The sequence below is a fragment of the Corvus moneduloides genome, chromosome 3 (genome assembly GCF_009650955.1).
Source record: "Corvus moneduloides isolate bCorMon1 chromosome 3, bCorMon1.pri, whole genome shotgun sequence".
NCBI classification, from domain to species: Eukaryota; Metazoa; Chordata; class Aves; order Passeriformes; family Corvidae; genus Corvus; species Corvus moneduloides.
Window position 1 is genome coordinate 59255605 of NC_045478.1, and position 59834 is coordinate 59315438.

General features: G+C 41.9%; 2 protein-coding genes and 1 long non-coding RNA gene across 6 annotated transcripts in view; 2 read left to right on the plus strand and 1 right to left on the minus strand.

Moving 5' to 3' along the window:
- Window positions 1-8010, minus strand: part of LOC116440710 — an 8439-nt gene extending 429 nt beyond the window's left edge. The window contains exons 1-2 of the long non-coding RNA XR_004238740.1: window positions 7890-8010; window positions 2521-2578 (exon numbers count right to left, since the gene is read on the minus strand). This is a non-coding gene — a long non-coding RNA (uncharacterized LOC116440710). The remainder of the gene's footprint in view (window positions 1-2520; window positions 2579-7889) is intronic.
- A 19788-nt stretch (window positions 8011-27798) lies between these two features.
- TCF21 (transcription factor 21) lies at window positions 27799-30609 on the plus strand. The gene is made up of 2 exons (XM_032101781.1): window positions 27799-28457; window positions 30058-30609. The coding sequence occupies exons 1-2, from the start codon at window positions 28008-28010 to the stop codon at window positions 30145-30147; spliced, it is 540 nt and encodes a 179-aa protein (XP_031957672.1). The 5' UTR covers window positions 27799-28007; the 3' UTR covers window positions 30148-30609.
- Window positions 30610-40913: 10304 nt separating this feature from the next.
- Window positions 40914-55245, plus strand: TBPL1 (TATA-box binding protein like 1). Of its 4 annotated transcripts, none has more exons than XM_032101779.1 (7): window positions 40914-41106; window positions 46837-47023; window positions 47645-47727; window positions 48631-48694; window positions 50399-50502; window positions 50603-50697; window positions 53540-55245. In XM_032101779.1, the coding sequence occupies exons 2-7, from the start codon at window positions 46889-46891 to the stop codon at window positions 53608-53610; spliced, it is 552 nt and encodes a 183-aa protein (XP_031957670.1). In that variant the 5' UTR covers window positions 40914-41106; window positions 46837-46888; the 3' UTR covers window positions 53611-55245. The 4 variants fall into 4 exon arrangements, with proteins under 4 accessions (XP_031957670.1, XP_031957671.1, XP_031957668.1 ...); XM_032101780.1 differs by lacking the exon at window positions 40914-41106 and adding an exon at window positions 41240-41262; XM_032101777.1 differs by lacking the exon at window positions 40914-41106 and adding an exon at window positions 41493-41729.
- The last annotated feature ends 4589 nt before the right edge of the window (window positions 55246-59834 follow it).

Below are 59834 nucleotides of genomic sequence, written 5' to 3' on the forward strand. Positions count from 1 at the left end.
GGGCAATCTTGCAGGATGAGAAAACTGAATATTTTTAGGGTCATGGGATAAATTCACGTTGGAAAAGTCCTCCAGAGGTCAAATGGTTTAACTTTTCCAGTCTAGTGATGCATCACAGTCAAATACTTGCTGATCACTTTACTCCTTTTCCTGGCCTTGTGTTTTCTTAGTTACCTCTACTGTCTATTGCTTTGTACTTACTGACTCAGTAGCATTTGCATTACAGGAGTACATTTTATTTATTAGTGAATTGGGAAGAGCTAGTTAGAAACAAACACTCTGTAGGCTGGAGATCTGCTGAAATCAGCAATAAAGGTAGTTTTTTTAATATGTTTGTGAAGAGGACCCTGACACACGTGGAAGCCTCTCTCTTCCCTTGAGTAGTGTGGAGTTTTTCAAATTCTTCAGTTTTCACGAAGGGGAAGAGGGTGATAGGACTTGGACATTAAGAAACCCAGGGGAAGGAGAGAAACAACAGCTTTTCACAGCTCCATTTCAAAGGGGAAGGAAGGCTGGGAATCCCCAAGGTCTCTTTAGGCAGGAAGAGTTAGTTTAAGAAGAAAAAGATAACTGTTGAGAAATAAGCAATTTCCAAATATTTTTTATCATTGCATCATTCATTGTCCAGCAAGAAATCTCTCCACTTAATGCCCTGAAGAGGAGAGATACTTTCTACTATGGAAATGTTGGTAGAATTATCCATACTTTTTCATGCTTTGGAAAAAAAAAGAAATGCTATGTCAAGATGCAAAAAAAGGCCAGCCTTATTTGCTACTGCCTGGTTTTCACCAAGTATGGACGTCTTTTGTTTTCCAAGGTCTATTTTACTGGTATCATTTCTCCTGCTGTAATCCCTCTAGTGAATTTTCAGAGGTGAATACCAAAGTTGTCTCTGTTTTTATGAGAGTGGCAAGGATTGGTTACAACCACAGTGTAAAGGAAGTTACTGAACTTACTACGGACCAGTGCTAGGAAGAAAGCCCCTGGCAAGTCTGTGCTCAAGCAGCCTATGAGCAGATGAAAGGTAATAGAAGTGTTCAACAACATACACTGACCCTCAGCTGGTTAGTGAAATGAGGCTGTCAAACAAAACTGGGCAAATTGCACCCCCAAGGTTTTATTTTGTATTGTGTATGCCAGCCTTGGTGTTTCTGTTTATGTGGCTGGTAGCCAAAAAGTATTTAAAAGGCCGTTTCAGACTGTAGCAAGGAAAAATATTCCCTTCCCTATTTTGAACCTGAGGGTCTAACAGACTCACCCTTTCTGTCTAGATGGTAGAAATTTGGGGTTAGGATTGCTTCTTTCCTTAGTGTTTGCACAGTTTACATCACAAATACATACTGATTAATACATACGGCTTTCCACACAGAATGAGCCCAAATTTAATAATGATTGTAGCAGGATTTTAATAGTCATTAACCATGAATATTTACTTCTGTAAGTTTTCTTTCCCATGCAAAACATGCATACATGTGGATGCATTTTTAAGGAGTTGGGAACTATTCAAAACAAAAGTTATTTTGAGGGTTAGGAAATAGCTTGTCTTACAGCTGCCAAGTGATTTTGGAATAACTCTTTGCATGATGGAGTGGAGAAAAAAATGGAGATAAAAACATCAGTTCTTCAGTTCAAGGAGACTAGATGTTTAAAAAAGGGAAGAGGAATAAAGAAAGGAGGAAAGGAAAAGAAGTTTTTTCACCTTCTTCTGCTTCTCCATCTAGATCTGCTTTGATTTTCTGTCCTGAAAGTGGGAGGAGAAGCTCCATCTACATTCTCCTGTCTGTGCCCCTTGGCAGGCTAGATAAAAAAGGCAGGCAGCCCTTCTCCCGGACTTTTGTCTCTTCCACTTTAAGCAGGTTTGAAAGAGAGAAGGAAAACACTCATTGATGGGCATGTGGAAATGTCATTAGTCACATTTAGATAAGTTTATAAATGTACAAAGTAGCTCTCAGGGCCAAACATAGGGGTGAGGTGAAACATCTGAGCCTCATCCAAAACTGGGGACCTTCAGCTGGTGTGAATCAGGTATTGTGATACATTCCAGCTGAGGCACAAGTACAAGGACTCATTTCCACAGCCTGTAAAGTTCCTGACTTATATTTAGGATATTATAAAATGTTAATAAATAGTTGCAATATGTGAGCACTGAAAAACAGTAAAATGCAACTGTCCCTTTGATTTATTTTGTTCTCATTTTGTATTTTAAAACAGGAAAAGAGGATCTTTACCTTCAGCACACTTTGTTCTAATTTCACAGGATGATGGAAACCCTTAGGATGGACATAGCCATTCATGATAAACATTTGCCGACTCCAGCCTTGCACAATCTATGAAAGTTGCATATAGATACCAGTATTTATATAAGCACAACACTGCTTTATGTTAATATTGTGGACTAAGATGAGGGCAAAACAACAATAGCAAACTATCACTCTTCCTTTCTTCTCCTTTTTCCTCTTAAAAATGAACAGGCATTTTTGAGAGGAGGAAGGATAAAACCTGTGCTGTAGTGGTGCTTACCTGAGTCCAGGACAACACACTGAAACTTCCACAAAATAATATTTTCATCTTAATGCACCTAAAAATTTAAAAAAAAAAAAGGGGGGGACATTAAAAGTTATAAGTATTACTATATTAAATTGTTAAAAGTCAAAGTCATGCCATTTGTAAATCTTTTGCCTAACAGATATTATTATGCAAGATGAACACAAAAAAACACCTCCAAATATTGGTGACTTTTTGTCTTGTCTCCCAAAATTATCCTTTTCCCCAAAACATAAGAATATTCTTTCTGGAGGTAGAGGGTATCTAATATATTTAGGATGGTTAATCAAATCAATCCTGCGGACAGGTAAGTTTTTAAATATGTATTTAGGCAGTCAGAGAAATTAGTTTTGGAAATACTATCTTTTCCTCCCCCAAACTTAGCAGGAAAATTAAGCTCTGAGATAAAGTTAATCAGTGTAAAGTTTACAAAGGAACAAGGGAAGAGGAGGAATGAGAAAGAGTATGGCACTGGAAGAAAAACAAGCACCAAGCCTTTTAAAATTTCTTAAGTTGAATGGCCACTACTTCTTGTTCAAACAAAGCAGTCATCTCTACTCCTTCCTGGTATCATGGCACATTGCTTGCAGTGACATCAACTCTTGATTTGCCATAAATGGGAAACTGCTTGCTTGGATGTTGCTGTAGAGTTAAATGTCAGGGAGAAGATACATATTCTGCAAGCACAGAGGAGGAGGCACATACGGTTTGTCTTCAAAAGAAATCTCAGAGTTCTTCACCTGGCACTGTCAGGCCAGAAGGAGATGTCACACTGTGCAAGCCTGCTGTGTGGCATTTCATTTTATCAAACCCAGTCCTCACTTATGAAACCTGACCTGTGGCAGACAAGCTTTGTCAGAAATTGTGGGGACAGTGTGGGCTCTCGCTAAGTCCCAGAGTGCTGCTTATACCGTGAAGCACTCCTAGCCCTAGCAGCTGCAACCTATTTTCACAAATATCTGACAAGTTTTTCTGGCTTCCTGCCAGTTTGAGCTGTACCAAACACTTCTGTCCTTCCCCTAGCTCCAGTCTTTTGTAACTGCTGCTCAAAACTTAGACGTGTACCAAATGAAGCTCCTTTCCTCCCCTCAATGTGCAGACATCCCACCCCAATTAATTAACCCAACAGTGGCTTCGTCTCTAGAAAGCTGTGACTTCCCACACTTTATCCCCCTCGTTCAGCTTAAAGACATCAGCACATTCCTGACTTCATCACTTGTTAACTCCCTTTTGCTAATAGCCAGTGCATCCTCTCTTGATGGCCCCCTCTGATTTGATATGACTTGAACCCTCACACAAAAAATGCTGAAGGCTGTTCATTTGCTGTTCTGGCATATATAAAGCTCTGAAGCTGTGTTTTAGCACAGCTTCTGTATCCAGAATTGAGAGGCTTTCAGACCTTCTCAGACTGTGTTGTAACTCTGTTCATCGTGCAAGCACCTGGTAAGCACCAGCAAAGCCTGAGTGAGAGGAAGACCTCTGCTGTTTTGTGCTTGATTACCAAAGGTTCTTTGGAAATTGAAAAGGTTCTTTTTCTTTGGAAAAGTGCCAGAGGACTTAATGGAGGTGGCAACAGCATCATTATATAAAAACATCAAGTGAAAAATTCTTTTCAGCAGTTATTCCAAAAAATCAAAAAACGCATTCAATATAGCAGCGTGACGTGTCTCCAAACAGATTTTTAGCTATGCCACCAAACCCTAGAAATTATGATACTTTAAAAAAATCTTACAATTTTACTCTCTATTTATATTTTAGAATGGTAAAATATATTTCAAGAATCAAAGGGTTCTCCAGAGATCATCTGCAATGCTCCCTTGCCTAAGTACAGGTTAATTTACATCTGTTTCATTCCAGACACTTGCTTGTTCAACATGGTCCTTAAAACCAATCACTGATGAGGATCTCCTGATGGAATTCTCTCCTTTTCTTGAAATCAATTACAGTGTTTGGCTTTGCATTTGTTAGAGAGATTTTAAGCCATTTGCTCCTAGAATTCTGTGTGGAGGTAGAGAGAGAGCAGCAATAGCTGCTTAGAAAAGAAGTCTGGAGTACAGGAAGCTGGGAAACTGTAAAACCATTAAACATCAAAAAAAAAAAAATCAATGTAATAATATTCTACAAAATGTCAGGCATACTCAACTTGGAAATTCAGAAGAAGCACATAAATGTTTAGCTGTTCATTTGACTCCAAACTGCTTGGATTAAAAGTACTTAGATGATCAGACAGTAATGAGCATTCCCATGAGATTTCTTTCAGCAATCTTCACATTCAACTATAATAAAATAAACTTCACCTGAAGTAATCACGACTAAAGTTCCTGAAGTCAGGGATGTTTTAATGTGAAAAAAATGAGTTCTTTGTCCTTTTCACACTACACAAAAAATATTCCAATCATTTCTAGCTGATTTTTTCACCTGTTCAGAGGAAAATCTAAAGAAGTATTTGTTTCTAAACCAATAATCTTGAGTTAGCAGAGGTATCCAGCCCCAGTCACTGAAGGCTGTACTTCAGCACAATGTTTCCTTATATCATTTTCTCTTCTTACAGAACTAATTATACTCACACTTGAAAATCACTACAAAATCAATTTAAAAGCTGGCATTTTACAACTGTTGCTAGAGTTTATGTCTAGTAGATAATTTAGTACATGATCTGTTCCTCTCCAAACAAATGGTCCACAGCCTCCTGTGTTTCCATCACTCCCTGTGTTCAAAGGACTCCTCATTTCATACATCCCTCACAATATTTCTCAACTCTCAGCATTTACTGCAATTTTGCAGGTATTTATCACTCCAACGTCACCAGACCAAGTTGGTACTGTTATTAGCCTTCCTTTCTGCTTTGAGCTCTTGGCTGGCTTGAGGGGGAACAAAATGACTCTGAATAGGATCACTCCAAGCCATTCCCTTTCTTTCCTTCAAGCCTTTGTTTCTTCCAAGGGCTGGGCTGCAAGGAGGAAGAAAAACATATGGGAAAGCTAGCAGTCCTGCCTGTTGGTTGCTAAGAAGAGTGCAGACAGCTGTAAATTAGAGCAGCCTCTGTTATATTTTACAGCAGTGTTCCTCTGAGCAAGCCAAAACCTGAAGATGAGAAGGTGCTGCTCACTTTGGGTTGTGAGTAGAGGGGCATCGCAGGCCTTAAACCCAAAGATCCTCAGCAATTATTTTTTTCCTTCATTCTAGACAAAAGATTGCCAGGATAAAGCTGTGAGGAACAAATCAATGAATATGCACGTTTCACCTGGTAACTTCCTGTTTCTAGCATCTGCTGAGATATTTCTCCAAAATTATTGCAGTCATGATGCCACCAGTTGTGACAGGACCTAGACTGCAGGAACAGGTCAGCAGCTGAGATGGAGTTTGGGAAATGCTTCTGAAATGGAGAAAGTATGTCCAGACTGAGGTGCACATCTCACCTCCTAAACACTAGTTTTCTGGTGTTGACCATGGACACACTTTGTTTAACAAACCAGGCAGCCAAGGCATTTACCTCTCCAGCCATCTCCCTTTGGAACTGCTGTAACATTGAATTTTGTGTGTAGAAAGAACAATGGCTAAGCCCATTTTTTTTTCATGGAATACTGCAGAGAGCACCAGTCAGAAAGTTTTTACTGACACGCATTTCACGTCTATAGAGTGAAAATTATGTCCATGCCTGCCTAATACTTTCTTACAGTCCAGGTAGATCTTGTCCTATGAACACATATCCTTCACATTTCCATTTCCTCCTGCTTCCTTTGAAACCAGCACCAAAACTTCTAGCTAAATGAGAGTGGCAATCTGTTTGCAATTTGTGTGCTTTCTGTCAGAAACAATTGGGCACAACAGTAAGAAAAGTTTTCATCATACCTGTAACTTACACATTCGTTAGGAAGCAAAAGACGAGTTTGACTTCTGATGATCCATATGTTTGCCTCTTCATTGTAAAATGTAAGTAACAATAACATTAAGCAGCCCTGTTTAAACTCTTGTTTATAAAATTCAAGTAGTATTACATTTTTTTGAATAGCTGGCCTAGAATAAGCATTAAAGTAGCTTTCACGCAACACATAATGCCAAAAAATAAATGCAATTCTGCACATTCTTTCCTGAGAGCATCCACAAATGACGTGCAAGGCATACACATTGGCCAGAGGCCATGAGCAAAAGCATTGTGTTAAAACTTTGTATGACATCAAGCCAAAAAACTACTTAGCATTTGTATCTCAGATCTCAACTGAATTATGAATTAAATAACCAAATCAAAACAAAAAGCATACAGCACACTACATCGCGCATCTTGGTTATACACACACATATACACATGCATGTAAGTGGCATGGATCTGTTGTGAATGGATATTACCTCGGTGTTCTTGTGTGTGTGTGCACGAATGCAAGACAGAGACAAAAAACATATTTGGAGCATATATTCAGGAAAGAACACACTCCCTATGCCAGTAAGTGGATTATATCCCAGGTGGGCTCCCTCTGGTGTTGAGAAGATAACATATTTCCCCATTCAACCTTATTTCCTTTTGTCCGTCAATGAAAGTGTGTAGTGGTTTGGAGTGTTAAAAAGTGCTAAATGTAATGTGGTTTTATTATGGCAGAGTTCCTTATTCACATAGATCCTTATGGATGGTATAGGATAGTATAGCTTTTCTACTATCTCTCATCCAGTGTTCATGAATAATGTATGAGGCATATACATATATATGTGTCTATATATCTGTGCACTTTATTACAGTGAGACAGATTTCCATGCACGTACAGATCACTTCTTACGTGAGACAAACTGCAATGCCTTACTGTGAAACTCTTTACCTGTAAGCAGTGTAACTCTTCACAGTTAAACAGGAGAATCTGAATGCCCAGAGAACGGAGGCCCCACAACAGCCAGGATCTGATTCTCCAGTGTGTGGAGCATTTTTACAATGCCTCTTAAGCTCAAATCATGTCTCTTGATAACACCTGTGTGCCTGTAAAAGTCCAGGCTAGGAACCATGTGAGGCACCCCAGCTAACAGGGGAATGCACAATTATCTATTTAACTGCTAGATTCTCGATTTTGGAAACCCAGGACTCAGCATTGTTTAGAAGCATTGTGGCATAGACAATAAATAGAATAATTTTAGCCAATTTAACTAGGCACCTTAACCCCAGTCTTCTTCCACTTTCTTTACCACCCATTTACCACCTTCCACCACACCTATGGAAGTAGTTCTGGAGATTATCTCCCTCTCGTGCAACAAAACTATCATCCAGTGAGAGAGTACAAGTACCATCCTTTCCCTTATTTCCCAGATGGTAAATGCTTAACTGTTTGTTTTGTGATGCAATCCTTTCCTTGGAAAAACCTCACCTCCCTTTTTGTCCTGAGATGGAGGTGGAATCAAGGTGACCCCAGCTTGGCTTGCTGGAAGAGCATGAACTCCCTGCAGCCACAGCATACCTCTCCCCTGCTGAAGTGCACAGTAGAGCTGTGTGACTTCCTGCAAAATGACACAGAAAGGAGAAGGAGACAATAAACCTACATCTCCAGCAGTTGTTCACAGATGTTTACTGACAGGAGAGAAGTTAGGAGACCAGGCTCAGCTCCCAGGCCCAGGGAGAGCATGTCCTGGTAATCCCAGACCTCTGTTCCTGCTCTCAGCATGCCCAACTTCCCCATTCCTCCTCCTCAGTTCCTGCAAGCCCTCCCTCTCCATCTCATTCTTCCCTTCCAGCCCACGGCTTGTTCATTGCCACCCACGTCCTGGCTCCTGCGTTCTCTGTCCTCACACCCTGTGTGCTGATACATGCTGGCAACACAATGCTTGGGCCAGGTCCCAGGCTTGGTAAAAGCAGGAGAAAAACTCAACATTCACTCTAGTGGCCCTGTTGGACTGAGTCCTGAACACATAAAAGCAAAACTGGTGTTAATTTTCCTTTCCCTCGGACAGTGCTGTTAGAGTTGGCACGTTCTCGTTTGACCGGTGAAATAAGAAGCGGGGGGGTGGGAGCTGGGGGAGCAGGAGCAGAGGAAGAACAGAAAGCATACGTAAAAGGAGGAATGATTGCACACATGTGCTATGAATTCTTCAGCTCAGATTAATGTTTTCCTGTGAATTTAATTGGCTGCCTTCTGGTTTCGGCCAGATGACCAGTTACATTTCAGGACAGCTATAAAGTGGAATCTAAATGAAGTATTTGGACAATGAGAGCCAATGTCTGTGAGCTTTTCCAGAAAATTATTAAATAAACAAAAAACACTAGAACTTCTAACTGCAGAGCATAATTATTATTCTTGTTCATTCATATGTAGTATTAATTTCTACTATGGACAAAAAAACCCACAAATCAACCAACTGCAGCTTCAAAAGATAAGTTGTCCCTACATACTCATCACATATATGGCATTGAGATCTTCTCTCAATGAACAATCTAGCATCATTTATTGGAACAACTAGAAGGTTCCCTTGCAAATTAATTAAATTTCAATTTGCTTGTTATTAAAATGCTCTCCTTCCGCAGTATCAAACAGTTGCCAAATAGCATTGAAAGAAAAAAAACTGTGATAGCAGTTAGAGTGGGGGGAGCATACTTGAGTACCAAAAGTGACAACAGACTTTTACTGCTGTCCTCACTTAGATGTGGATTCAGTTCTTTTCACCAGCCTGTCTGCTCATCTATGCTGGTGAATTGGCTCTGGTGCAGCCAGTTCGACCTCATGGAAGTGTCAGCATGACTCCACCTGTGGGCCAGGTTCTCCCCTTACTGCCCCCTGTGTGGGCTAATTTTAAACAGCTACCGAGAGTCATCACCCGCAAAGGAAAACTCCCAGCTGGCATCAACCCACCACAGCTCCCTCCTAGGCCAAGGACTCTCCTTCCTCTGTGTGGGCGTGGACACATGGCACAAGGCATTTTCTCATGCCTTTGGCAGTTCTTCACTGGTTGGTGGCATAATACATTGGGGAAAATGTCCCCAATCGAAATCACAATCTGTCCCTGCCTTATGAGCTTGCAGAACTAAGCAACACAAGAGAGCAAAGCGGAAAGCAGCTCTTCCTGCCTGGGGACAATTATGCACAGAGTTAAAGTGGTCCAAATGCCTACTCCCACATTTGTTAGGAAACATCCTCTCCACCCTGCACCACAGGTCCCGTAGAGTCTAGAGCCCAGTGCAAGGCAACTGGTCCCTGGCAGCTCTCACGAAAATGCTACATGTAACCAGATCAGAAGGCATCATCTGAAGTAAATGTGGTTCCATGGATGCTCCCCTAGAAAGGGTAAAGTTACATAATACTGGTAGAAAGAACAGTTTGAAAGGCAAATTGTAGGGCCTTGGCTGTGCCTTATCATTCCAATCTAGCTCTGCCATCTTGGTCTGGACAGCATTTGTCACCATCCTCAGGGAAGGGAAGGGGTCATCACATAATAGAAACATCTTGTAATAACATGACAGCACCTTTCAGAAACAGATGTCAAGTCCATTTATCAGCTCTAATTCATAAGTTTGTAGCATCACAACTATGATATCTGAATTTACTTTGGCCTCTTATATGTGCTGAATTTGCTTTGCAAATAAAATGCGTTGATGTCATTCAGCTGACAGCAATGGCAAAAGTGGATCCTGCAATTCTGGATAACAGGTCATTTCTCTTTTAAAATGTACCCAGTCATCCTTAAAAAGCATCTAGCGGGAGTTACATTTCCACAGGTACTGGAAAATCATATGCCTGTAATTCAAATGCCACAAATGTATATATTTAGAATGATAACAAATTTTAATCTGTTTCTCAGAAAACCTTGTGACTCTGTTCAGACCTCATTTCTGCTCAGGAGGCAATAATGACTGAAAATGTCTCTAAGTGATATATATGTATGTGCCTAATTACCATCCCATTCTCTGAGCTCACTCTGGGTAGAAATCTAGGGTTAGAGGCACAGCAAGGACAAGAGCCAACATCTGGGAATTGAAGCTCAGCAAATCTAAAGTGAAGTACGATGGAAATTTTTTAACAGATGGGGTAATTGACCATAAGAACAGTTCGTGGAGAGTTGTGATGAATTCTCTCCACCACTCACAATTCCTAAATCAGGACTGGATGTTTTTCCAGTAGATAGACCAAACAAGAATTAAGTCAGAGAAAGCTAATGGCCTCAGTTGTAGCAGGGGTCAGACAAGGGGATACCAAAGGCCTTTCTCGGCCTTATAGTCTTTGACTCTCCTAAATAAAGAGTTCAGGGTTTGCAGATTGTAGCATAAATCCTATTCTATTTCAGGCTGCTTTCAAACTTTGGCAATGAAAGGAGAAGGAAAATAAACAGATGCTGCAAGACAAAATCATGTGAGTGATGAACAAAAAGCCCTATCCATGCATCAAGCATGGCAGAACATCTTCCCAGGGGTCTGTCTTATCAGTGACCTGGTTTACTTTGGCCTATTTGTCAGTGGCAGAAAAAGAAAACAGCCCCAGAACCTGATAACTATATAGGACTGATTGTATCATGTAGTGATAATGAATTTGAATAGCTTTATTAGAACAGCAGTGTGGCCTGAAAGATCCCTCCCCTTTTCATGGACTTTTCTGGGTTGCCTCTTATCTAACAACAGAGTGTTTTTCCAGGGCACAAATACTTTAAAAGCAGAGAAGTGTTAAGAGATTCCTTCCTTGCTTGATAGGAGTTACCTCCTCTTGGATGTGACAATTTGATGGCTGAACTCCAAACCAGACCTGGGGAATGGTCTGGTTTTAAAAGAAAAAGGAAAAAAATAGTTATCTGTTTTGAAAGCAGGCACTATGACAAGTGTGCTTGGGAGCATAGCCAGCCAAACAGTTGACTCATCACAGCAGAGCAGACCATGAACTCCACCACCATGGGGAGGAGGACAGGAAGAAGCAGCAAAGGCGAAGAGGGTGGTGAGAATCTCTTCAAGTGGGTCTGCAACTGCAGGGTTTGGCCTGTAGAAGAACCATGTCTGGGATTGCAAAATGCACTGCTTTATAAGGCTTCCCTCAGAGCAGGGCTGATTTTGGACTTTTGTGGAACCCTAAAAGCTGGTGACTTGTGGCCCATTTCATGTGTTGGTGTCTTCCTGTCATAAATTTCTCATAATGCATTTTCTGAATGAAAAGGAGTTTCTCAAAAATATTAAAAAGTCTGGGAGAAGACATGGAAAATTTCACCCAGCTCCCTGACAACTTGTTATTGTGCCCCTTGTGTTCCTATCTCCACACCACCAGCAGGCACTGCAAGGAACTGTGACATTTACAGGGATGTTTGGGAAGGGAAGTTTGGGAAGGGAAGTTCTTGGAAGACAGATTTCTGAAAGTCCTTAAGTACCTGCTAGGAGATAAGAAGAAGGAAGAAGAATATGAAATTGTATGCTACTTGGAACTGCATTTTCAGGATCTTTTTCATTATTTCAATCCCAAAAGAGAGTATATTCCTCAAGCAATGACGACGTTTAATAGATAGGTGCCACAAACAGGCTGGGTGTACCTCTGAAAGTTTTGTAAAGATCAAAATTAAATCCATTGTTTGGAACAGATGGTTTTGCCTCAGCAAACCCCATTCAGGATGCAAACTGTATCTTTGTGTCAGATACTGCATAAAATTGATCTGAGAGTCCTCATCTAGACAGCCTAATATGGAACAGACGAGACAGAAAAAAATTGAATGAAAGAAAATCACTCATCTGGAGTGGGTAAGCTAATGTGTAATGCAGCTATGCATGATATACTCATGATCACATTGCAAATGTTTGGGCATTGATGTGAACCTATATTCCTTAAATGCCAACATTGTTCCAGAACCACAGCACTCACATTCAGAAAACTTTCCAGGAATGGTAGATTGACCTCATTAATTTTCATCTCAATGACGAATTACAGCCCACTATCAGCACCAAACTTTCAGAGACTTCTACACGAAGTCCAAGTTCACAGCAAACACTCGAAATACTGCTGCAATCTTTGGTGGGAGTAGATGCAAGCAAATAATCTGGTACCCTCTGCCTAATGTTGCTCTGCCTCTTAGGTGTCAGAATAAGGATTAGAACAACCTATTGGATAAATAGTCAATTATCCAGTCTTTTCTGCGTCCCCAAGGGGGTTTATTTTATGCTGTAAAATATGAGGTTGGACTGCCATTATCATGATCTTCACTTGCATAGTTACAGATGTTGTGGATGGTCATAAGCTTATCTAGCTCTTTTAGAGGCCAGCCACAATATATTATCTTGATGACCACTTACAGCAGTGAACTCTACAGATTAGCTAAATGTTGGGAAAAGTGGGAATTTCCTTTTATAGGGACAAAATTTACTACCTTTTAATTTTACTGGACAGGGGTATACCTCTCAGAGTTTCAATTACATGAAAAGGTATGTCTCATTTCTCTGCTGGATCAAAAATAGTTTCAGAAACCATAAATACAATATGATATTTATCAGACCAGAAACTGCACTCATTTGCCAAAGTGCAAACCAGAATGAGACTTACAGCTCCTAACATGCTGGTGGCTTCCTGTAATGAGTTTGCCTTTGCAACACCACAGCCCGCCTTCCCTCTCCCCCTCACCACCGCCCTCCCCCCAGCCTCCAACCTTCAGCTTGTCAGCACTAAGCTCTGTCCAATTATTCACCTTTTCAAAAGTGATTTATTTTCAGGATAACCTAATAATGTCAAAACCAACACTGTTATGCTCTATCACCCACGAGGATGGGCCAGAGAAGGAAGGGGGTAACTATATTGATCCATTTTGCCTTGCACCTTTTACCTGAGGACAGATGAATTTTACAGCCAATGACTTAGGAATCATTAGGTCAGTTTATTGTAAACAACTCCCTTCTCCTCCTTCACACTTCCTAATAACATTACTCTGTAGCATTTCCAGCACTCTTCCCTACCTCCTGTTCCAGAGGGAGTTGTTTTTTTTCATGCAGCTCCATCTCTGCTGCTAAGGCATTACACAAGCTGACAAGTGATTTGTGCCACTGAAGAAATTGGGTAGAGTTTGTCAGACTGTTTGTCTTCCAAAGGTTTTTTTAACAAAAATGAGAGCACTCTAGGCACATAGTTCTTTTTCATCTTACAAGAGACTGGTCGAGTCTCAGCTTAAAGACATGTAAACTGGTAGTTTTACATTCCAAATAAGTGGTTCAGGAAAATCAAAACTAGCAGAGTGCTTTCTCTGTTCCTGTTTCCTCTCTTGTAAGGATAATTTCCTCTACTGGCATAATCTCTGTCCATTTCTACCACATGTGTTACCTGGCTGATGTTGGTAGAACATAACTTAAGGTTGTTTTTACTTCTCCCTCTTTTTTTTGGCCTGTGCCCACTCAGTTGCTGCGGAATCAGTCATGCAGTTTGTGCTCCCTCTGCTCAGTTCAAATGTGGCACATGGAGGAACAATTTACTCTCTCCCTGTTCATGGCTGTACTAAAACCAGGCAAGACTCTGCACAAAGATATGTGATGCTTTTAAAAAAAATTCTAACTGCAGCTGAAAAAGGGCTGGGAGAACTTATTAATGTTACATTCATTTATATACACGAGCAAAATCTCATGAACTCTTGTTCCATGACTGTGTTCATTCCTTTTTTGATGCAGCAGCCAATTAACACAGTGGCAAGAGTGTCTTTAAGACTGCATAGATACTCGGGTTTGCAGCTCCTGGAGAACATGGAGAGATCCCCGTACTCTGTTTTAAGTAGGAGTCAGCAGATGACTTGGGATAATCTAATTTGTGCAAGGAATATATTTCATTTACATTTTGCTCTCAGAAAAAGCAAAAGCACAGTAAACAACATCTTACCTACACACATATATTCAGCTCAGTTCCATGGAGTTTTGTCATTGACTCAAATTGGAACAAGATCAGTCATTATCATAATCATTAAAAAACCACATTTTTACTCTTGTTCTTCTGCACTTTATGCATTATATAGAAATGGAAGATACTTCTTTTAAGGAATGAAAAATCATTCTGGCATATTCCACAGGATTCTGGATGACAAATTTTTAGTGTAATAAATTGCTCACTCCATGGCGAATTCTTATATGCAGCCATTTTGCAAAAGTTTATTTTATGTGTTCTCTTCTTTTCAGTCATGGGCAAAAGAATATTTGTTTCCTGACATTCTCTGTATATTATGTTCTATTTAAAAGATGGAAGTTAGGAAAAAAGTCATCTATTCTGCTTGTTTCTTTAATGAGAAAAAATTAAAAAGGCAAAGTTTTTTAAATAATATTCATTTTCAATCCAATTATAGGGCCTGAAATTCATCCTTGTTATTGTATCATTGTACGTTTTCTTCATTAAAATTACATAAAAAGTAGGATTATCTATTTTATATAACTAAATAACTTTAAATGTTTTCTTCAATTGTCATCCTGGAGGTATTGACCATATTATTTATTATAAGACTAAATGAGGAAATGAGGACCTGAAATGTCACTTTAAAAGTGCTTTTTTTTGGTCCTTTCTGAAAAACTCCTTCTCACGTATCCCATATGACTATTAACGAGGCTCATTATATTGAAACACATTAATATAAAGCAATTTGTTAATTATCATGTAAAAATCCAGAAAGCACAAATAAAAACCACAAGTAGAATGGGATAGTGTCAAATCAAGAAGTTCCCGACCAAATTCCAAACACTGATCCACTTCTTATAGCCAGCCTGATCCCCTAAACAGGAGATGGGGAACCATTACAAATGAAATGTTTCTGGTTTTTTGTTTGTGTATGAATGACACTGAAAAATGTTTTTTATTTAACTGTTTTACCTGGCACTGGATCCTGATGCACTCACTTACATCCTAACGCTGAAAGATGCTTCTTATTAGGCCTTTGTAATACGTACAAGCCTATCTGAAGAGGTGTTGCCATTCTGGTCATCATGAGCACTTTGGGTCAGGTTAAATTACTCTCTTTCTCCTTCTCTGCTGAACTGTGAGCAGAGGTATCTGCCCAGCAGAGTGTTAACCTGACATAAATTATCAGAAAGGCTACCACAACAGGAGGAGGAAGCTGAGGAAATGTGTGGGTTAGCAATCACCAAGCCTATTAAACTGCTTCGAAATCCCACCCTTTGGATTCATGTTTTGGCTTGACCAAGAGGCAGGTTGGTGAAGCAAGAGGATCTGTGAGAGTGTGAAAGGGATGACCCTGGAAACAAAATATTGGTTTTACATTGCAGGGTATCCGTTACAGAGAATTTCCTCTGGCGCCAGCAGGTATTTGAGCAGGCATCTGGATGGATCCCAAAGGGGGGAAGGAAATAGAGATGGAAGTTTTTAGAGGGGATCAAGATGTTAAACCTTAAAACTGTTTGAATGACCCACAACAACTAACCTGCAAGGTTTTGTCTGGGTGATGGCTTTGGTGATGTGGGGGGTTAAGGTTGATTTCTTTTCTTTTTTCCTTGTTTTTTTTTTTTTTTCTCTCATGTTGGTGGGGAATTCCAGCCAAGACTGCAGAAGGGAACCAGTAAAGGAATGCAAAGTCCACCCTCAATCAGTGATGAAGAAAATCATCTGATCCATCGCAGCCTCCTTTTCTCTGCACAGGACACCCTGATCTTACAGCTGATCCTGAGAGCTCTTTGCTGCATTCCCAATGCTTTTTAAAACACTGTTAATGGTATTGCCAACTACAATCACAAAATATTGCTAAATGGATTGATAGAATTTTATCCTGAAAGCAAATTTTGTCGAATATTTGTTCGGCTTGGGAAAGAAAATCTTCCTTGGGGGTCTGAAAGCTGATTCATTAAATCTGAGCTGTCTGCTGAAGTGCTCAGTAAAAGTGACTCTGATTTATTTGGATTTGTCACTATAAAGGTCTCTGGAGACAGATATTTATCCTATGGGATTCTTGACAAATTGGCCAAGTGGTCTGGGCAGTCCAGAGGGAGGATGGTCTTCTTTGACCCCTCACATGGCCAGAGAACAGGTAATTACTCCCCTGATCACAAACATGCACCGAAATCACATTGTTGCCAAGACTTCTCTCCCCACCCAGAATCTGGTTATGTGAGCTTGGACAAGGACTCAGATCTGTACTTGATCTCACTGAAAGACACATCTGAGATCAAAGTATAACCTATAGCTGTAGGAGTAGGCAGATAATTGGATGGATTTATGCTGATGAGGGTATATGCTGCTGAACTGGACCATAGCAAAGGTGTTTGTCCTGCTGTGGTCAGAATTTATAAAATACTTGATTGTAATGCTGAAAGATCAACTTGGACACTAAATTTATCAGTATATTTTAACACCCTCCCACCAAGGTGGACTAAGTCAGGCATCCTTCTAACTGCAAAATAGAAGAGATGGAGCTTGTCAAAAAGAGAGAAGAGAATTTGCTGCTGTTTTCTTATGATCCCACTTGTGTGACTTTCCCCACACCATAGTGTATAAGGTGGAGTAGTGTCTAGTGTCAGTCCTTCCCTTTAATTATCCGCTAGCCTGGCTGAGAGCTGTATAAACATGTTACGGTCACTTGCAAGAAACAGATACTGCAAGTGCAACCATCTTTCCCTTTTAACTCTTTCTGTCTGTCCTGCCTTTTGTGGACCTCTGAATTTTAGGAAACTGTTAGATCAAGCGCACATTGGCACAGTTTCTTTTCAGCTGACTTAAGCTACTGATTCATTTTATAGTTGTCACAGGGAAATATGCACCTTCAGGACATGATTAAGGCCACTTAAGATCTATGCTGCCTCTCAGATGTAGGTGAAATAAATTCAGGATGCCACATCCAGAAGTATTGTTCCAAATTACTGGAATGGAGTGGGTAAGAAAAACACAACTAAAGGGAGGTGCAGGAAACAATCTGGGACAATGACAGCCTGTCTTGGAGTTAGCTTGCCATTACTTAGGGATTTTCACCTCTCAGCAAACAGTTCTCCTCCCCGTTCACACCCATGAGGTGAAAGAGAGGTTTGACTGATGTCAGTGTAGTAGTGCAGGCCTGAAACATTCAAACTAGAGCTAAACAAGTGGCATCTGAAATAAAATATGGGGGGGAATTAAACACAGTGTGTTGGGGAATTCTGCACCAGGGACTGTCATTTGCAAGGAATGCACACAGATGAGTTAGTCTAAACCTGTATAACAGTGGAGGATTTGGGCCCCAAATAAACCATTCCAGATCGTGTTCAGCATAAAAAATGGTGTGAAAATAACTAAAGTTCATATTAGAACCTCAGAAAGAAACACCATAGACTTTTAAAAGGCACTGAAGGTGGGGGTCAGTCTTGTAAAGGTAACAGCAATGGTCTCTTTACCCTACTTGGTGGCTGGATGACTTCAACCCAGGGGTTTTGCCTGGCAATCTGTCTTGCTAAAAGTCAGGGTAAGATAAACTGTACTCTGTCTCTGATTTCTGCAAGAAAGAAAACAATTGAACGACTGGTCATTCATCACTGAGCCACCCTCCCCCCTCTCCGACACCTTGTATAGGGTTGTATATTCTGGAGCTGTTTAGCTTTCCTCGTCCATTTCTTCAAAAGAAAACAAAAAAAATCAAGTAGTAAGATATGTATTTTACAACTTTCCTGTAATAACAATGGTTCAGAATTGAAAGGGACAGATCAATAAAGAAATCACTTGACTATTGTTATAGTTGCTTGCACATCATGTCACTTGTATCATTACAAGCCACATGTTCAAGTAAGTTTCGTATCAAAGGGCCTCCTGATGTATTGCAGGGCCCAGCCTCTACAATTGTGCTCATATATACATTTACCTATTCATAAAAATTTGCATTCATTTTTGTATACTGAGGAGCTCAAACTCAGCTCAGATGTAGTTTATGGAGTTATGAATGTGTGCTTTGACCATCCAGCTGTGGAAACTGGAGAATATTATTTGAGAAGTTTCTTTAGCAACTTTAGTTAGATGAGTTTTTTAAGTTGCTGAGAAACAAACCTGGAGAGAATAAGCCACAAAATTTATAAATTTGCTGTGAGACAAGCAGTCTGAAAAGGGGGAGGGTGGCAAAAAATGATGAGAAACAAAAGTAGTCATGATAGATGGTTGTAGGAAAAAAGCAGTACCTTGGGGGAGAAGAAACAGTTTGCTTGCTCTGATGAGCTGAGTGTATGCTCAGCTATCAGGGAAGCAAAGGAAGCTCTACTTCTCCTTCTAACAAATCCAGCTTCATTCTGCTTGTGGTACAAAGTGCTCTGCTTCGGGTGCCATGCCTGCCTGGCTGCTTCCCACAGCCCTGTAAAGAGATGCTTCAGAGCACATTATCCTGCACACAACACGGCTGCTGCACAGGTGGTACCAGGAAAGTCCTAGAAAGCTGTGAGGTGGAATGGGGAAACTAAAATAAATTACTCAGAAAGAAGATGAGCATAAAAGCTGAGTTCTCTACAGCCTCACTGTACCCTGAGAGTCTGCATTAGCTCACGGTTCAAGGAAGTGAGACCCTTCATGGAAGAGACAATTAGTTACAAAAAGGCATAAAGAAGCCCAGTAATGGATTTTAACTCTCCTAAGGGAATCCTGTGTTTTTACTGGGGAAGGATTACAGGAAACCAAAGTAACACTTTATTTTTCTTCACAGAGAGCTGGGGGACTTTGGAGTAATTTAGTCAATGGTGATTTGCTACTTGTGCTATAGCGTTACCAATGATGGTACTCCTGGTCTGTTTATTAAACTTTTGGCTTGTCACTCATCACTAGCAGGATCAAAATCCATTGTTTTTCTTCCTATGAAGGCAACTTTTCTATCTTTCAGAATTACTATGAGGTTGAGAGATGAGTGCTTTCATCTAAAATCAAAGTCAGACAAGTATCCATTTTGTAAGACATGTGAGCATAAAAATGTGCCAATGTAAACATCAGGTATCTGAGTGAAAAATGTTAATTGGCATTTCAAGAAATGAGGAGACATCACAAAGATATTTTAGGCTTTCAACATATTTGTAGCATTCTAACATCAATCATTTTCTTGCATCTATCAGGTTATTTATCTTAGCTACCCTCTGTATCCATTACCATAGTGCCTAAGCCACTCATAATGTTTCTGTAGGGCAGGGAAGTGTTCTCATCCCTTTTTTACCACTGAGAGATTGGAGTAGAAAGGATCCTACTTTTGTGGCCACTTAGAAAGCCTGTAACATAGGAGAAAATCAATGCACATATGCCAGGTCTCTGGCTAGAGTCTTAAAGAAGAGTTTGTCTCTTTTAAATTAGCCCAAGTTTGCACTTGGTTAATTTGGACCATAAATTGTAGAAGCAATGTTGTGTTACACGTCACTGAGCCATTAGCTATAAGACTAATTCCACCAACACTTAGAAATGCAGGAACAATCCTGGGCTTGCATCTCAAAAAGGGTGCTGGCTACACACTACCAACGAGAGATGAGAGACTTCAGTGAGTTAGGGCATGGGAGGAAGAGAAATAGAAAGATGATGTGTTGTATTGCTATGGGTGCTGCACCAGGCACAGAGGCTTTCCCTGGCATTACTATTTCTTCAGGACAGAACACAGCTCCCACCTGGGAGAGCCCAAGCTGGCCCCAGACATCCAGTGTGCATTGGCACCCTGTGGAAGTTTGCATTGTGACTCCCCTTAAAGGCCCTATGCTCAACCTGGCTGAGCAGTTCCCCAGTGAGGGTTTTGCATACATGGAAAACCTTTTTGAGGAATTCATTCACAGTGTTAAGAGAAAACTTGTGTGTGCGATGTTACATATCTTTTCCACTCGGTGGAAATTTCAGTCACTCAATCTCATAGTGATCACAAGGACATCTTTGTTCAGGCCTCACAGAATACACGTAAAGATACTTCTTCCAACAAATTTTGGTATTTGTTAAATGGAACTGTATATGATCTCTGGTAAATTTGCTATGTAATCCAAAAGGCCTGCATGAGAAAGAGAGACCTGCCTTATTTTGGTTAAAAGTTTGGCAAACGGATGTCTATTGTTCAGGTTGGAACAAGCTGAAATGATATGGAGATTGAAATAAGGCATCAAAATCCTTCCTTACTGTTAAAAATTGGGAGGTTCTGGATAAAATACCTCTCCACACTAGCCTCAACCATCATCTCATCTGACTTTAAAACATTAGCAGACACATATCTGAGTCCCATTCCATTCTTTCTAAAAAAGCCAGGGCTGCTTGAATCACTTGGAACAGATGCCTTAACTTCCTGGCAGTTTTAAAAAAACTTGCCTTTTCTGCTTTCGATAGACTCAGAGAAGCTCTTAGACATTGTTTTGTATTTCCCCTTACTGAACTGCACAAGTGTGCTGGACCTGGCTAACAGAAGGTCTGATGACTCATCTCTCTGTTTCCCTTTAACCAGCTTTCCTTCTCAGTTAGTCACACCCCCAGTTAAGAACTGCATACTAGGAAGTTTGAGCATCACCCCAGATCTGTACACACAAAAGAAAAAAAGAAAAGCAGGGAGGAGAAAGAGAGCCAGCCTACCTTCACAGTCTGTACTTGAGGCTTTTTCCTCCCTTGCTTCTGTACTTTCAGTGCTTTGGGCCTTTCTCAGCCTTGTGGGACTCCACTGAAACACACGTTTATGGTCCTCTTTGTATGCTATCCCCTGATTCATTTCAAAAACGATTTTTTTCCCCTCCAAATTACTTAAATGGACTTTTATTACGTGCTTTTGCAATACCACTTTCTAAAACAACACCATTTTCTGTATGTATTATGAACTACGATATGCACCATAAAATCAGAGGACTGCACTGTGGCAAAGTGCCATGACCCCACTTTGGGGATGTTCCAGGAGCTCCGAGAGTCACAGTTTGTGAGGCATGTATAAGGCCTATCAGAGTCAAAAGAAATGCACACTGACTGTGGTCTTTCCATGTCACTTGAGTAGGATGTGTAATCTGCTTTCTCCTTTGTCTTGCCAGCTAACATTCCCATTTCAGACCTCGTCCACCACACATACGCTCTTCAGCTGACTACTGAGTTTGTTGAACCCCTATGTACGATCACACATGTGGATAGCTGAATATCACCAGTTTGCTGCTTTGTTATATCAGTATTTTTAGCCAAAATATTTTTGCAGCTATGTCACTGCAGTTCAGCATGTGTTTTTAAAGGCTTAGTGTGGCCACCTATGGTAAAATGCAAAGCCCCTGTGACAAATGGAGCTCAAGGGAGTCCAGCAGCACAAATTGTGGCCAATTCAATCTCTCATAGAGTGAAGCAGCCCACAAAGAGCAGGTTCCAGAATGTGATGTTTCACTTGGATGGGAACAGAGAACATAGCCCAACCTACTGTGTTTAATGATGGATGCTGTGGGAACCCGACTTTCAGAAACTGTGAGCACTTTAAGTGAACAGGAATTTTAGAAAATCTGTGTCTACACATACACACATCATGCCATAAACAATGTGAGTAATAAAATCTCACCAGAATAGCTGACATTCTTCCTGCCACTCCCCTACAAAGTGTTCTTCTTTTCCAAACTTCCCTCTGAAAAAAAGATCTTTTATTTTCCAAAACTTTATCCAATGTGCTAATTACTGGAAGGCAAAGAGAACTTATTTCTTATCGAAAAATTTTATCATGTCTTAAATTCACAAAAATCCAAAGGATTAGCCAATAAAGAAGCATCACAGAAAGAGATATTCAAAACAAAACAGTTATGCCTGCATTTTAATTCTTCAATGACTATTTTGCATAAAATATATTGGCGTTTTTGCATATTTCTCTTTTGACCACTTCACAAAAGAGTCTGCAGTTTATGATGTAAAAATATTTCAGAGATGCATTCTGGAAGCAATGCATAGTAATGGTCTCTGCAGTAGAGATGGAGGAGGATACCTCTCCTCACTGTCTGTGAGGAATAAACAATACAGGAATAAATTTGTATAGGTATAAACAAAACAAACATGACACAGCCACTTAGGTTTCACAGAATTTTCTGAGTTGGAAGGGACCCACGAGGATCACTGAGTCCAACTCTTCAGTGAATGGCCCATACAGGGATCAAACCCATGGGATTAGCCCCATGCTATTACTAACTGAGCTAATTTCTCCTAGGTTTGCTTCCTACAAACATCCTGCCAAAGGAGATTCACTAGCACACCTGTGAATAGTTCATTGAAAGCTTGGACTGAGCTCCCATGTCAAGGATTAACTGTCTTGTTTCTCCTTCAATAACTTCTATATCTTACATGCTTCTTGTTTCTGGAATCGATGATTAAGACCTGTCTTAATTCCTAATTAAGACACCGACCTTGTTGTCAGTATCTCTCTTAAGCACTAGGATATTTAAACATGACTTTTCTTCTACAGAGGCAGTTTTTGCTATTCTTGTTCTTACGGGCTGGTTTACCCTGTGAGCAGCCCTGCTGATTTTTGTGGAACCACTCAAGGAAAAGGTACCGGGTGGCATAAGTCTGGGAGGTAAAAGTCACCCAGTTATTACATGTACAGGTACTCCTTGTGGTAAACAAAAGCTCTACTTACATTTGCCACAGATTTTGTCATCAATGTGACAAAAAAAGATTAAAATATTAAACCTGGAATTAAGTATTTTGAGTTTCAGAAAGTATTTTTTTCAATATCCACTAAAGAAATTTTTCTCGAACTTCACTTCCCAGGGTTTCCGTGGGTTTGTGATATTTCAAGGTTTAAAGCATCACATGAAATGGAATTATGGCTCCTGCATAATTTTCTACATAAATTTTCTTGAAACTACAGTTTATTCCCTTTAAAATTTTCTAATCAATAATACTGAAATTTTGCCATTCTAGGTATCCACAAAACCTTCAGATAGTTTAAAATGAAAATAGAAAGAAATACGGTTGGGTTGGGGTTTTTTCCCCCCACAATAAACTATGCCAGAAAAGAGTTTCTCAAGCAGCTCTGATTTTTCGGGGCTCCAAAGTAAGAGATTGGGATTTCCTGGGAAGGGACAGTGATGCTAATATCACATACAAATATGTGCCCCTTGGGCCAGTCCTCCAGGACAGCTCTTTTACTCTCTTGGCAACAATATTACTTTTTTTCCTTGTGTATTGTTTTATGTTATTTTTCACAATGTCTTTTACCTTTCAAACTAAAACTGTGACCAGAAACATACACACAGCACTGGAAATGAGATGTGGAAGGGTTTCAGACCCTTCCAAAGAGCTACTCCACTCTTACAAACAATTTTGATCAATTTCCCCAGCATAGTCCATACTCTACAATATCTTATATTATTAATACTATTAGTGTTAGTTATTTGTTTATATTATACTATATTATTGGCATTATTTAATGTAAGGTGTGCTAAACTATGTTTCTAAAGTCCTTCTACCATTTTACTTGGTTTCCAGGCGAGACCGAGAGCAACCAGGAGAAATCTCAGTGCAACCAGATTTTTTTTTAAAGCTGCAACTTGAAAACACTAATTCAGTTGTAGTTTTCCTACCGATTATTCTCAAACCTGCCTGAACACAATTCATGATCAGCTGTCTGCCTGTGGGTGACTTCCTTGGTTATTCTCCAAATACAAGAAAACACCTGTATTAGGCTTGGGGAAATAATTTTCCTCAGCTCTGGGTGATCTGAGTTTCTTCTTGGGTGTCTGTTTAGTGTGTAGTGAAAATACAGTGCCATGATAAAAGACACAGAACATCAGAAAATAAACCAAGCTGTGCCATGCGAAACCATGAGATACTTGTAGAAAGTTTGGCCTCAAGTTCCAAAGCTGTTCTCAAATTACCATGGTATTCCTGCACAGGGAAGGGAAGGCTGGAGGCATAAAAAGTGCAACTTCTTTTCTAGAGGGAAATTTGTAACATGACCTAGACCAGCATGAGCCTGTGAGTGATGTGTCCCTCATCTGACACCCTTGAGACCAGGCATCCCGAATCTCTGTCCCCAGCACCCTTGGCATGTCCTAAATGGCCTTAGTGGGTCTCTTACTTAGGAGTAAGAGAGAGATGTGTGGTCCTGCGTAACCAGAGCAATGCAGAGGGGAAAGTAATTTACAGGGTAAATCCACAGATTTTCACAGATATTCCTCATGCCAGCATTTCAACTTCCTTTTTAAAACATGAATGAAGAAGCAAATGAACTGGAAAGCCCAAAAGGACTTTAGCTCCATCTGTCTTTCCCAGCCAGTTATTAACCCAGTGGCCAGTCCGTAGTCCCAGTCATCTAAGTGGAGAAGCAAGTGGTCCCACCCTTATCTGGGTGGCTGCAGCCACCCCAGTTTTACCCTTCCCACAGGGCTGGGTTGATTTCCACTCTGTCACTCTCTACTCCAAATCAGGCGCTGTTCAGAGAGTCAGGACGACTGGGCAAAAGGTGAGTAAAAAAGGATTGAAACCTGGAGTCAGATTAGGGGTACAAACCCTGGGCTTGCCAGGAGAGACATAAGGAGCAGGAAGTTTGGAAACACAGAAGTTCAAGTCATGTAACAAACAAATAAGAAAGTAGGAGTTACCTGGGCGTTAGAGAATATGTTGTTTTTTTTAAGTCTGCCCATGCTGCCTGCCTTGGAGAGGGAATAATGTATAAATGTGTTGTTTTAAAAGCGTATAATAGTTTATATGCATAAAGAACTCAATAAAGAACTTATATAATATTCACGTATGTATAATATGTACGTGAGTATACATCACATGAATGCAGTAATCTCCACAAAACGAATACAAAAATGTGTCCTGTGTCTCCTCAAATGAGTGTGGCCTGTATTAGGTCAATTTTAATGACCCTGACTATTTAAAAATATAAAGTAAAAACTACAAATGTGTGGAAATTCTAAAGGCTCACAAACGTGTATGCATATCTTGATACTCAGAATGCATATGTAGCAGCATACTAAAGGCATTTTTTAAAAGCCAGATCATTCCTTCTGCTTTTTATAACAAAAGTTTAGAAAATAATTAAGTGAAGTTAAAAATAAGTGATGGAAAGGCTATAAGTATATACTGGTTTAGTTGTTTTGTTCTTCTGGGAATTTCTGATGCTGAAATTTTGATGGGATTTTGTCCTCTCTGGTCATTCATGCTTAGAGACACAAGCAACTTCAACTTGGTTTTCTGTCATCCTTGCTCCAATAAGAGTCTTTTAGCTCAACTGTGACATCAATCACTTGAACTATAAACCTCTGCAATGGATACGGCCATTTAAATCTCCACCTGCACAAACAACAATAAGGCCTAGAAAATAAGGTGACTCATAAATCTTAACACTGGTGATCATTAATATTTTGGATCTGCAAGAGCAATGTTATTGGAAAAAAAATAATTCATTAATTAGGACTGATATGCTGACAATCTGTTTAGTTTAGTTTATATACAGAGAAAACACAAACAAGGGCACAGTTAGCACAACACGAATTTAGGAGTTAGTGAATTGCCCAGAGGCCAGGGCTTGGAGATATGATATCTTAATGTACTTATCCTATTGTAAGTGGGAAGGTGTTATCTTCCAGACAAATGATAAAGAGGTGGTTAAAAGTTTAGATCTACTGTTTTTTCTTCTAGCTTATATGAGCCAAGGAAGAAAGATGGATCAAGAGATAGGCAAGAGTTCCTTGCTGGCTATCAAAAATGACACTCTGCCTCCTACTTTAATCTGCAGTACAGTATATAGCATTCGGCAGACATACCAGTTTGGCCCTCCACAGTTTTTGTTGGGTTTTTCAGCGCATGCAGAAAACCCTATGCGATGCTCACACAAATCAGCAAGAGACTTTTCCTGTGGCTCCAGTGACTTTGGATTAACTACGAAGCCACTGATATCTGAGGCTGCACATTTTTGTCCAGAGCTACGAGAATCCTCAGATAAGCAGCTGAATAAGTGAAATTGTTCCTGCAGTAAGAACAGTCCCTGCATGCAGATCTTTAGACCCTTGTGTTCAAAACCCAGGCTGTGGGGCAACCTGTGAGGTTTCAGGAAGACATGAGTAGGGAAGGAGCTATGGGAGCAAGTTCCTGTTTCACTGGCCTCTTTGGACTCCAAATGTGGATTTAGGGAACTATTTTACATGAAGAGGAAGAAGTGATAGGACAAGGTTAACTGCTTTCAAAAGCCTGCTCTGCTGAGACTGAATACACGCGTGCATAAGTTTGTAACAGCAGCATAAGTCAGTTCATTCAAACTATGCAGCAACCCGCTCATTCCCACTTGTGGTAAAACCACTGAGAATGTTTGGCTTCAGTGGTTGCAGAGCCTGGCCTAATGCTCTCAGTCCCACCGCTCTCACAGAAGGGGCCTTATCCCTTATCTTGCCTCTTTATTCAGGCAAAACCTCTAACTTTTGAGCATGCACGAATCAGCCGACAAAACACTCCACGGGTACAGCAGAAAGAACCACTGACATCTGCTCTGCACACCAAGTAAAAGTTTCTCTTCTGTGGGAACTCTACCATCCAATAAACGCCCCCCCCCCCCCCCACCCCGTTTCCTTCATTTCATGCACACCCTTGCTGCCCCATCCACAGCCATACAGACCCTCCCCAGCAGAACAACATTCTCCCTCGGCTCAGTGGGGCTCACAGACTGCTGGGATCTTGGCCACTTGGCACACCTGTGGACCAGGAAGCCTCCGCAACATTCACAGCTGGGAGGACTCAAAGACTGAGAAGGGACCGGGACTTGTCGGACGTCATCCCGGAAGGCTGGAAGAAGTCAGATCCTCCTGCCTCCAGCCCCTGGGCTGTGACGGCAAGGTCCACACTGCTGGCCAGGCAGCGGAGCACTCCCTTCCTGGAATATGCTACTAGCTGGACAGGATGCATTCGCAAATATAATCATCCACAAATCTCCCCCAGATTAGGTTACAGGACAGCATTTCGACGGCACGCATTACAAAGCTCCCTGGAAGGCTTGGCTGGTGGATCTGCTGCTCTCTCTGCTCATGACCCATTTTGGCTTTCATCAAGAATTGTGACACCAGCTGCCTGGGTCATCTAGGAGGCAGAGAGGGGGAGAGCAACCCTGGGCTGTAAAGGGAAGTGGGGAAGGAGAAGAGGAGGAGAAGGAGGAGGACGAAGGGGGAGGATAGAAAGACAGAGCAGGGGGAGAGAGAGTAAGAGAGTTGTTTTAGTCCAGTTGTGAAGATTTGAATCCCAGTTTCGAGCTCTCGGCAAAGGCTTGCTGGGATACCTCATTCCCTGTCCTGTGCAAAGGTCTGTGATCGGGGATGTGGTGTGCTCAGTGGGCAGGGCCCCTCCCCTGGGCTGGATCCGCCTCTCTTATCCCCCAGATAAATTACTAGTGTCCTCACTAAATTCCTCAGCTTTCTCTCTCCCTCTCTCCCTCCCTCTCTCACAAAATCTCGCTCCCTCCCTCAAACACAGGCAAAGCGGGGTTGGGGGGCGGGAGGGCGGGGATCCTCTCTGGACTGGTATTGTGACTTAGTCCTGGGCGGGGAGGGAAGGGGAGGAAAGTACTGGCGCCCCTTCTCTCCTACGCTGCCTTGAAATAGATTTGAGGAGCTGCCCTTCTTCCCCCCCTCCCCCCTTTCCCGCTGGTCGTTTGGCATCTTCCAGACCATGTCCACTGGGTCCCTCAGTGATGTGGAAGATCTGCAGGAGGTGGAGATGCTGGAGTGCGATGGGCTGAAAATGGATACTAACAAAGAGTTTGGGGCGTCCACCGAGAGCAACGAGGAGGGATCCAATGGCGAGAATGGCTCCCCTCAGAAGGGGAGAGGGGCCTCGGGCAAGAGGAAAAAGGCTCCCCCCAAGAAGAGCCCTTTAAATGGAGTGAGCCAGGAGGGAAAGCAGGTACAGAGAAACGCTGCCAACGCCAGGGAGAGGGCGAGGATGAGGGTCCTTAGCAAAGCCTTCTCCAGGCTTAAGACCACCCTACCCTGGGTGCCCCCAGACACCAAACTTTCCAAACTGGACACCTTGAGGTTGGCCTCCAGCTACATTGCTCACCTGAGGCAGATCCTGGCCAATGACAAGTATGAGAACGGCTACATCCACCCAGTCAACTTGGTAAGTCAGAGTCCGCCGGGGCCAGGAGCTCTGTGCGTGTGCCTGGGAAGAGGTGGGCGAGGAGCTGGCATGGGGCATGTGCGGGGAGAAAACTTTGCTGTGCTTCTCACAGCGTCTGGTGCCAGTGGGGTGGAAAGCGGTACTGTACAAGGGGACAGGCTCCCGGCTACTCTGTTGCCCTGTGCCCTGAGCACCAAGCCTCCTAGGCCCTCTCTGCTGTTCCTAGCAAACCCTTCCAGAAGACAGGCAGCCACGCTGGCCACAAAGAAGCAGGGGCAGGCTTTACTCTTTACTGCCCCAGAAACGATTGAGAAACCACAAAGGGTTGATGCCAGCTTTCTACCTGCAGGTATAGGAATTTGGGTAGAAAGGGTATGTTTGAGGAAGGACCCAGGATTTATTCTTACCCTGTGTCTCTACCCTAATGTCTCCTGCCACAACAGTGTCCCCAAGCCCTAGCTTTTTAAAGGCAGGACTCTTGGGGTTCTGTGCTCAACCACTCAGGTCTTCTGGGTCCAGGACATTTCTCCTATCCCTCTAAATTGGCACAGGAGAAATAAATACCAGTGCAGACTCCCCAGGGGAGGTGTCTGCCCCAGGCACACTCCACAATGCCTCTTCCTGGGCTCTGCAGTGTCCCTCCTTCTGCTCCCACCACATAAAGTTTTCCTAAGCAGCCCTGGATCTCCCAACCATACCCGGCCGCCAGAAATATCCAGTTTCCAGCTCTAAAAATATGTACAAATGATGTAAACCGGGAGTAAGCAAGATCTGCCTGGGCTCTTTTTAGACATACAGCCTTTACACTGCCCACACGTGCAGACCCTGACGCATAAATGGATCACAGAGAGGAGCTGGGGACGTTTCACTGAGGTCAGGCTCTGCCTTTTGAGCTCTGGACTCTGGGGGACAGTACATTACCCGCTGTGTCAGCTGATAAGGGCCTGGGAGATAATTTTTGATTAAAAACAAAATCCTCAGAGCAACAATATGGGTGGGGGGGAAAAAAGTAAAACAAAACCAGCACCCAATATAGATATAACCTCCCTCCTCTTCCGCACAGAGGCACACCAAAACATGCTCCCCGAGCCGCGGGAGACCAGGGAGAGTGGCCGGGGGCTGCCGGGTCCCGAGCAGCTCCTGTGCCCGGGTAGCGCGGCGGGACGTGAGGCGACTCCCGCGGGTCGGAGTCCCCACGCCGGTCACGACCAAACGCGGGGGGAGGCGCGGCTGCGGCGGGGTGCCCGTGGAGATTGTGCCGGAGGGATGTGAATGTGCCGGAGCCAGGCGGCTGCTTTCTCCCTTCTTTCTGCCGCGTATCAGACGGGCTCCGCCGCCCCGAGGTCGCCCAGTGGGGCCCGCCGGGGCTGTGAGGCGGAGCGGCATCAGCCGCCGGCGAAAGGCAGAAGGGTCCTTGCCGAAGGCAGCGGCAACTGAGCCTGAGCCCCGCTGGGCGCTGCCCGAAGTGGACTCAGGTGGTGGATGCCGGGCTCAGTCCCCCCGGACGCTCCCGAGCCGGACCCGCTGGTGATATGAGCGTTGCAATGTGCATTTCTCCATATGTAACCCCCTTCCCACTCGTGTCTTTTCCTGGCTACAGACTTGGCCTTTTATGGTAGCCGGCAAACCCGAGAGTGACCTGAAAGAAGTGGTGAACACAAACCGCTTGTGCGGCCCGACAGCATCCTGAGCCCCGCGGCCGGGCCAGCAGCGTCCGTCCCGGCGTGGCCGTGGAGCGGGCGGCGGGGCGGGCAGGGATCCGCCGCGGCTCCGCCGCTGCCCCGGGCCCCGGGCAGAGCCACGGGGAGAGCCGCTCTCCCGGCGCAGAGGAGACCAAATGTGCCCTAGCAAAGACTCCATCCACCCCGAGAGATTCTGACTCTATTTAACTTTATTAAATGCGTGTACAGTCGAGTGTCCTGCAACCACAGCCTTGCTGGTTCAAGAGCTACTAGAGAAAAGACAGAGATCAAACAAAACCTACCACGCGTGTATCTTTTGTCTGAGACCTGTGAAATATGTAGATGCCTAGAAAAACTGACTTTGACAGTCATCTCTATGAAGGTAATTCACCTTAAGATATATAGATATATTTTCTTCAAGCAGATTCTGCTCTATTTCTGTGAATAAACCTTCCTTTCTACTGAACACAGAGCGGTGTTAAGTGTTCGTTTGAGACTCGGGCTCGGCGGGGAAAGGACAGAGCCTCCGCCGCTCCGCGAAGCGGCCGCGCTGCGGGGATCCCGCCTCTCCACCCCGGGCCACGGGAGGTCTGCTTCCCCGGAGCTAAAGACCTGGAGCGAACCCTGGGGGGAGGGGGTGACTGGGTCCGCAGCTCGCCGCGGGAGCCCGGCCCGGCTCCGCAGCCCGGCGCCCGGGCGCTGCGGGAGTCGCCCCCGCCGCTCCGGCCGCTCCGCTCCGCGGGGACAGGAGCAGTGATCTATTGATGAAGTACAGTCGGTCCTCAGCGCCGAGAATTTTTAACTTAAACATCTCCTCTCTATCGATCAGCGCGCCCGTGGGAGATGAGGCTGAGATAAACAGGAGTGCGGGGCGCTCCCCCTGCACCGGCAGCGGCCGCCGGCAGCTGAAGCGCCAGATCCCACCGCGCTGTTTAATGTTTCAGGGTTATGACCGCACTGTTTACAAGATGTCTTCGGTTATTTATACTGTTATTATTAGCAGAGGGGCTTTAAATTTCCGCCTCACTTGCTCTTTCAATACCATCCCTCGATTCCGTTTGATACCTGGGTACTTTCTTGCCGAAAGCAGGAGAGGGGCAGCAGGGGCTGCAGGGCCGTCCCCCAGACCAAGCCCTCCGTCCCCGCTAGTTGCGGGGGCCGGCGGCAGGGCCCGGGGCGCGGTCACAGGCAGCGCGGGGGCCACAGACCCTCCCGGGGGCTTCTTCCCCCGGATATACCCCACAGGCCGGTGTTGAGCTGCCCCGGGCATCCGTGCAGCCTGGATTGTGTTTATTCTCATCCCCCACTTTCCCCCGAGATAACTGGACGAGGTGGCGCGTCCTCCAGGCGACCTAAATTCGCCAGTCGGGTTCATGCGTGGGCTAGGTTAGGTTTAATTAAAGTAGCTCGCTGTGAACCGAGGGCTGTGCAAACATCTCAGCCCTCATTATGAAAAGGGCCAGGGCCTGCTGTATCATCCTAATGGTTTTGAAAGGGAGAGCTGTTTAATTTCACTTTTGCGCAGCTTTATCTCCATCCCACACAATTAAAAACAGACCTCTGTGCCTGGCCTAACCATGTGCAACTTCACTGCTGTGGACGGGACTGCGCCAGGTGAGACGCGCAGTTACACACCGGGGCTTGACTGACTTTGCGGCTACACACAGACCCTGAACAGACACAGCTTTTGCTGAAGAGACGAACGACTCTGGTAACCACAGCTGAACAGGCTGATTTGCTGATTTCTTTGCCACAGGCACTGGTAAATTCACTGGGAATTGCTGGTCTGTTAAAGGGAGACAGAATAGAGGTCCCCGGCTTTAAGCTAAGGACAGATGACTGATACAGCAAACGTACGTTTTAACCTCTAGATTTACTCACTGAATTGAAACTAACCATTGTATTTAACCACTCAAAATCTCAACTTAAATCCATATTAATTAATGCCTGGTCAAAATTCATAGCGAGGTGCTAATTTCCTTCTAGAAAGCAGAAATTGATATGCATCTGAGATATGCATAAAATTGAGTCAAATTTTGAATATTCTAACACATGCTTCTTTGCCACCCTGCCTTGCAATGCTTGCTAACTGCACTCAGCATCTTCCCACCTAAAGAACCATATGCAGTTTTCAATCGCCACCTGAAATACAGCATTGAAGAAAGGGAAGGGGGAAATACAGTGGTACCCCATAAAACATGAGGAACACAGCAGTAGCCATGTGCCATAAGCTGCAGGAACACTAAGTGTTGAAGATGCTTACTGTGTACACACTGGCAGTAGACACCATTGCTTCTTGTACTGCTGTTCACTTTATCTAGCAGTCTACATTGCAAGCCTCCTGAGGACTAAACTATTCCTCAAGCATCCTGCACCTTCCTCAGTCCTTGCCTCTGAGCAACAGTTCAGCAGCAAACAAACAAACAAAAAAGCAACAATAAAAAAATAAAAGCAACCAGCAGTACACAGAAAGGTAAATAACGACTTTACTCTGACTGTAAAACAAGTAGTGGCTTTATTTCAATTTTGAACACAATGAACATATTTTCCAGAGGCATTTATGTGGCTGGGACCTCCTGGATCACTGACCTCTTGTGTAAGGGCACAGACCTGACAGTGATGGCAGCTGGCTTCAACAGCCCAAGTTTCTTACATGAATTAAGAGTTCTACCGCACACTTCAGGAGAACAATGAATGAAAGTATTCTACCCTGCTGCTGAGTGCAATTTTAGTGCAAAATATTTGCGAACAGAAAATGTATGTTTAGTCTGACTGAAGCAATTGATGATTTTGAAAGGAACTCACAAATGTGCTAAGAAAAAGAGGGAACAGGTTTAAATATTGATGTCAATGACTTTAAAGAAAGTATTTTGTTTGCTTTCTTGCTTTTCTGTACAAAGTGATGCATTTTAATATTTACCAAAATATACCCCTTTTTCATGTGGAAAAAAAGTTGACTTGGTTTATCTTTCTGTATCTACATGGACGTAGATGCAGCTGTGTGAGTGTCTGTATACATTCCCTCCTAGTACTGTTTGAATTCATTGCCTGATTTCAGCTAGATTTGACAGAGGTCTCAAAGACAACTAAGTTACTATAATTTTTAATTTTTTTTTCCATGTGTGAAAACAGGCAGCTGAGTAAAGAAAAAGTCTATAAATTTTGCAGCAGAAGGAAGGGTTTCAATATGAGCTCAGCCTTTATTAGATAGCAGAGCATATAGAGCAGAATGTCAGCTGTAGATGAAGCTCCAAATGCTGCTTCAGTCACAGCATACAAGTTCATAGAAAACTTGCTTATGGACCTACGTGTTTTAAGATAAGAACTCTATAAAAGTAGTTTAGTTCCATTTGATTTTAATACTAGTATTCTTTTTTGTTTGTTTCTTTGTAAAGAAACCAGTTTCACCCAGCTACTTCATTACCATTTTTCAATTCAGCTAGAGACTAGCAAACCCTTAATTTGCAGTGCTGACTCAGTGCTCAGGCTCCTGGATTTGGTGCTGACATTGTACCGCTTCGCAGAAGCATTCACAGTCTGTAAGGTCTTACAGAAAATACCTTTTAGGCTTATCTTATCCTCTCACTGGGATGGAAATCTGCCAGCCTGAAGCATCAGCATAGCAAGAAATCACATTGCAGACACCTGCAAAACGCCGTGCTGCTCTGGGCGCTGACTGGGGCGGCAAGGCCACAGTGCTGGTCGTGGCCTCAAACTTCAAGGTGCATAAGGAGAACATGTGCAAGATAGCTTATTCTTCAAAGTGCCTCCAAGGTCAAAATTCCCAACTCACCCCAGAAAATAAAAGACACAGAAAATCTGTGTGGTTTCTTCTGTAGGGAAGCTGGTTTGAATCCTGAACATAGTGATAAGATCACAAGCACAGTTTTGCTTGAAGTATTTGTATTTATGACCCCTCAGTTGTGTCTGCCTGAAAAAAACTTGCTTCCTTGTTAACAAGCTACATATATTTTTTAGAAGACAATTTGTGCCAAAACCCTGCTGTCATTATCTCTCATTGTATTTTGTAGTAAAAAAAATTAGAATATGCAAAACACATTAATTAATTGCAGGTAATAAACTTTCTAAAAGAGAACAAAACAGATATCTGGTGTACAAGTGGAGGGTATAATCTGATGAAATTGCAGAATGTTTTCATTTTTGTCTGGATATCTGAATGCAGATTAGCACTCACAGTCTCCCAAAAGCGACAGGATTACAAAAGAAATTTCAATTACATTGACATGAATTTTAATTTCAATTAAATTGAAATTTGTAGCAGCAAACAACCAAGCATCCTGTAATTTCCATATATATACACACCTGGAAAAACCTCCATACAGAATTTCTCCCAGCAGCCAGATTCAAAATGTTCATGTCCGTTGCTGGCCCATGTAGCACTGACCATTCCCATATTAAGGCTGTGCTATCAAATGCAGGCCCACCATCTTGTGCTCACTATTCAACCACAGATTGCTTCATGCTCTTCAGCCCAGCATACTTCATGGATGGGAAGTGGCACAACCAGTAATGATGGCACTTTTTTGTCGCTAGTGCTGCAAAGTTACTGATGTATTATGGCTTGGGGAATTTCTGCAATCCTGAGAAGATGTCACAGGTCTGACCTAAAAGCTGTGCTCCAGGAAGGATGGGGAAAAGCCACGTGTTACCTCTGAGAGGACGGTTGCCAGCAGACTGCAAACCCAGAAAAGTTCTGCAAGTAACTGATTTTTTTTCAGTTCACTTCAGACACTGGTGTCTCCGAGTATAAAACTGACTTTGAGTAGGCCCACGCATGCAGTCATCCCATTTCCCAAATGCGGCACGGACATATCCTAGGGTCACAACAGTGCAGGGATGACGCATTTTCTTGCCTTAGGGTTTTGCCCTTAAACTGAAACTTGTAAACAGATGAAATGCATTTTCAAGCCAATGCGCGTGCGTGTGCTCAGTTACACCACCCTCAAAACCTCCTTGCAAGAAAAAAAGATCATAACAAAAGCAAGAAAATAAAAACCAGTGCAAATACTTCCTTCACTTTAAATTTTAAGCGCTCCTTTTCCTTGAGCAAAGAAAAAAACCCCAATCCTTATTTAGACTTCAGGCTGCCATGTAAACTATAAGACTATATCCAACTGTAAATATGGATTATCTACAGTCTTGAGTTTTCTCTTGGTTGTTTACAAGTTGTTTAAGAAACAAGGATCAGAAACACTAGCGAAAGAAATCAAGGGTATAGCTACACAGCCAGGAGACAAGAGGAAAGGGAGAAAAAGGCATAGAATAATTCCTCTGATTACTGTAGCTCAGTCCTTGCGGCAGGATGGGTTAGGGAAGGGAGGAACTATCAGCAGCTCCATCACAGACGGGTGGAGCCAGACCACCGGGGAGATGGAAACCAGGAGGTTGAGAGCTGCAGCTGCCTTTTCTGGGTGGAACATCTGTGAAAGCCTGCACAGCAGCAGCAGGGGAGGAGGAGTGGGCACAGGCAGAGAGCGTTCCCAGGGATGTGCTCATACAGATAACTGTCCCTGGATGGTTTCCCAGGCTGCTGCAGCAGCACTTCCCTCCCCTGTCAGGGATGAGGCAAAGACCATCATGTGGCACAAGCAATCGAAGTGTCAGCACGGCCTCTCGGTTCAGCATCCTGTTTCCTGTGATGCTTTTTGATGGCCGAGCTGACCAGAATGGGAACAGTTCTTCCTCGCTTGATAACATGTTGGTTTTTTTCTTACATAGGGACTTTTACACTCTTGGCATCTCAGAGCCAATACACAAAGTATATAGAAGACAGGAGTTGCAGCATTTGGCTGTCCCCTCATGACCAAATGTTTTTCTACAGGAGGCCGCTATCATTATACAGATGGGAAGAAAAAGAGATGACAAATGACTGGCTGAAGGTTCACACGTAAGTTTGGAGTAGGTTTAGGGCACCAGCTCTTCTGGTGCATAAACCTGTGGGCTGTTCTCCTAGGCACACTGAAATCACCAGGGATGTTTGCTCTTTGAACTCAGTACAAAGATAGGAATCAGTAAGGTGTAGGGAGTGATCCTCTCAGGCTGTATATCATATCTACATGTACACTTACTAAAATAGATAAACCAGGCTATGGACCATGCTCTGGCTCCGACCGTCAGTGCTGTGGCTGGGGTCACATCCACACATAACTAAGTTTTATCCCACTAACCAGAGGTTAAGAACAGTCCCTGGCATATGCTACTCCAAAACCGTGCTTGGATACTTTCTGGGGAAAAGTGAGGCCAAAGGCATAGCAAGGATCCTGCTAAAACCCAAGCACAAAGAAAGAGAAGCCTCAGTCTTGTTTTATTTATCAGTGTCACTGAAGCCTTAGAAGCTACAGCAATTGAGATACTTGATGCCTTTGTCTCACCTCAGTCTCATGCTCTTCTCACCTGTTTTCTAGATCAAGCTGGTTTCTTCTTTTATGGGCCAAAAAATCTTAGCGGGGACCCTGTTTGCTATTTGTATCTCATAACTAATATATATGAAGACTAAAGATCATTAGAAGCAAGAGGCCAAGTTCAAGAACAAACATAACATGAGATTTAAACAATATTATACCCTAAATTATGACATTGAAAACCTCCGTTCATTTGCTACCTAGCTCTGCAGTACCTTTTCTACCTGACTTGTGAGCTCCCTGACACCAACATTTGACATATGCCCTCACAGTATCTCTTTCTCACCATTGCCAATTAATATTTAAGTTAACCTCATCCCAAGATGTGGAATTGAGATATTCCTCTTCTTAAGTCCATGGGAAGAATTCAGACAGCCAGTAGGTGCTGTCTGTACATGCTTAACATTCTTCTGCTGGGGTAGGAAGCAAGGTGGACAGGAGGAGTTGAGGCCAGCACCCCCAGTTTGGCTACAGATACAGCACTGCAGGGAAGCTGCAGAGGAACCAATGTTATCTTCCCACAAATCTCTTCTCCTCATTTCCCTCACACTCAGTCTTCTGCTTGTACTTTCACCATGCTTCTCTCTTACTGCCAACAGGAGTCAGTATGCATAATCTGTAAATACCAGTCAGTCACAGAGGCTGAAACTACAGATATGTATTAAATTATTGTAAAGTTTACTAAAGAAAAGGCTCATTCTGATAGTTTGACTTTTATGGTGGATACTTCACCACCATTTTCTTAATATGCTTATTTTATATTAAATAGTGTACCTAGCAATATATATTATGCAATATATAGATATACACACTATACAATATATATATACACACACTATAAAAATGTGACATAAATATTTACATACTATGTAGTAACTATATTTATCTTTTCTATAAACAAACATATAAAACAATATATATTATAAAATTAAACAGAATGTTTGAATTCTGTGGAGCTGGTATAAGTGCCACTTACAGCAGGGAGATAACTGTTTAACAGTGTTGGCATGAGATATCATACTGTACATCATCAGAGAGGTGTGAGAAGGTACAGATGAGTTTACTGTTTCACCTGATAAACTAAGCCCTGGAGCAAATGATTCCTTTCCTGACAGACTTCTTGCTCATTCCCTGATGGCTGCCAGCCTGAGAGATGTCTCATATTAAACCTGCAGTATCATGTTTGCAGCTGATGACCATTTCACACAAGGTCATTTCCATGGAAGATCCACAACCACTGGTTGGTCCTAGGTACTTCCTCTTCAAACACGAATACTTCAATGCAGTCTTCCACTCAGACATCACAGTATTTACAACACAGCTGCATAAAACTCTCCAGCTAGCCTTCATTGTGGGCTGCCTCAGGGGGCCATCCAGCTTTCTTCTCTCCCCCCTACACTTCCCGAAGTCTACCTTGCACAGGATCTTATCTGATTGAAAGTTAATCCTGTAAAAACAGAAAACTCCAGATAACCAAGCATTTGCTTCAGTCTGATGAGAAATTTCCTTTTACAGAAACCTGCAGTTACTGCTGAATAACAACACAACGAAATTGCATCTTCATTCAATCTCACTGCTGCAATTACTGAACAAAAAACATGTGCAGTGTCCTAAAGTTCAGTTACCTTGTTTTTACTGCACTATTACTGATACTCCCAAGCAGCCCACGATTCCATGCTGCAGAATGTCCAAGCACAGGAAACACCCTCCCCACACCTTCATCTCCTCTTTACTTCCCAAACAAGGGATTGTGAAATAAAGGCATAGAAAAATGTAATCATGTAGTAAGGAAGTGACAGTGCAAGAAATGGCCTCTGTGCCTTCTCTGTCAGATGCCATACAGCCACCTGGTAAGTTAGAACCTCATGAAGATCCAGATCCTTGGCATCTCAGTCATATTAGCAGAGGAAGCCATGCAGCCAATGTAGAGTTGCATGGAGGAATGGAGACCAGGAAGGAGAGAAGGCAAGGACAGGACAACCAGTTTTGTAAACTATATAGGTATAGAATAAAATTGCAGCACAACTGATAAACTTACAAGTCAAATTAGGTAGGTGCCCAATCACCTTATTTGCATTCCACATTAATGAGATCATAGCTACTTGTTTACATTTGCACATTTTCCAAATATATATCTAAAGATGCAATCTTCAGAACATTCTAGTCTAAACAGGAAAAGCTCAGGCTGACAAAGCAGTCAAAACTTTGAAATGGTAAGTATTCATCTCTTCATCAGCAAAAATAATTTTCTTAACATCCAGGAATGACTGCACAATTCTGAGGAATATGTGCTAGAAAAAGTTTTACCCTGAAAAGAGCAAGCATGTGGAGACAGACAGTGGTAATGTGTGCTTGCAGACACTTTGTTTTGAATTTCTGTAAACCTTTAAGGTTATGCTGAAAAAACAAAAGCTTAGTCAAAATTCAAGCAAAATCAGGGTTTATAAAGATTTTCTTCATAACTTGCAGATGTGACCAGCTATTCAGAAAAAAACAAATCAGCATCTGTTGTGATACAGCCATCCAGAACCTGAAAGAACTGTCAGAGTGAAGACATCACAACACTCTACCCCACTTTAGCTGTGTAATTGTAATGACTCAGAGCCTGAAGCCCATAAAGAACAAAACCAGCCTTAAGGCACTCTGTAAAAATGCTGGATATACCGTGCATAGTTACTGAACTATGGTAAATTCAGAATCCTGGTTTCCAAAAGCTTGCCTCGCTTGCCTGTATTCACCCGAAGGCGGTGGGTTCCGCTTGGATCCGTGTCTGTAGGAAGCCACAGGGTGGCAGCGCTGTCACACGCCGGTGTGCAGCCAGCCTGCGAATAGGAGAGAGAAACCGTCTACTCGCAGCTGATTTGAAGTGAGAACTTGAAATACTTATTCTTGACAAGTGAACCTAGTCACGCATTTCAAAGATTAAACTGAATCTAGCAGAAGAAAACATGCCAACTCTGAAGAATTCAAAATCTAAATTTCATACTGTTCTTTCTATCCTAATTAAAGCTATTCTGCTACCACGTCACATAACCAAAGTACATAATTACAGAACCTCAGTTTCAGAAAATTGTCAATACAGTGAATACACTGCAGTGCACCCATATAAATATATATACATAATTTTCATATACAGAACAATGTTCTTTATAAATCTGAAGTCAACTTGACATATATTTCATTTGTCAGTCTGGGCAGTGAGTCCTTAATGGGCCACATTGCAGGCACATTCCTGGGCTCCCAAGTGAAGCACAACAGCTTTTCCAAGAGAAAATATAAGTGTAGCTGAAAGGTAGTTCATCATGGGCTCTACTCCCTACAGACAGACAGGCGGGACAGTGCCAAATTTAGATGACTGTCCTGGACAGAGAGAACCAGTGCCATCCCAGGCACTCCCAGTGTCCACATGTCCCCTTCTGTCTTTTGTCTAAGTGTGCACCATGTGCTCACTTTGCAAGGATGAAACAATCTGCATATCGAAAGAGTGCAAAACAGCAGTCTTACTTTAGTTGTTTTAACATTAGAATCACAAAAAAAAAGTACTGAGGGCCTCACAGAACTTAAGGGACTTGGGCATATTTGAGACTTCTCAGTCACTTGCTCATATCTTTTTTTCACTTGGAGTGAGCAGCCTGCTCACACACCAAACTCCCACGGTTTACTGCTGTGGACTATCCCTTCAATACCAAATAAAGTCACTTTAAATTAAAAAAAAAAAAAAAAAATTCAAGTAATTTTTAAGACAGGAGGCAGTGACCAGAGTCCTGCTGCAGTACAACAGGCATGTATGGAGCAGCAATACTGGCAGAGTGCTCTTGCTGTGAGCTCTAATGCCTGCTGGCTTCTGTCAGACCAACGCTGACCACTCGGTTTAGTCAGAATACGTGTGGAGCGGCCAAGCCAGAGACCAAGGGGGCTATAGCAAGCTAAAGAGGTGACGTGGTCGAGCTGAAGCCTGTTATCAGTTTTACAAGCTTTAGGACACGAGACAATGGCAGCAACTGATGCACAGGAAGTTCCAGATGAACATGAGCAAGAACTTCTTTACTGTGCGGGTGACGAGGCACTGGAACAGGTTATCCAAAGAGGTTGTGGAATCTCCCTCACTGGAGATACTCAAGAACCGCCTGCACGCAATCCTGTGCCATGTGCTCTGGGACAACCCTGCTTGAGCAGTGAGGTTGGACCAGATGACCCACTGCGGTCCCTTCCGACATGACCCGCTCCGTGATTCCGTGAGAAGCCGCGCACCGCGGGCCCGTCCCGGGCTGTACCCGGGCCTCCGGGGGCGGCGGACGACAGCGGAAGCCCTGCAAGCGCGGCCCCCTCCCTCCCCTCCTCCCCTCCCTCCCTCCCGCCGCCGTGACTTCCGGCGGCCGCTCTAGCCGCGCCGCGTCTATGCCCGCGGCGCCGGGGGATGTTTATTGTCGCGGGGAGTCGGCCCAGCACCCGGAACGCCGCCGGGTGACCGGCACCCACCGACCGGCACCGCGCTGCGCCCTGCCCTGCCCTGCCCCGACCGCCGCCCGGCCGCCCGCCCGCACGGTAACGGCCGCCACCCGCCGACGGGCCGCGCTCCTCCTCCTCCTCCCCCTCGCCGCGTCTCGGCTCCGCGGGCCCTGCCCGGCAGCACCCGCCGCCGCCGCCGCCGCTGGGCCCCCGCGTCCCGCCCCTCTCCGCCGCCGCCCCTGCCCGGCCGAGGTGAGGGAGGCGGCGCGGGCCCTCCCCCGCTTCGCCGCGGCCCTCCCGGTGCCTCCCGCCGCGGTGCCGATCGCGCCCGGGGCGGGAGGGTGTGCGTGGCCGGGGCCGCCGGGGCAGGGAGGGAGAGGAAGGGGCAGGGCATCCTGCGGGGGAACGGCCCGTTCCCCGACTAGCCTGGCCGGCCCGCGCCCGGCCCCGAGGGCTTTGTGGCGGCCCCGTGCCCTCCGGCGGCCGATGCCCGCACAAGCCGGCGCTGCCGAGCGGCGGAGCCCGGCGTGGCCAGGCCGCCTTGCTGCCTGCGCTTTGTTTGTGCCGTGCCGGCCGCAGAAGTTTCGGGCTGGGGTTGAGCGGGGGAACTAGCTGTTGACCAGAGCGTTGTGACGCTGGTGCATGTAGGGCTTTGAGTGAGATTCCCAGCAGCGGGATAGGAAGGGTACTCGTGCTTCCTCAGCTGGGACACGCAAATGGTAAAAATGTTTGACTGGGAGGGGGTGAGAAGCTTACCCGTTGCCTTAAAATATTTTGTTACAGCTAAACATTTTTACTTTTCTTACGACGTTTCATCGAATTGGAATGGCCACTGAACTTGTTGTTTCAGACTTTTGTCATGCATATGATGATTTTCCACATGTTTTAAAGACCAAAAGGACTCTTCTTAATGCTTGGCATTAAGGTATTCCTGGATGTTCTGAGGGAAAAATGGCACAAACTTGAGTTCAAGTGCATCTTTTTTTGAATATGAATGGACCTTTTGATGAGAGAAAGATTTGAGGAAAATGGCCTGTTATGAATTATTTAAAATATGCTTTCTTGTCTTGCTCTATACACTCTTTGGTTTTATTCTTGCAAATGGATTTGTGTTGTATGACCCCACGGAGATGCAGTAGGCTTATCCAAGAGATTTGACAGCAGGTTGGAGGTCCTACTTGCTTATGGTATAGCTGATATTATCATTCTGTGCATTGATCTAATTGAACAAATCCCTGCTTTGATACTGGCTTTGCTTGTATCTGAAAATTTTCTCCACCAAAATATAAATAGTCATGGCTGTGCAAATCCTGAAAGGTGAGAATAGTGGCTTCAAGATGGCCTTTTGCTTTAGGCACAGTTTAACTTGCCATTGCAACAGAAAGTAAAAGCTTGCCCCACTGGCTCAGTAACTAAGAAAGTTGTTTGGACCAGAGGATGTTCTACACATCCATATGTTGCTCTTGGTTTCAGGGAATCATTCACCTGCCACTGTGGCTATGTTGTGTCTAAGGATTCAAGCAGAATTCAGAGGTCTGTCACCTCCAACGTTTCATATGGACCTGTTTTCTGAGGGGCTGAACATAAATCTTTAAAAGTACACCTTCAGTGGAAGGATGTAATCAACTCTCCCCATTCCTGAAAGGCTTTATTTATTCTCCATTCCCATATGGAAACATCCTGCAGAGGTTCATGTTAACTTCTTCAAAGATGCCTTTCAGGCATTAGTTTGACAAATGTCTACTGATGCAGTAATGATCAATATCCCTTCAGCTGGGCTGTTGGACTTGTTTGTGGAGCTGGTCAGTTTGTGAACTGCTTTGGAGAAAGGTTAAAAATAACCAGTAGAAGTTGCTTATACTTAGACTGCTGGTGAAAAAGGTGTTTATTAAACTGTTCTGACATTAACATAACCATTGTTAGATATCCCCCATCTACCTTTATAGCTCTGAGTTTCTTGGATCAAAGGTAGTCAAGAGCTTAAAATAATACTTTGTTTATATACCCCATCCCAAGTGCCTTTCCTCTTTCTTTGATGATGGTGCTGTGGTTGGTTTGGAACTTTCTGAAGACAGAGTGCTGGTTTTTTTTAGATTGTAAGATTTCAGTGCAGGGCCTTTTGTCTTCGCGTGTGTTTATAGAGCATCTAAAATAGTATGTCCATAGTTCTAACAGTGGATGTATAGGTAATGCTTTAAGAACTTTTGTGTTCATTCCTCCCTCCAAAGTATTTCTTATTCTGTGGAGTTTCTCTAGTTTCAGTGTAGGATACATTACAGTGTCAAATATCCTTGCATTAGCTTTTGTTGTTGTTTTTATTTTTGTGTTCATGATCGTGCTTAATCCATCTACTTTTTTTTCCTTCCTGTTTTGTTTGTTTTTTTTCTCTTAGGGTAATATTCCAGGTGTATCCCTGAAATCTATGTTGAAAAGCAAGAACAAACTTCTAAAATTTCCCCAATAAAACAAAATAATGCAAACTTCTGCAGAGATGTATTTAAACTTGTTTCCTCTGTCGGGTTAGATTGTGTTACGCTGGTGCAAAACAACTTGAAATCAAAGTTAGCTAGTTTCTTATGTTGGAGAAAGTCAGATGAAGTACATAATTTAAAAGAAATGCTGTACATGTAGACAAATTATTTTCAAATTTAACCTATTATTAAATTAGCATTAGCTGGCAAAACATCATTTTGGAAATGAGATTTAGACTGCCAAAATTCTACAGTTCAGATGAGAGAACCTTCAAAGGGCAGAATTAATCAACAAAACCCAAGCTGAGCTCAATAAAATCAACTTAAGCATTTGCAAACCCAGAACTGGAAAGAACCAGATGTTTGGTTTCCACTTAACCTCTGTTCTGCAAGTGTAACTGCGTAAGTATGGAATATAAATAGGCTTATATGTAAGGAGCACTATTTTCCCCATTTTGCAGAAAAGATATAGAAATGCAGAAATTCAGGTTTTGGGAAATAACAGTTGGTGCTCCGGTAGCGTGTATGAATAGCAGAGAATACCAGAGACAACTGGGAAAGAGGAGGATCAGAATGTTCCAGCTGGTCATGCTGCTGGAGATATGTGTAAATAAGAACATCTTTCTTTCTTGAACATTGTTAGACCTTTTTTGTAAATATGTTCCTCAGATTTTTTTTTTTTTTATGTAGTCCATGTATTTTTATTTTTTAAAAAAGCTTAACTTGCTCTTGTTCTCATGGTTCCTATGAATTTGAAGTTGTTTGAGCCTTCCCAAAGAAAGGTAACAGGACATCTTCTCTCTAGATTATTTTTTTTCTTTGTTGTAGGTAAGGTGTGGGACATTAAAATGAAAGCTTAAGTCAAAGATTGTGATAGGTTACACTTGCTACTGCTTGATCACAAGTATCCAAGCCTAGAAACATTTTGGTTTACCCAATCTTTCCAAACCATGCCTTGGAAAAGTTTTAACATTGTATTTGTATCTTGATAGGAATGGGTGTGTTCGAAATCATTGACATAATATATACAATTTCAAATTAAAAAGCCCCTCTCTTAGTGTCTGTTGTCTTGGGCTTTCAGAGCATGGCTAATTAAAATAGGGGTATACCACTGTAATCTGTGTAATTTTTGTACCCTTAAAATCTGTACAAGTAGATTGTACTTCTAACCAAGATACATTGTAATTGCTGAAAACATCCTTGCTGACAGCTCCACAGCCGCCTTTTTGCCTTAATAATAGATCTTTTCCTTTTAAATTGTAATTTTCCTCTCTTTTCAACCACTTTTCCCTTTGTTCTGAATGAGCACGTGACTTTTCTCCCTGGATCTTTTTAAGATAAGCCATATTTTATGGGGACATTATCATACGGTACTGTGGTTTGCTTAGATGTTAGCAACCTTTCAAGGGTGTTATGCGTGATGGTGGTGTTCTTTCAGAATGTAGAGGCTCAGTGTGCCAGCAGGCGCTTGCTGATAATTAGGAGACACTACTGATTGGAGGTATCTTGTTGACAATCTTTCCTGGGTTCCAGTAAATGAACTCAGCAAGAGCCGGGAGCTGGAGCCAGGGTGGAAAACAAATGCCTCTCTGAAAATGCCATGGGTTCCAGCTCCGTGATGGCCCTGCCTGCATGCCATTCAAAATCTGCACATGTGCTATCTTTGGATCTGGTGCCATAAATTACTTGCCCAATCTGTAGTAGTCCATCAAAACCAGATGGGATAAGTAATCTCTAACTTTGAGGATTCATGTAATTTTTGGTTCAATAAAAAAGAGATCTGGGAGTACTAATTAGTTACTGTTTGTTCTCTTCTTTTCCTGCATTCCCTCCACCCCCACACATAACCTTTGGGTTTTCTGTTTTCTTCTTGCTGTTTCTTCATCTCTTTTCTGTATTATCATCCATCTTGCCTTTTCTTATACTGGACAAGCCAACAATTACAGAATAGTTCTTTCAGCAGGAAACAAGCTGCAGAGTGTAAGCAGTAACCACCACAGCAGCTGACCCAGTACGTTGTGCACGTCTGCCATGTAGTTTGTTAGTTCTGTATTGTCAGTGAGGGGTAGTCAAAGATGCACCTTGAGTTCTCAATTATAGACTATGGCACGATGTTTAGGGAGTTGTAGTCAGATGAAAATACTGATAATAACATCAGTATTCTATCTTGAAGATTTCTAATATGGAACGTAAGGCCAAAACATTTAAAGTGATATAAATATTTATGGTCTGTTAGGTATGTTATTGTTCTTGCTGCATGGTGTCCTGCTTCTTCCATGGTAATGACCATGTGGAGCATTTCGCTTATGTGACGCGTTTGCTTTGATTTTATTCTTTGCTTTCCTTTTTGTTTATTTTGGATGAAATACTGCTAAAATTTTTATGTAAGTCCTTTTCACTGTGTACCAATGATCTTATTCTTTTCCCCTCTCCTTTTTTTCACCTGAGATCTATTCGAGATGTCTGCTGTCTTGGCTTTGTATGGTTACTGAAGACATGTCGGTGTTCTTGGGCTGGAGTGAGTGGTAGCCCAACTCCTGGTGTTAGGATTCTTTTTCCCAGTTGAGGTGTGTGTAAGGAGTGTCGCCTTTGATGTGCATGGGCAGCCTGGATGCTTCCTGGGTGCCTTAGCTTTGCAGTACATGTACTGGGTGGCCATCCTGTGCCTTCAGTTACCCGTGCTTTTCCTCAGAAACACTCGATTTCTCTCTGCACAGACAATGCTTTCCTATGGGCAGTGCAGAGGGTCAGCCCAGGCTTGTTGCTGCCACCATTTTGTATAGTTTGCTTTAAGCTATTATTGGGAAAGATAGGCCAAGAGTGCTGGATGAAGATGGGAAAGCTGTGGCAGTAGGCTGTCTACAGACTGCAGTTTGTGTAACCTGTGTTAGTTCAAAGTTATTTGTAGGCTCATCCATTCCAACACAAATGTCAAACTGTTCAGAATTATCAACTTCAGTCAGAGAAGTGCATTTTCCTGAGGTGTCTAATGACATCCTCAAATGAGCTGAGGCAAGATTATCCACTGGAGCTATGGAAGAAGTTTCAGTAATCTTTACAGTGTCCTAATATACTTGGTAAGAATTGTAACATATTTAACTGGCAATTTAAAATATTCTTTTACATATATATGTATATGCATTTCATTTCTATTAAGTCTGGCAACATGGCTTTGAACAAGTTACCTCCTATTTTCTAGCACAAAGGATGTAGACACTCGCCCTCCCCTCACACTGTTAAGTGAGTCAGTGTAGTCACTTCTGCTTCTTGTCTCTTTTAAGGGGCAAATGTATACAGTGGCATTAATAGGCAGATTGCTATTGGTATGTTTAATTTTATCATTTTTGCTTCTCAGGATGTGATCTTCGTGGTGAGCTGGTGGGAAAATTGAGTTGTAAATCACCCCAATGGATGCGGACAGTGATGTTGCACTGGACATTTTAATCACAAATGTAGTGTGTGTTTTTAGAACAAGATGTCATTTAAACTTGAGGAAGATTGCATTAGAGGGAGCAAATGTGATATACAAGCGTGATGTTGGGGTAAGAGATTCAGCATACCTCAATTATCTGTTTTTAGAAATGTTCCTTAAGCTAAACATTCTTCTGCCTGATACCTGTGTATGGCAGATAGAGAAAAGCAGAATTTTATTTCTCTATTTCTCTTGTGGTAGGTATTTAGTCAGTAATACACTACATGTGCAGTAATGGGAGTGATGAAATGCTGTCTCAGGAAACAGCATGTAGTGAGGTGAATATTGGGATGAGGCCTCTTACACCTCAGGGTCTGGTTTGCCTCCCAAAATTTGATGTCTGTGTCAAGAAAATATATCTTGATATGGAGTCAGCAATGCCAACTCACTGTAATAAGAAAAAAACTCAGCATGGTGCTCGTAGTTTTCAGCTTTTTATTCAGTGAAAAATATCTTAATTTAATCTATTTTGTGTACACCAAATCATTGGCTGATACATTTCATGCTTATTTTGCTCTTCTCAGGATCTAGGGTTTTTTAATTACTGAAAGAGATAAAGGAGCAGTTCAAGACTATCCGAAATAAAGGAAGTTTTAGTGTAACTTTAGTTGATTTGGGTAACAGATAATTTTTTTTCCAGTATGAAATTGAATTACTGCTAATTTCCAATTTTTCCACTTTTCTTTTTTAGAAGGTTTTAATGAAGCTTAGGAAACCTAGGATTACGGCCACAATTTGGTCCTCAGGAAAAGTTATTTGCACAGGAGCCACAAGGTGAGTTCATGACGATTCTTTCTTTAGCTCTAGATCCTTATGTATTTTAAAATACAACATTGTAAATGTAGAAGAGGTGGTACTTGCCACTGGTTAGATTTGCTCACACTGGATCACATGAAGATCCCTGTCAAGCTACGTATTTGGGAGGAAGTTTTCTGCGTGAAGTGTCTGCCTCAGATAGTGTTGAAATCTTAAACAATATCAGTTTAGCCTTCTTGGGAGAGCAGCAGGGAAAACTGCCTTATTAAGAATATCCTAAAGAGATTTGGGAAGTCTTTAAGAATTCTGTGTATTTACCTAGAAGTTGAGACTTGGGAAGGGATGACCTTTCTTGAGGATATCACTTATTTTTTCACAAAACCCCACCTGAATTTAATCAAGTTTTATAGTGTTGAGGGACTGGAAAGAAGCAAAAGCAGACTCTCAGTTCAAATGCATCTGAGACTCACTTAACTCTTAACAGCTGAATTCCTTTAAGACGTGTCTGCATTTTGAAGTAAGGATAAGGTAAGGTACAACAGTAAATTTGCATACTTTCTGTGTATGATCTCTGTTCCAAAATGAAAGAGGATTGTTCAGGATGTTAACTCCAAACTACCCATGATCTTATTTATCCATTAAGGGTACTTAAAATCATGTATGACCAAAACATGTCTCACTTCAGCTGGAGCCAAGTACCAAGATATTCTTCAAACGGGGCATGAAGGACTCCATTTGAATGTCTGTCTAGTTAAAATGTAACACAGTCAGATAAAGGGAAGGCTGTCCATGAGATCATGGCTGATGTGCTACATTATATAATGATTCATTTTGTAGTCTGAGTACCTATTGTGGTGTGTGTATGTACAGCTGTTTACTCTATTTCTGTTAATGCTAGATTCTTTTCTTTCTCCTTTCTAGTGAAGAGGAAGCTAAATTTGGTGCCAGACGATTAGCTCGTAGTCTACAGAAACTAGGTTTTCAGGTAATTCTGATGTAAAAGGACTTGCATGACTCAAGCAATGCTGCTAGTTCATTTTTTAGAAAGAAACAAAGAAGAGGGAGCATAACAGTTTAGCAGTAAGCGTGTTTTCACTCAGATGCCCCTTTTGTGTCAGCATACGTTTTCCAGATGCTGGTTAAAGAGAAGCTGTTTTGTTTTGTAGATTTCAGTTTGGTTTGGCAGCTCAGAGTAGTGCTTCTTCACTGGATAATGAACAACAAATTTGGTTTAATATATGAATCACCCACAAATGTTTCTTAGATAGAATTTACAGTATCTCAAAAGATTTATTTGGAAAAAGTACTGAAACTTTACTGTCATTTGAACATAATTTTCACTCATTTCTGGTGGAATAGCAGATACGTTTCCATCTTAATAAGTGCAAGTGTGAGCCTCTTAAAGAGGGAGGGGAAAAAGTGTTTCTGCACTGTCATGTCGCACAGCTGGAAATAAGCCAAATAAAATACTTAGGACAGAAAACACCCTCTTTTATCTGGGCTTGGATGAACATTACTAGTCAGGAGCACCACTTGCATTGCACAGTAAGGGTTGAAAAACAGCAACATGAACGACTTAAAATGACACGATTTGGTAACTCTAAAACTTCCTGATAGTCTGTTGTGCTGTTTACACACAGGTTCAGTTTGGGGACAGACAATTAAATAGACACAGTAACTGTTGTTTTCAGGGAGAGACTCCTTTTGATGGTATTACATAAAGGCAGTGGTGGCAGGCTATGCTGGTAATGCTGCATCAGACCCCAGCATTAGTGTGATGCTCTTACTGTCACAAATGTGTACTTTGGACCCAGCTTCCTAAAGTTGGAATGGAACGTTAAGTCAGTGAGGTGCACAGTGCTTCCAGGGTGGACACACCAAGTTTTATCATAAAGTGAGCAGTTTGTATTTTGAAGGTTAACTTGATCTAAGGCTAAGTTGCTTCTTTCTAAATATCTTTCTAAAAAGTATAGACTGAAGAAGAATGGCCATTTAAAGTTTAGGCAATCTCAGAAAATGAGTAAAAATTTCCCCAGTGACACTGCCAACACTGACCTCTCAGCAGTGCGGTTTCTTTGTATAGCAGTTGTCTGTTGGCTATTTTGTCATCATCTAAAATGTCCATGGTAAAGAATAACTGAAAGCAAATAGTTTGAGTTGGGTTTCAGAAAGTTACAGAGTAGAAAGTTTGCTTTACTGGCCACTGGACATTTAAAGCAAAACAGCTGTCACCTTTTGTCTTACTCTTAGCTTTAATAAAAATGGTGTATAGCAACAAGGCGTTAAAGAAGTTTGCAACAATATTTAAGCTTTTTCTCTGCTTACTTTGATGTTCCATGAGCTGTTAAATTTAGTTTCTTTTCAGTGGGGAGGTGTTTAGTACAGCAGTTTGAGTTGCTTCTGTGTCTCATTCTTAAACTGCACTACAACCATACTGCTGTAGTGACCATGATACAACTGTGAGGTATCTAGTTCAGCAGTTACTCCACCACAGAAGGATAATGTAAATGATCTGAGTCCACTAAGTACTGTTTTGACGCCTGTTAGAAAGGCATCAGTCTCAAGGTTTTAATTTTGACTCATCAAAATATCCAAAGTAGAAGCATTGTCTTTTTTTTTTCTGCAACCCATACATCTGACTTGCTGTAAAGTAAATTTTTAATGTCTTTTTTTCCTCTCTTTTGAAAAGGTAATTTTCACAGATTTTAAAGTGGTGAATGTTTTAGCAGTGTGCAACATGCCCTTTGAGATCAGATTGCCAGAATTTACGAAGAATAACAGACCTCATGCGAGGTACGGTAGGATTTTAAAGAATTTTCGTCCTGATATGCTTCTTAAGCTTTTATTTTTCAGTTCTAGGTCTCTCTTTTTTACTTTTCATTTTGTTTTCTAGTTATGAACCAGAACTTCATCCTGCCGTGTGTTACAGAATAAAATCTCTCAGAGCTACCTTACAGATTTTTTCCACAGGCAGTATCACAGTTACAGGTATTTTAATGTCAAAAAATAAGTATTTAACCTGTTGGGAATATTTAACTTTAGAGCCAGTAGGTTTGGGAAAGCAAGATGTTTAAAACAGTCAAAAGATAATGCTGAAAAGATGTAGTTTCCCAGTGCTAGCACCTAGTTTGTTTTTGAGTGAAAGTGCCCGAAGAGTTGTAGAGAAAGTGTTATTATTGGTAGGTTCAGAAAATTAGTTAGACTGAATGTACACAGTCTGGTTCTTTTATGAAACCAAATTTGAATATTTTTCCTTTTTTCTTCCTTTTGTAGTGCTGTTAACTACACTGCATTTAGCATTAACATCCCTTTCATAAATACATATTTCCAAACTGGAGATTTGTGGAAACTCATAGGAGAGCTTAGCAATTTGTCATAAATGAAGTTGACCAATGTTTGCAGCTCTTCAGACTTGTGCTCTCTTCTGTTAAAGCTCAGCTGAGAGAACCACCACTGAATCACAGGCATCAGTGATTTTTCCCATGTAATCTGAGACATGATTGTCCTGGGTCTTGGAGAGGCCATGCCATTTTTTTCCTCTCTCTTCATCGTTTTCATTTTTCATTCTCTTTCCTGTTTGCTTGTGAGGTGTCCTCCATCAGTGTCCAGGTACAAGAAGTCAGGTTTTTCAGAGAATACATGTTAAAATACTACAGAACCAAAAAAATAATTGTGTATCACTTTAGCAGGAATTATGTCTTGCAGTTGTTAGAGCTCAGCTACTGGTTCAGAAGCTGGGTAAGGGTTTTTTTTTATTTTCACATCTTAATTCCTTAACAAATATGTAGGTTTATGCGGAACATTTCCCGCAAAATATTGGAAGCAGTGTTTTCTAAAGAAGACAAACTTCCATCAGATTTAGTAATCTAAAAATAAAGGGCTAAAAAATATTTCAGCATTGCAGTATGTGTTCTGAACAGTGCAACTGGTCTAGCCAGAACTAGAAACTAAATTTAAAATAAATAAGAAGCCTTAGTATCACTGCAGTAATAAAAAGCTGTCAGCATGTCTTGTCAGCCTCCTAATGAGATTCAGCTTCTCTTTAAGATTCTTATTACTTCATTACTTACAAAATCACTTTCATATTTTCAGAATTTTCCTTTCAGATATGAAGGTAAATATGGTAAACATAAAAGTTTTGCATCCTTATAGTGCAGCGAGTTTGAAATATCTCAGACCTCTGTTGATTTTGTAGGCTTCTGTTTTGCCTCTCTTCTAGACAAAAAAAATGTACAGGGTCTTACACTTCTTATTCTAAAAATGTTTTAAATTACTTTTCAGCCTTACTGCACTCCTTCTCAAGTGCATTCAGATGAAGTTTCTTTTAAAGATTCATATTTCTGTAGTACTAGTACTTATAATACCTCTGACTCAGAGAATTTTGTTTGAGATATGTAATTAGAAATGTTACAAAAAACCCAGGAAGGTGGGTTCTTTTAGTGGGAAAAGTATAAAAAGATTAGGTTACATTGGTAAAAGCTACTAAAAATCACTGGCATGTAATAGATAGAAATACTATTTCTTTTGCTCCAAAATGAGCAATGAGGGGATGGTTTAGGAGGTTTGTTTTGTTTCATTCGTTTTTTTCCTTCTCTTATATGCCATAGAATGATGATCCAGTTTTCACAACTCTTCAGCCTTACAGAGAGTAGCACTTTTTTGCTGGAACTATTTGCCTACTCATATTCTCACTTTTAGAAGGCTTTCTTGAGAACCTTCATTTCTAATAGCAGCCAAATTTAAGGAGGGTGCAGTATCTACCCAGAAGACAGGTATCTTTCACCAGGCTTGTTTTCGCTGAGTGCTTCACTCGACCACTTGGAAAACACAGGAAGAATCCTATTCTCGTCCATTTGCTTTCTGACTGAGCATGTAAAACAATAATTACTCAAGTAACTTATGCTTAAGTTACTGGTTTTGGGAGTCATTTTGAACAGTTCTCTATACTTGGAAGAAACTTTTGAAGTCTAAAGTGGGGTTCCAAAAACCCTGAGTTCGCACTCATCAAAGCATGTGAGAAATTACTGTTCTCCTTTATCTGCATCACAAGCTTCTATCCAGAGTTAATATCTTCTGGCATGTTACTGCTCACTTATTTGCAGTCTTAATTTTTCATTGCGTAAAGTGGTCTAGTACCACCAGAAAGCATTGCTAGGTCGTTTTTCCTTTTCTTTGCCTGGATGCTCATAAATCATGTTAGATAACATTCATATGCTTCATCCTGAGACAATAAAATCATTCCCTGGCTTGCAGGTTTTGTCCTGAGATCAATGATGAAGCTATTTGCAAAACCCAGGATAGAAAGTAATAGTCTATCATTTTCAAACCTAAAATAACCTTGCTTGAAATGAACTTCTTTTAAATCCAGCACTGTTTAACAGTAGCTTTTTGTTGGTAGATTTTTAAAGCAAGAGCTAAAAATGGCTAGGCTTGAAGAAATACAAATTCCTAGAAGATTCACATAAGTAAAAGAACTTCTTTTACCTCTGCACTCAGCCTCTTCTCTGGGCTGTTTAAGCCAGTAAATTGAAAATCAGCCAAGTTGTTATGAAATTAAATGACAGTATTATTTATTTGTAGTCAGTCCATTGATCAATGTAGAATATCTTGCAGATTTAGTCACAAGAAAAGACTTTCACATGAAAAGTGGTCAGAGAAAAACTTTCTTAAGTTAGGAGAAATGGGGGAGAAATTATTATTGTCTATGGTATGAAGTTGTGATTGCTAATAATATTAAGGTTTTTTTAAAGATACTGTTGTTGTTTTAATTTCTAATTCTCTGATTTTTCTCTTCCTACTGCCTTTTTTTTTTTTTTAAACTATGTCTCAGGGCCAAACGTAAAGGCTGTTGCCAGTGCTGTGGAACAGATTTATCCATTCGTGTTTGAAAGCAGGAAATAAATTTTGTAATTCACCACTTGATGGTTAGGTTCCCTAACCGAGCACCTTCAGAGACTGCTGCACATTGGACTAAAAGCAAAAAGGAAAACTGGACCAACCATAGCAGAGGAATACAGACTCTTTTACTTGCTCATGGCCACAGTATAGACTCCAGTTCTTTTGGATTTTACTCTTAACAGTGCTGTATTGTAAAAACAGAAGTTTACAAGATATGAAATTGCTGCTTTTAAAAAGACGTTCTATTTATTTTTGCAGTAATTTCTGTGTATTCATAAGCAAAGCTGTCACGATGTGCACTACCTTTAAGACTTTTTTTTTTTTTTTAGCTTGAGCTTGTGTTTTATTTGTGAATAGTCTTTTACATTTTTGTATGCTGAATATTGGGCACCAAAGAAGCTGTAAAAGTTATCTTTTTCACCTGATGAATGTGCACAAATAAAAGTTTGGAAAATATTTCTCTTCATACCTGTTCTGTTATATTACTTCCCTTTTTATATTACAATTAAAATTGTATAGTTGCAAATTAATTTGAAGCAATGTAAGAATAGTCTTTTGCTGATACCTTCTGTTTCTGTTTGTAGTATGTGTAAAACTTTGTGCGTGGGCTAGATTGAAATCTATAGCATTTACATATGTTTATCCAAGGATGAAATTTGGTTTGTTCCCAGTTCTCTTAACTACATGCTAGACTTCAAGTATTTTCTTGCTGTTACACGAAGAGAAGACATTTCTAAATAGAAAGTTCTACAGCAAGTGTTTTCCTATGGATGAATCGTAGAATATGCTGAGTTGGAAGGGACCCATCAGGATCACCGAGTCCAGCTCCTGGCCCTGCACAGGACACCCCAAGAGTCACACCATGTGCCTGAGAGCATTGTCCAAACGCTTCTTGAACTCAGACAGGCTTGGTGCTGTCACCACTTCCCTGGGGAACCTGTTCCAGTGCCCATCCACTCTCTGAGTGAAAAACTTTTTCCTAATATCTGTACTAAACTTCCTCGGACTCAGCTTCATGCTGTTTCCTCGAGTCCTGTCACTGGTCACGAGAGTGAAGAGATCGGTACCTGCCCTTCTGCTTCCCCTCGTGAGGATGTTGAAGACCACAATGAGGTCTCCCCTCAGTCTCCTCTTCTCCAAGCTGAACAAACCGAGTGACCTCAGCCCCTCCTCATAAAGCTTGCCCTCCAGACCCTTCACCATCCTCGTGGCCCTCCCTTGGATGCTTTCTAATAGCTTAATTACCTTATCAACTTATGAAGCTACTGTAGAAAAAACAACTGCCTTGTCCACCTACTCGATGCAAAAGAAAAAAAATTAAATGTGAACTTCAGGAAAATTGTTGTGCTTCAACTGGAGATGATGTTGTGGTCACTAATCCAGCCCCAGCCTATTGCTGAATGATTAACACAGACCTTTTCTACACTCGTCTTACTGTATACTGTTTTGATGACAGGAGCTGCCAACAAGCAATGAAGCTTGATTCTGGCATGTATTATCATTGGTATTAATCTTGGACTTGGAAGCCAGTAGGTGTTTCTCTCAATAAGTGCACATTTGAAGCAGAAGAGAGGTGAATGCTTAAAAGTAACTGCAAATGCTACTTTTAAAAAGATACAATAAATATGTATAAATGTATGTATGTCTTTTTTCCCTATCTCACTGAAGAAAATGTAACACTTCTCTTGCATGCTGCAGGTAATGTACAGTCCTAGTGGGTGCTAAAGATAGTAAACTGAGCTGTTACTGTACCAGAAATCACAGCTTCAAAAGAAAGGTGGAAGAACATCTGGAGGAAGCAAATGCCTGGCGTGATGGATTTAATCTGCCTGAGGGGGTGGTATAGAGCTTGGGGCTGTCAGTAGTGATTTTGTGCAGAAAGTATGCAAAGGAAGGAGTAGTATGGGAAGTGCTTCACCCAACCCCTCAGAACAAAAAGAAAGAAACAAAACTTTGCCATAAGTCATAAGTGGTATGTTCATAAAAGCCTTTTTGAATTCCATGTAGGTGTCAGAATCAGAAAATGGTTTGGGTTGGAAGGGATCTGCAAGATCATCTAGGTCCAGCCCCCTGCCATGGGCTTGGAAACCTTGAAGTAGACAAGGTTGCTCAGAGCCCCATCCAACCTGGCCTTGAACACATCCCAGAATGGGGCATCCACAACTCTGGGCAACCCATTCCAGTGCCTCACCATCCTCACAGTAAAGAATTTCTTCCTTATACCTAATCTAAACATTCCCTCTTTTAGTGTAAAGCTGTTCTTCCTTGTCCTGTCACTACATGCCCTTGTAAAAAGTCCATCTTTCTAATAGGCTACCTTCATGTACTGGCAGGTCGCAATTAGGTCTTCTCTTTTCCAGCTGAACAATTCCAATTCCCAGCTTTTCCTTGTAGGAGAGGTGTTCCATCTCTCTAATCATCTTGGTGTCCTCCTCGACTCAGTCCAGCAGGTCCATGTCCTTCCTGTGCTGGGGACTCCAGAGCTGGGTGCAGCACTCCAGGTGGGGTCTCACCAGAGCAGAGGTGCAGAATCCCCTCCCTCACCCTGGTGGCCATGCTGCTTTTGAGACAGCCCATGATACAATTGGCTCTCTGGGATCCGAGTGCACGTGGTTGGGTCATGTCCAGCCTCTCATCCACCAGCACCCCAAGTCCTTCTGGGCAGGGCTGCTCTCCATCTGTTCATCCCCAGCCTGTGTTGGTACTGGGGTTTGCCCTAACCCAGGTGCAACACCCTGCACTTGGAATTCCTAAACCATATGAGATTCCCATGGGCCCACTTCTTGAGCTTATAAGAGGGCTTATAACCATGAAATTAGGAAGTTGAGTTCAACAGTCAGGGAATTCAGAAAGCAAGCAGGGAAAAGCTTGCTATATGTAAGTTTTCCAGTTTGTATCAAATAATGTGGACCTTGGCACTCCTGACGTATAAAGGATTTTGTGCATAGTCAGAGCAATGAACAAACCACCATTAGGGAACACTAGTTATTATTATTACAATTTTAAAAAGAAAAAGCAGAAGGTATTTGAACAATGAAAAAAATTGTAATGGGTTTTGAGGGACAAAGTGTAGTCCTAAACTGATGAACGAGGATTTGGCCATTATAACTACAATAGCTGTCATAGATTAGGCTTGCCTCTTCAAATCAAATTCCAAAGCCCTTGAGTGCTACCAGTGAATATCTGGAGCTTTTATGAAGAAAATGTGTCTCCTAAATTTATCTGTGGAGAAAGAGGAACATTTTGCTTTGTTAGCACTGTCACGTAGTGTGAAATCTATCTCTTAGAACAAAATTGAAAGCTAATAATGAGCTGCAATGTACTAAAATGGGCACCGATTCTTTTGAAGTGCTGCCTAGATCCATGCTAGCAGTTTGACGCCTTTGTAACAATCCCTAACAGTGCCAAAAAGCACACTACCAAACTTGCAGGGTAGTTGTGAAGAGAATAATAGCAAATAAAAGAGCCCTTGAAATGTGTGCCCACCTGTCCTAGCTCCAAGGGAACCTCAAAATGTGAAAACCACATTTTAAAACCTCTGATGATGAAGGGCATCTGGTGGTGTATGCTTATGTTCAGGGATATCACTCCATTTCCTACTGCTCTAGATAGGTAGGTCCCCTCCTCAGTCTGGAATAGGCCTTGCTGCTGATGCTTTCTACTTCTGTGTGTACACACACACCCACCCCTTTCCCATCATCACCAGCTAGCGTTTGTTCCTTTGCCGTGTTGTGCTGCCTCCACCCAGGCTCTCGCTACCAACTCCTGCAGCCTCAGTAGGAGATCCAGGCCAGACAGCGTGTCCCAGAGTGAGGGCCTCGCCTCCGGTGTGGGGAGCGGTGCTTTGGAGAAACTTACCTATCAATCTCTTCCTCAATGGCCATATTCATCTGTCCCTGGTTTCTCCATGTGGATCCCATGTAAAACTCCCCACAGTGCTCAGCTCTAGCACTGCCAGTGCCATAAGAAGTTTATTTCACATTCTTTAGAGAGAAGGGTTGGGTTCTATTTATACACCCTACTAAGGGCAGTAGATTGATAACTATGACTCATTGCTGGCTTGTGGGTTGTCACAGCTACTGGAATTTTTCCTGCAGTTCCTAGCACCATTTTATCATTCTCTGACTTGCAATTAGTGTTACCAGAGAAATTTGTGCTTACGTTTTCAAAATTGTATCCTGCTTTTTTCACAGATTTGCGAAGTTCTGAATTCCAACCCAGTCTTTCCCAGCTTAGTGTTGCCTGCATATTTAACATGCATATTCTGTTCTGTAATCCAGTCCATTGATGAAGATACTGAATAATTTTAGATCTGAGACAAATTTCTTTGTGGAGCGCTTCAGAGATCCAGGGATGTGATTTGTAAGACGTGTCCCTTTTCTTCCCTTGTATTTTCATAGTTGATGAGATGGTGAGTGCCAGCTCTGTGTCATCGGATGTGCAGGCTTTGTTATAAAAGACCTGTACAATTATGGCTCCATTTATAGGGCTATATAAGGCAAAGTCTGTAGGACTACAATTAAGACTGTAGCTATAATGATTTTTAAAAGTCTTTGACTACAGCCTCATCACTTTTAGGAGTTACCTGAAGGTCTATTAGTGTCTCGTCAGTAAAACCTGTATTGAAACTATCCCTTCTTCAGGAATATGGCTTTTTTATTTATTTGTTTCTGCACTAAACAGGTATGAATAGGAAAAGTTTAGAAGAGCTTGCAATGATCCCAAAACCTGTAAATTGGGGAGACAATTTCTATGGTATGTTCTGAGTTAAATTTATTTTTGTAAGAACATTAAGAAAGTCTATTACAGCAGAGGTTTGTTTGGGAAGCTGCAATGCTGAGAAAGATTTTGCAGAAGCTCCCTTCACTAAATACAATGTAATAGAAATTAAAAGCCAGTACAGACTTGGATTGTACGTGCTAACATCTGCTATCTAGAGGCAGCTATCAGAAAACAGTACCAGCCAGAGCAAATGGGGGCGTTAAAGGAAACGCAAATAGTCCACTACCTGGTAAAGTCCAGGATCAGGAAATGGATTAATTTCCTGCAATATAGTCTTACTTAATATACAGTAGTCTAAAAATTACTGAATTTAATCCCAGGCATGTGTTAGTATAAGAATGATGTTGACAGCATGTTTGGAAGACTACCCAGAGTCACGTTAATATTTCTCATTCTGAAGCTGACTCACTAGAATGCATGATACTGATAACCATCCTCCAGCATAAACATGAAGCAGTTGAAGAGATTTTCATAGACATTGATGCTATAAAATTAACGCTTCCATCCTGAGGTAGCTAAATTTTCAGTGACTTCTGGCAAATAATGGCCTTGGCTTCAACAGTTTGTTTTCGGGTTTTGAATAGGAGCTCACTGTCTTGATTAGACTTGCTCATATAAATTTGTGATGTCAGTATCTAGAAGTGCCACCACATGAGAATCTGATCAGAACTGATCTGCTTTGCTCAGAAGTAAAACTTTATCTGTGTCAGTAAGTCACTGTTCCTTCAGCGCAGAACACAGTCAGGTGGTTTTAATGCTATGAGACAGCAAATAAAGTGGGATCATGTGCTTAGTTCAGAGTAGTATCTGCACTCCAGCTGGCTGTGTCAGTCTTGCTGCTCAATGAAATGCTGGAAGACATTCCACTTTGTGGCTACACAGACAGTAAACATGCTTTTAAAGCATGATTTGTTGTTTTTTTTTCTTTAAACAAGGAACCATTTATTTATTCATTAATAAATATTTATCTACTGATCACTCTAACAACATCTATTAACCCACTAAGAAAAAAAAAGACCAATGTTCTTTTATGGGAGCCATATGGATAACCCTTTGTAGAAGCTTGTTGAGTACTTCAGGATACACTTGCTAAGCAATAACCAAGAATTGGACGTAATTTACGATCTGCCGTGATTACAGTTCCTGAACTCCCTGTGTGCTGCCATGTACCACACAATTCTCACTTTCTGAGTCCAAAAGTCAAAGTCTAATGTGCCCTGTGTTGAGAAATAAAATTATTTTGGCATCAACTCTGGTACTTTCAGTTTCCAACTTTCCTGGAACTGAGAGGCCAAAGAAATCTTCTCTCCTCTTCTGTAAGGCCATCATCAGTTTGGATTAATTGATTATGCAAATCATAGAATCACGAAGGTTGGAAATGAGCTCCAACGTCATTGAGTCCAGCCTTTGACTAAACACCACCATGCCAACTAAACCATAGCACT

What these genes read in the sequence shown, in the direction of transcription:
- TCF21 (XM_032101781.1), top strand. Translation starts at nt 28,008, where the DNA reads ATGTCCACTGGGTCCCTCAGTGATGTGGAAGATCTGCAGGAGGTGGAG. An exon ending in ACATCCACCCAGTCAACTTG is followed by an intron (nt 28,458 to 30,057) that starts GTAAGTCAGAGT and finishes TCCTGGCTACAG; the next exon opens with ACTTGGCCTTTTATGGTAGC.
- TBPL1 (XM_032101779.1), top strand. Translation starts at nt 46,889, where the DNA reads ATGGATGCGGACAGTGATGTTGCACTGGACATTTTAATCACAAATGTA. An exon ending in AATAACAGACCTCATGCGAG is followed by an intron (nt 50,503 to 50,602) that starts GTACGGTAGGAT and finishes TTTGTTTTCTAG; the next exon opens with TTATGAACCAGAACTTCATC. An exon ending in AGGCAGTATCACAGTTACAG is followed by an intron (nt 50,698 to 53,539) that starts GTATTTTAATGT and finishes ACTATGTCTCAG; the next exon opens with GGCCAAACGTAAAGGCTGTT.